General features: G+C 42.8%; 1 non-coding gene across 1 annotated transcript; it reads left to right on the forward strand.

The window, feature by feature from the left end:
- The first annotated feature begins 26,848 nt into the window (after positions 1-26,848).
- Positions 26,849-26,955, forward strand: LOC143396186 (small nucleolar RNA U13). The gene has a single exon (XR_013091057.1). It is a non-coding gene; the product is annotated as a small nucleolar RNA U13 (small nucleolar RNA).
- The last annotated feature ends 45,134 nt before the right edge of the window (positions 26,956-72,089 follow it).

Genomic DNA, 72,089 nt, shown 5'->3' on the forward strand with positions numbered 1-72,089 from the left:
GGGTTCGTCCTGTTCAGATCCTCACCAATTTGCTTTGGCATGGGGTATAGTCCTTTCCCTCTCTGGAGCCCAGGTTCCTTTTGTGATCTCTTTAGTGAGAATCATCACAGGCCCCAAAGGCTCTGGGCATCCATGGTCTGGGGACAACCAGAGACCAGGGGGCTGAAGAGGGACTGCCCCCAGTCCAGACAGTGCAAAACTGCCTACTTCTGCCTTTCTGTTTCTTATGCTCACCCCTCAAGCCAAATCCATTATAGAGACAGGCAAACCCCTACCTGCAATATTGACCCTATTCAGGAGACATGGCCCCTTTTTTTGGGTGAATGTCTTAAAAGGAAAAACATGTAACCTCAAAGGTAACCAAATATCCAAATCGTGATGCCCAGCATCACACACCCCGAATCCACCTATTCATGAGTTTAACAAAAAGCTTCTTTAGGATACACTGTAAGGCTATTGAGAGGGAGTGAAGTTGCCTCTCACACACCCCAGCCAGCCCACAGGGCCCGCCCTCACACACACACACACACACACACACACACACACAGCTGCTTACAAGGAGGCTCTGAGTTTTTAAAAGTAAATTCAACCATTTCCGTTCTTGCCCTGGATTCAACTTTTGAAAAAAGGAACCGTTTTACCAGTTCCCCTACAAATTCCCCTGTCTCTGGTCCTCCTCCTGCCTATACTCCAGCCCTACGCTGCCTCCTCCAGAATCCCTCCTCTGCAGACATCTTTTCTAACCTGTCCAGGGGTCCATACCCCTTCACAAGGATGGGGTATCTTGTTGGGATCTGGGGGAAGGAAGCAGCCACCCCCAAAGGAGATGCCTTTGAGACAGCTCCCTGTGCCCCAAGGAACGGGGCTTTCTTTGGAAGGAGGCAGCAATGCGGCTTCCATCTGGACCTAGAGCATGGGTTTGGGACAGCAGGAGAGGAACACTACTGTCTCCAACAATTGCTTCCTCTTTCAGGTGACACCCTCAGGACAGCCATTGCTCTGTCCCCTCCCCTGTTCCGTCAGTAAGCAGAGCTGTCCCCCACACCCTGCTTCCTTTCTGACATTGGGTCTTCTTTCTTGAGCTTGTCTAACACCCTCAACCTGCCTCCACCTTTAGCTGTTTTCATTCCTGGACACCTAGGTGTCAGGCTGGGCACTGGTATAGCTGCAGCAGGGACACCCCAGCGCCTGCTACCAGGAGCACGAGGCAGGGATTTCTCAGAGACAGAAACATCACTGCCACTGATGTCTTTCAAACTTTTTCCACCACAACTCGGAGTAATAAACACATTACGCAAACCTCACATTTGTATATATTTGCACATATACACATACATGGTGAATATTTGTACCCTCATAGAGAACTGAAGAATATTTAACAGAAATAAAACTTTTTGGAAACAATACTTACCCTTAACTACATAGGAAGCATGATAAAATTTTTCTTTCTTATTTCATTAAAGCCCCCACTAAATTGGTGTCACAGTCTGCGGTTGGACTAATCCTGTGCTAGCTGTTCCTACAGACAGACTAAAAGTGAGACTCTAAGCAGACTCCTGTGGGTCTCCCCTGGCTCAGCTGAGGTCCCCTAGTGCCTGAACAGAAGGGTCTTGGGGGATCTTTTTCTAGAAGGCATCATTTAAAATGAACCTACACTAAAAGTTGGGACATGCATTCTCTGACTAAGACAGAATAGGCAGAACTTGGTACCATCCTGACTTTACGGCTTGTAACCTCAAGGGGGCCAAGGAGCTGGCAGAGAGGAGGAATTGGGGGTATGGTGCCTACTGAGGCATGGACAAGGCACCCACAGTATGTCTTTTAATCTTCACAAATATCCACTTCTGGAAGTATTTCCCCCCTTTTGAGAGAAAAAGAAACTGAGCCTCAGGGAGACTCGGGAACCTCACCAATGTCATGTAGCTGGTAAGTGGCTATGTTGGGATTTGAATCCAGGTCTGTCTTGCATGACACACATGGCTCTTCCCCATCATCTTAGAAGGGGAGCTCTATCTTGAAGCTTCCCTTTAGCTGGGGAATGGGCACATGAGGATAGAGAACACATCACCTTGGCATGCAGGGGTGGGGATTGCCTGGGATGGGAACGTGTGCATGGACAGGATGTGTGCCCGAGGGTAAGTGGGGCTTTCAAATAGTAAGAATCCTAATGCGAGTATAATTAATTATGATTTTCCATAGAAAAATTTAGGGAAAGACAAATTACTTAATATTAAAATTAATAATAACATTGAGTGGCTACTGAGTGCTTGTCTTGTGGTGGGCACTTTGCTAAGCCCTTTGCTTGAGTCATCTCAGCTACTATTTACTCAGTATCTACTGTGAGCCAGCACTGAGCGCAGAGTCTGGCTTCTGGGTGGCACTCAGAAGACGTTAGGGAATGAATGAACATAACATCCTGGCACTAGAAACCACACACAAACCTTCCTAAATTAAACATAATGTGAGGAATTCCAGCATCTGTGAAAGATATCTTCTTCCTTCGGCCATTCCTTCATCTAAAACTTTTTAAACTAGGGAGATCTTGTATTCTATATATATATTTTTCTTATAGGTTAGAAATACCCCCTGCCCCACCCTTTACTCCTGCCCCTATCAAGCCTTGGCCATTGCTTCCCCATTGCCCTGCAGATTCTGGGTTGTTACTTCCTGGGTTCAGTGATTGACAGGTCAACACTCTGCATCTGTCTTCTCAGTGCCAGCTGAACTGCCTTGCCTAGGGCACATGGGGCAACCTAACTGCTCCTTGTTCATGGGTACCCAGAAGGCAAGAAAGAGAAATAAGGATTAGCATTCAGACTTTTAGACTCAAATCAGAAGGAGTGATTGGCTATGGCCTCAGAAAACTTAGACTGTGGTCCTGTCTCTTCCCCTATGACACAGTGTGACCTTTGGAAAGTCATTGCACCTTTCTGGGTTCCTTTTCCCTTATCATGAGATGAGGTGGGTGTGTTTCCAAGTCCAAGAGTTCTCCCAAACTGTCAGACACCTTCCCACTGCGACACTCAGGACCAGAAACAGCACATTAACCCAATTCAGCTTTGTGTTTCCCTCTTTTCCTCCTGACAGCCACCCCCACAGAACTGGAATTTACACATCAATCAAAATACAGGGACCTGAGCTGCTTGATGGTGAAACCCTAGTGGAATCCCTCCTGTCAGAAGCCAGCTCCTGATTGCAGAGATAATAATGGAAAAGTTGGGGTTGAATCCTGTCTCCCACCCGGAGATAACCTCCACCTCTCCAGCTTGTACGGCCTAGAATGTGGGGTTCAGTTAACATATTGACAACCTCCTACCCAACCCTAGTATTGAAAAGGGCTCCTGCTCCACTATTGTTGACTTTATTTGCAGAATATCCCAGAGATGAAAAAGCTGTCCCTGGTCCCCTCCTCTTTCTGCATTGAGAAATGCCCCTTCTTGGTGGACAGATGCATGTTCAGAGCACTGCTCTCCTCTCCCTTATGGGCAGCTCAGTAGCCCTGTTCCAGATTCTGCCAATCTCTTCCCAGCCTTTTCTTCACTTCTCAGATGCCTTGTGGTCCCTGCAGTAAGCTAAGTGGTTAAGGAAATGAAGCCGATGAGTTCTCTGGGCTTCTGCTCTGGCACCTCTGCATACCTGACAAGCTGCCCACATCATTTGGTGGATTCCCTGGCTAAGAGACCAAGGAGGCCTCCTCTTCCCCAGCTGACAGAGCGCAGGCTAAGGCTCAGAATATGCACCCCTCCAACAGCTCCAAAGAGGCACAGCAGGGATTTGAACTCATGTCTTCTTGATTTTAAAGCTGCTACTCTGTCAACTACACATCAATATATCCTCTCAGATTCTAGGACTTGAAAACGAACAGGGAATTGGCAGCAAAATCTCCCTTGTTCCTTTACTTAATTCTGGACAGGAGCCCCTTCTCACGTGTTCCTTAGCCCCATTCACTCAGAGTGGGCAAGAGTGAGAAAGTTTGCTCAACTCTACTGAGGATGCAGTTGGTGATGCCGGGAGCCTCGGATACACACACACACACACACACACACACACACACACACAGTGGGGAGACCGAGGCAGCGCATCCCCAACGCAGAGGCGCACAACCTCAGCATCGATTCGGAACGCTTAGAGAGAACCTTTCTCTGGAGGGAAGGAGACAGTTACCTTGAAGAGTTGGACTCCCTCCTCAAAGAACTTCAGTCCCGTACACCTGGAGAGGCAGCCTGGGACTCCTGAGGCCAGGAGGCCTGGGTCTCGCTGCGCAGCGGAGGAGACACTCGGCACGGGCGCTTGCGCACCCCTCCTCCTGCTGGCGTGCTGTCCGCAGGTCCCCTCGGGCGGTGGCCGCAGCGGCAGCGGCTGGGTTGCGGAGTCCCGACTGAACCAGAGAAGGGGCACTCAAAAAGGTGCCCGGAGCCCCTTGGTGCCCGCGTCAGATGCCGGCAGGCGAGGGTACGGGAAGAGAGAGAGAGAGAGAGACCTTGAGCGGTGCCGTGCGCGTCCTCAGCTCTGTGAGCCCCCTCTAGAACCGCGGGGAGGTAGGTGGGCGGGCGGGCAGGCGGGCAGGGCGCGCTGTGACACATACATAGGGGCGGGCGGGGGAGGGGAGGGCACTCCAGGGGTGAGGGGCGGGAGGGGGAGAGCGCAAAGGGAAGCCCCACCCCCCGGGGGACCGAGGGGCGGCCACCGGGGGAGGCGAAAGCAGAGGCGTCTGGAGCGCGCTGGACCCCGGCTCCAGACCGGCGCGCCACTGGGGAAGCCGCTCGGCGCGTAGGGCGCGAGAGGAGCGCTGCCCGCGGCGGCGTGGACCCGGCATCTCTGAGGTCCGCGGAAGGGAGACAGCGCGCAAAGGGCTGAAGAGCCGCGTCTGCATTGCGGTCGGCAGCTCCGCAGTCGGAGGGGCCCCGAAAGGCTGCACCCACAGAGCAGCCCTGAGCGCCCGGGTGTGATGCTAAAGCTGCCGGCTGGGTTTCCCCAGCAAACACGGGCAGGAAAGGAGCGGCCCCTGCTCTCGGGCTGCAATTTAAAAGACCCTCCACAGAGGAGCTGGCTGAAAGTTTTGGGGTTGGGGTACACAGGGATGGTGGGGGGGGCAGAGACAGGCGGTAAGGAAGCAGCACGGAGGTGTACCAGGGCAGAACGCTGAATGAGTCTTTTAAATCCAGGAGAAACCAAGGACATCTCAAATGAAAAGCAGAATTCATCTGTATCGCTCTAACTCCGGAACCTCTAAAGCATGTTTTTTTTGTTGTTGTTGTTTTGTTTGTTTGTTTCTGGGAAAATGAATAAAAAGACTAACAGTTTTGAGTATCTTCTATGAGTCCACCTACATTAATGTTATTTAATTTCTCTAAAGAGCCCAGTAAACATTAAAACTCTCAAGCCCTCTCCCCCAGATGATGTGAAACTGAGGTTTAGGAAGTGGTGGTGTTACCTACTCAAGGTGGGGGTCTGAATTCAAACCCAAGGTCAAACTCTCTGTGCTACAAGAGCTGCTGGTTAAAGCTGCAGCAACTTTTTTGGGGGATCTAAACTGGCTGGTGGCCTTCAGGGTCCTTATGGAGGAACTGGTGTGCTTCCCACTAAGATTTGATGGACTCAAGTCAACGTGGCAAAAGCCTCATGCTGCCCATTGGGCAAGGACTGAAGCACAAAGTGGATTCTTTGTGGACTGCACATTACAGAAGAGATAAATCAAGCTCTTCTTTGATTGCCAGGAACATAGTGCCTCAGTTTCCCCAGAATTGTGTGGGGTATCCTTCTGGCCACCTCTGCATGAGCTGGGACTGTCTGGCCCATAGTGTTTTCTGTAAACCCCCTTTTCTCTCCTCTATTCAGAGAAGTGAGGTTCCTGGGCAGACAGCTGTGCACACTCCACCCACCTGTCTCTTGGAGCTGTGGCTAAGGTGCTCCATTGGTTGGCTGTTCTTGATTCCCCCCTTTTCACCTGAGTATCTGGGTCAGGTCTCTACATTACAGAGCACTTAAAGCACAGTGGAGCTGAGTGTGGTGGTGCCTACCTGTAATTTCAATGATTCATGAGGTAGAGGCAGGAGGATGGCAAGTTTGAGGCCAGCCTGGGCAATTTTAGTGACTCTGTCTCAAAAAAAAAAAAAAAAAAAGGTGGGGTGGTGTTGGTGATGTAGCTCAGCAGTAGAACCTGCTTAGGTTCAATCCCCATATGGAGGGAAAGGGGGAGGGGGAAGAAGGGCAAAAGAAAAGGCACAGCACATAGCTGTCGTCCCTCTCAGACAAATGGGAGGAAATCTTACAAATTACTGGCCCTGATGAAATGACCCTTCAAGAAAAACCAATCCTTAAAGTTCCAACTAGAAGGGGCATGAATTCTCATGCTAGTGTTTGCCTAATGCTTCAGGTGGGAAAAGACTATTCTTGTCTGTAAAATGTCACACATCCTAATCCTTCTAAGGAGGATGAAGGACAATTTAAGTCAGGGACAAATATTAATTAGGTAATTCATCTTTGTAATGAAGGGACCAAATGTTTATTGATCATCTAGTTTTGTAATGAGGCTAAGAAATATATTAGGCACTTATTCCATGCCAGGTGCTGTGTGGTACAGCAGCCTCACTGGTAGGTATGATTCCCACTTACACACTGGGAAACAAGACTCCAAGGCCACCAAAGTAGTGAAGGGCATTCGAGTGTAGGTTGTCATGACTCCAAACTGCCTACCCCTGAAGGATCAGCCCAGGTGATGGTAAAGGATTTTGATACTTTAAAGACTGTGTTTTGAGAATCAAAGGACATTAGTGTCAGAAAGCTCTTGGTGGCATGATGATGCTTCTTCTGTGCAATTCAGGAGTCCTGGTCCTGGTGTAGTATGTCTGATGTTGCTGGCAGTCCCTTCTCCGTTAGAACACTTCCCATTTCCCTAGTGTCTTGCCGGGCTACCTGATCCCATGTGCTGTTGCTGTGCATTCTAACCTCTGGCTACAAACTGTCGTCTACAGACCAGTGTGTGGGCTGGGAGCTTGCTGGAAATGCAGAATGTCAGGCCAACCCAGACCTGCTAACTCAGAGTCTGCATTTTGTATCTGCTGAAGCAATAGAGGTACTGTGATGATGTTATTTAGCAGGTTCTACCCAGGCAATCTTCAAAGCACAGAAGAGAAATGGAGAGCCAGGAAGGGCTCTTAGAGAATTTGGAAGATGGCCCTTCTAGAGTATGCCAGTGCTTTCCCCCAGGTTCACTTTTGCATGGACCTAACCAGGGGTTGGATTTCTGAGGGCATGCCCTATTTTCACATGGTTCTAGTATTTAGGCAGGTCTCAGTTGCTGTGGAAGCTCCTACTCCTTCCCCACACTGTGGATTCAGCAATGAACAAATCAGGCCCATTTCTACCCGCTGACCCCAGGTCTTTGGCCTCCTGCCATGGGACTGATATTCCAGTATTTAAAGTTAGTGATTCTTTTGCCGTCACTCTCACCATCTTCTCCTTTTGGATGAGGCATCTTCACTCCTTTCTACTCTTTCTCATCTGTCTCCATCAATAGACCCACCTCTATTAATCTTCTTTAAGCAGGCCTAAATCACCTGTGTCCCATGCAAAGAGTAACTCAGAACTGGGCATAGTCCTCCCATTGGTGTGCTCAGCCCAGGGGAGAACTTGCCTCCTTCGTTTGAGTCTTGTGCTTCTGTGATTGCAGCCTACATTCACGTGGTTTTCTAACAGCCTCATCAAGATCATTCTGACCCTGCAACCAACTCAGACCTTCTTTTCACGTCTACTATGACCCAATGTCTCCTCTGGCTTGTCCTGATACAATGAGTGGGATTTTCCTAATTGAAGACTGGGGCTTCATCTTTTCTCTATTTAAAATTACCCTAATAAATTCAGTTCACCACTCCAGGTCATCTTGGGGTTATGATTCTATCATTCTGTGTCTGTGTTCAGGTTTGCACAGGACTGAACCTAGGGATGAACTCTAGGGCAGGACCAGAGGCAGCCTTCCAAGGATGGCGAGGCTCTGTATTCCAGTTACTATGGCTGCGTAACAAACCACCCCACAACTTAATGACTTGAAACAAGCATAGTCATTTAATATCTCCCATGGTTTCTGTGGGTCAGGAATTTGAGAGATGCTCAGCCAGGCAGTTATGGCTTAGAGTCAGATGCCAGTGTAGCTGCTGTCAGCTGAAGGCTTGCAGAGGGCTCAAGGACCATGTCTAAGGTGGCTTACCCATGTGATTGGCAGGTCGTGCCAATGAAAGCCAGTGGCTTCCGTAATTCTCCATGGGGGCCTCCCAGTGAAGCTACTTAAGTGTTCCCATGACAGGGCGGCTGGCTTCCACCACACTGAGTGACATGGAGGCAGGGAAGAAGCCGCAGTGCTTCTCTGTCTAGATCTGAAGGTCATACACCAATCCTGAATTCCAGTGATCACACAGCCCTGGGTTAGTGTGGATGGGGATGTAAATAGTGGGGGATGAGAATCACGGGGGCATACCGGTGTCTGTCTAAACTGACTCTTAGAGGATGGGCAATCTTCCAGCCCACCTAACTGTACCACCATGGAGTACTTGTTTCTGTCCCTTGTAGGGGGAGTACCTTGCAAAGTTTGAGTATAAGGTATTTGCAGAATTTCTTCAAAGCATCCGTCTCATACTCCTGTATGAGCAAGTGGCTTGGTTCTGCTCTCTGGAGCAACACAATCTGTCTCAATGTCTACAGGTCAGACAGCCTCCAGTTAGTCCACAGGGTTATCCTGATACAATGAGTGGGATTTTCCATGTCTCCCTTTAGAGCAGGAGGTCCCAGGCCCTTCAAATGTTTCCCAAGGAAACCTTCTTCTGAATTTCTTGATCTCTGGAAATGCTTGGTCATGGAAGTCCATTCAAAATGCGCTTTCCAGCCCTGCCATTCCCCAACAAGCCCAGTTGTGGCTTGGGGTGGGGAGCGGGGCCAGGACAACTCTTCCTTCTCATCTTGGACATTCAACATTCACTTTCCTTGGACATTCATCTCCGACTGGCGTGGCAAAGATGGTTGCTTTTCAGAGCTATGTCACATCATATTGAAACTTGTGGACAATTAAAAGCATCAGACTGTTTTTATGCTGACCACCGTGAAAGGGTTGCCTATCTGACTCTAGCTATAAAATAGTTAAGGAATGGTGGGGACGGGGGTTCCCTAAGTATGTGATAGTCTTGGATGTGAATCCCAGTTCTGGCACAGGAACCTCAGGCAAGTTTCTTAACTATTAGGGATCTTGACTTTTATACTTATAAATGGAGCTATCTCATGGAATTTTGAGAATTAAAACAAGACATGGAATGCGCCTAGCAAACGGTCTGACTTGAGATGCAAGGATGAGGAATTTTCTTCTCTCTTCTACCCTTTAAATTCTGGTGTCCCTGAGTTAGCACATTCTCTTCTGTGTGCTACTTTCTGGATTTGTAAAAGCAGCTAAAAATACCCACCTCATAGGAGTGTGGCAATGATAAATACTATATGTTATGTTTGTACAGAACATTGCAATCCTTTCTGGAAGCAAAGGGCTGTAGAAATACAATGTAGAACAGCCAGGGAGCGAGCCCACTGAGAACCAGTGAACTGTTTGAAAAGTGCCATTTTATTACTGTAACGCTGTACAAGTGACAAACTAAGAGAAAAATGTTCTAATAATAAAAAACACGAGATAAGTTAATAAAACACTTGCAAGCCCCACAGGTCTGTGTGGAATCATGATGTACAGTGACAGGAAAGTGATGTGTCACCTAATACATTCACATCGAAGGGCACATTTAAGGAAATTCTCATTTCTTGAAGCTTCAGTTCAAAAACATTGAGTTCCTGAATTTGTAGCAGATTCCTATTTTCAGTAAAACCCTGCCATTTATAAAGGAGGAAATTATGGCAAGCATTTTACTCATCGTTTACTAAGGTATTTACCAGTTAGTGAGTGAGCTGAGAGTGGTGTTCCTCTGTTGGGTTATAAGATCGTCACCACCATCACCACCATCACCACCATCACCACCATCACCACCATCAGCACCATCACCACCATCACCATCATCACCACCATCACCACCATCACCACCATCACCACCATCAGCAACAACATTTTCCAAGCAGATCTGGGATAGGAGCACTTAGGTTTTGCAGTCCTGGAATTGTGTACCTCCCCAGCTTCCTGGGAGCCTTTTCACCTTCTGTCTGCCTCCCTGGATCCCAAGGGATTACTTCCCACACCCTAGACCTTAGCTGGCTATTCTCTGGTCTTTCCTTTATTCCAGCCACCAGAGTCTTTTGGGACAGGCTGATCAGCTCTTATCACACTACATTTGATACATTTCTTTTCTTTCAGAAATAGCATTGGACTATTTTGACAAATTTGTCCCAGAGTTTCACATACCATAATGTAGATATAGAATGCATGCTTATAAGATGGACAAAAAACGGTACAACCCCCCGCCCCACACCACACACATACTGGCTAGAAATGAAATGGAAGAGGTATAGGAAGCACCTTCATAGCTTAAAAATAATTTGCTAAGACCCAGAAGCAGCTTTTCCTCACAAAACTTAGTTATCTTACATTTTAGTTGTTTTTGCTTATGAATCTTCACTGGACATATAGTGAGAGTTGCTAATTGCATGACAACAGCCACTAGTGGACTTTGTGGCTCAGGAATATTTTTTAATTGCTGCACTTTTTTTCAGCTAGAGATATTGATGAAGGTAGAGCTTCTTAGCATTTATCCTTAGGCCCAAAGAAATGAGATTAAATACAGCCATGATCTTAGGGATCATGTGTACCTTAAATCTCACATAAAGGCTAAGTCCACCCCTCCAGCAGTCACCTCAGCCTTCCTGACCATCCCTGGATTAATAAGGGATCTGGATTTATGGTCTACAGATTGGTGTCAGAACCACATTAACCACATTGTCATTAAGAGAGAGCATAGAAAAAGAAAGAGCCATGGCATGCATTTGGCTGGTAGGAGGTCACAATATTGCTGCTCTTTTGTTGGTTAGTTTATTTATTTATTGGTACCAGTGATTGAACCCAGGGCACTTAACTACTAAGTCAAAACCCCAGCCCTTTATTTTTGATAATTTTGATTTTTTAAAAGAGTTTTAGTCATAGATGGGTGCAATACCTTTGTTTTATTGTTATGTGGTGCTGACAATTGAACCCAATGCCTCACCTGTGAACACTCTACCACTGAGCTACAACTCCATCCCATTCCCAGCCCTTTTAACATTTCATTTAGAGACAGGATCTCACTGAGTTTCTTAGGGCCTCACTGGGTTGCTGAGGCTGGCTTTGAACTTAAAATCCTCCTGCCTCAGCCTCCTCAGCCTCTGGGATTATAGACACGTACAACCAAGCCTGGCTCTGCTTCTCTTTCTTACCTCTTATTTTCCACCATTGAAAGAAGAACATCAGTTAGTCCCAATGTAATGCCTACAGAGTGAAACCCTCAGTCAGGCCCTAAGTTTTGTGTGCATTGAAGAAATGGTAGACATCCAGCTATCACAGGAACTCTTACGATGTAATTAGCAGGCACAAGAAAATCAACAGAGTGACTTCAAACCTTAACAAGCCAATACATATATATGAGAAAATCAGTATCTAGCAAAACTCACTGATCAAAAGGAGAGAGACAACTGATGTGGAGTAGAGAATGGTCAGAACTCTGTGGGGTAATCAGAAAAATTGAGAAAATTCTGTGAATTAATTGGGAGAGAAATAAATAGAAACTACCCTAGAGCAGCAGAAAGCACTTCCTTCCAAAGGACCCTGTCTGAAAAATCAGTGCTTCCCTGCACCAGGTGAGCTGGGTCTCACTCCCTGTTCAAATCTCACATACATGCATTTTGTCCCCATTTCTGGCCCCTCCTCATGCCTTGGTTGGAAACACGGCTTTTCCAGAGTCAAAAGCCAGAACACAAGGCACCTATTCACCCTGCCAGGTTTGAAATTCTCCTCTGAAATTCCTTTAACTGCAACGCCTTCTCCCAAGTACACTGTGCATCTTTTCAAATTTCAGACATAAACAGCAGCCTGGCCCTGCCTGGCCACCCTTCTCACTCTCTTGATAAAAATAGAAAGGGCTGAGGTGGAGGGAGCCTGGGCACAGTGGGCGTTTTGTGGGTCAGCTGTTTGTACGGGTGTCTCTGACCCTCTTTGCCTATTTTGGGGAGGGGTGTCTCTAGGGAGGAGCTTCAAGGTGGATTCTTGGAGGATTTGTCATCCCAGGGCACCTCGGCACCTTCCATTCTGGACCGAAGACACATCTCTGTGATTGTGTGTTTAACTTTGTGTCCCAGGGAGAGACACGTTTACCTGTGGTTACTGGCTTGGGCGTGAACCCTGGTAGCTGTGGGGATGGAGACAGTGGTGAGAAGGAGGGCCAGAGCCATGTTTGTATAAACTATCGGCAGGGAATCTTTGCTTGGCACCTAGTTACCCATGACGGAGTCTTGGGTGCGGTGTGAGTTTAAGTCAAGATGGGTGTCATGACCCTGAGAGCAGGTGAGGGCTTTGGGGGGTAACCAGGTGCTACTTGGTCAGTTAGCTTCTGCTGTAAGGGGCAGAGGGGAGTGAGAAACAGGCAACTGCAAGTTTGCTGGGCTAGGGCTCAGGAGAGCTGTTCTGGTACTAACTATCCCACTTTGCAGGGATTTGACATAAGGCCTCAATTTCTTCCTCAGTAAAAGGGAAATTGCAATATACCATTGAAGAAGGGATCCTGTTGCTTCTCTGCTATAACCACCCAGAGGCTTTGGGTTGAACTTGAGGGTGCCTTGGCATAATGTCCTGGCCTTGTCCACCTCCCTCACCTCATCTCCTTCATCCCCCCACCCCCGCCGCAGGTCTCCTGTGTGCTTGCTCTTATGGGGTTGACTACTGCATCTTAGTGTTGTAAATATCAGCGAGACCTCCCCTGATCACTCTGCCCCCCACTACTTCCACTTCTCCTCTTCCGTCAACCTCTGTTACAGCTCCTTGTTCCTTTTCTTCCCAGCCCAGGCCTCACTTCATTTAGTGTCTCCCCCGCTCCCTCCCTCATGGGATTGTGAGCTTCACGAGGGCAGGGCACATGTTCCCAACTCCCATCAGTGGTGACACATGAAGTCCCTTGATAAATATTTGTAAAGTGAATGAATAGGTCTATTTTGTATCCCCCGTGTCTGGCACATTTTGATGCTCTGAAAATGAATCATCATTACTCACATGCATTGAGCACTATGTGCTAGGGGTTGTTCTCTGCACTTTACATTTAGTAACTCATTCGGTAACCATAGTGACCTGACGATTTGTACATATCCATCACACATTACTCCTGTTTTACCAGAAACAGGAAACAAAGGCCCTCAAACAGCAAGACCCTTGCTCAAGATTGCACAATGAAAGAACGGCAGAGCTGAAATTCATGCCAGGGATGGCGGTGGTAGGAGCTGTTTAAATGATGGGAGGGAAGGTTGGCTTGACAGGTAAAGGTCATGGCCAGGGGCTTGAGCTGAGCAGAGTTGGGAACCGAGGAAGAAGTCCAGAAACTGCATGATGCCCATGAGATAACAAGTTAGAGTGCAGATGGAGAACTGAGTCACACTAGATTCATGGGGATGTGAGGCTGAAGATGGGGCCTGGTTGAAGTTTTAGCTCAGGACTCTCGGGTAGAGTTCTCTGTGGCCAAAGAGAAGCTCCAAAGAGGCAAGCTTAGTCAAGTGCTGTGGCGCACGCCTGTAATCCCAGTGGCTGGGGAGGCTGAGGCTGGAGGATCACAAGTTCAAAGCCAGTCTCAGCAACGGTGAGGCCCTAAGCAACTCAGTTGTTGTCTCTGAACAAAATACAAAATAGGGCTGGGGATGTGGCTCAGTGGTCGAGTGCCCCTGAGTTCAATCCCTGGCACCACCCCCCCACCGCCACCCACCCCAAAAAAAAAAAAAAAAAAAAAAAGAAGCAAACTCAATCTGTTTTTAGTCAGATCAGGCAAGAAGCTCTGGAGCTTTGGATTCTGGCATCAGGTGTCAGGTCACAGCTCAGCTCTGGGATTTGGTTGCTGGCTTGGCTTTGCCATTTGTAGCCATCTCACTGTCACCTTGACCCTCTGCTGGAATCACCCAGAGTAGGTAAGTGTTATACTGATGCCTTGGGGACCTCTCTGACCCCATACTGCAGCTCTGTGCCAGAACTGCCCTGATGGGGCGCTTGGAAATTTGGTGGAGACCCTTTTAGTGTCCAGTTTGCCCACATTCTAGGCCACTCTTGAAAAAGGCACAAAGGCACAAAAGAAACCTTGTCCTAGTGACTGATCTTCTGCAGCCACAGGTCCTTAGGACCCACCCAGAGGCCCCACTTAAGACATCTCCTGAGTCTGAATCTTTGAGACAATGTGATAGGCCCGGGTACTAGGCAGGCCTAATCTTAGCCCTAAGATTGTTAACTCCTCTGGCTCCCCTGTTCCTTCTCTGTGGCTTTATTCCTTATCTCCTGGGACCAGTCTTCCTGGCCACTGAGCTCTCCAAAATGTGGAAGCATCAATAAGAATTGGTTGCGGCTCTACCAGCTGCTGCAGACTTCCCATCTTGGGACTTGTCAAGGGCTTAACTGCTCAGCTAACCAATGGGGAGCTCTGCTCATTCCATAGGATGGATAAAGGCAAAGGATGGAGCATCTTTTGTGGTGAAAGCAAAAAGCCAGGAGGCATACCTGGTGCATGCTGGGTTTGGCTTTCCTGGATGGCTTATGACTGGATCCAGGAGCTTCCTTACTCAGCAAAGGAGAAGTTATAGGGAGGAGCTTACTGGTTCATTAGGAGGTAGAAGGATCAAGACTAAGAGATTCCAAGATGTCTCCCTAATGCAAAGTACATAGGACCAAATCCAGGAAGTTGTGCTGAGACCAGAATCTGAGAAACTTCAAATTGCTCTGGTCTTGCTCCAGAGAGCCATTGGGGTTCTTGGTCTGGATCCATCCCTGCAAGCTTAGGAGCTGAGTAATGGAAACCTAAGAAGAGTCAGAGATTGGGAATGGAGGTAGGGACCAGGAGCCAGGTCATAGAAGAAGACCTAACCATCTGTGGCATGCATCTTCTGTGCAGGGCAGGCCTACTTGCTTTCAGCTCTCCAAAATATGGAAGCATCGATAAGAGTTGGTTGTGGGTCTACCACCTGCTGCAGACTTCCCATCTTGGGACTTGTCAAGGGCTACCTGAAAGCAGGTAGAAGTTTCATGAAAAACCAGAGTAAGAATAGACACAGGGAGGGTTAAGCCTTCAGAACATGAAGTTCTGATGAGAGCTGTGGATTGGTGCTTGAGTTTGGAGTACTCAAGAGAAGGGGACAGCTAGGCTGGTTCTCTACAGAGTGGAGAATGTCCCTAGAATGCCTTATTGAAAGCCAAGTCTCACTGTTGGGACTTTATTGATGAAGATCTAAGGGAGGGATTGACCTGGCATGCCACTTGGGCAAAAGACAGGAGGACAAGAGGTAGGAAAGAACACCTAGAGAGGTCATCCTGAGGGGACTCGACTTTGATGGATAGGGAGGCACAGAGGGCCTAGAGGACATCAAGGGACATGAATAGGAGGCAACTGGTATCAAAATTCTGCTCCATTACATCATCAGGCCCAGGATGCTAAGCCATCCTGAGAGCTTTTTCCAATCTCTGGGGCCAAAATTTACCTTCATCTTAGATTCTATGCTTGTCATTCCTTGTGCTAAAAGCCTGACTACAGTCAGGTCAGGCTTTTAGGGAACATCCCTGGAACTCACTCCAGCACAAAGCACCTACGACAAGGGTACAAAGATACTGTCCCCAAATAAAGTAATATTTACAGGTTCTCAGAATAAGGAACATGAAATCTTTGGGGTCAACATTCAACCCACTATGTCATATGGTTCCATTTACATGAAATTCTGGAACGAATAAAACTAATATACATTGACCAAAAGCAATGATTATTGGAGCAAGGAAGAAGACATGACTGATAGCAAAGGGGCAAGAGAGAACTTTCTGGTGGAAAAGAAATACTGTATGTTGTGATGGTGGTGATGGCTACATGACTGGGTCAACTTATCGTAATTCACTAAACTGTACCCTTATAATTGGGCACATGTTATACATAAGTAAATTTTTTTTTAAAGAAAAGTGTGGATTTTGGAAAGGAACCAATCTTGGAAAATCCGATTCAGCAAGTCTGGTGTACGGTTTAAGCAAACAACCCAGGTTTCTGGGAGCCAGGTGGTTCTGGAACCCAAATATCAGGTAAAAAATGAGGGGAAAATATCTTTGTAGATGGAATTAAGTTAAGGATTTGGAGATGCTTCTAGATTCTCTAGGTGGTTCTCTGAATGCCATCATAGGTGTGCTTTAGAAGGGAGGTAGAGGTAAAGTCTTTCTCTCTCTCTCTCTCTCTTCTCTCTCTCTCTCTCACACACACACATGCACACACACACACACACACACACTCACACACATATACACACGACAAGTCTATGTAAAGATGGTGGTAGAGACTGGAATGAAAGAATGCCAAGAAATTCCAGGAGCCACCAAAAGTTAGTAGAGATGAAGAATGGACTCTCTCTCAGAGATTCCAGAGGGAGTGTGGCCCTGCTGACACCTTCATTTTGGACTTCCAGAACCATGAGAGAACAAAATTCTGTTGTTTTAAGCCAGCAGATTTGTGGTAATACTTTAACAGCAGCCCTAGGAAACTAATGCATGTAGTATGCATTTTTATGTGTCCTAACTTCTTTTGCTCAGCTTGATTTTCATATTCTTTCATTTCATTATATAAATAAATCACAATTTGTTTATTTATTTCACCTATTGGTAGATGTTTGGAGTTATGTTTAGATTCAGGCTATTATGAGTAAAGTTGTTATCAACAGGTTTGTATGTGCATACATTAATTTTTATTTTGGGGGATAAATATCTAGGAGTGTTATTGTTGGGTTATATGACACTTATATTTAATTTAATAAGAAACTATGAAATAGTTTTCCAAAGCAACTGTACCATTTTGTATTCCCATAAGCAATGTGTGAGCACTCCAGTTCCTTTACACTCTTGCCAACATTTGGGCACATAATTTCTAATTATGCCCTGACTTCTTTGCATCTCCCAGGATCTCAACAGTTTTTAAAATTTTAGTTGTTTAAACAAAAGCACTTTGTATTTTTTGTGGGGTTTTTTATTTTATTATTTTTTTGTACCAGGGATTAAATTTAAGGGCATTTGATCGCTGAGCCACATCCCCAGCCATATTTTATATTTTATTTAGAGACAGGGTCTCACTGAGTTGCTTAGTGCCTCGCCATTGCTGAAGCTGACTTTGATTGAACTCACAATCTTCCTGAATCAGCCTTCCAAATCGCTGGGATTACAGGCATATGTCACTGTGCCTGGCTACCTTGTGGTTTTAATTTACATTTTTCTGATGATTCATGATATTGAACATTGTCTAGTCTCGTAATTGGACATTCTTTTGAAATGTCTTTTCAAATCTTTTACTCATTATTTTTGTGTGTGGCAGTAGAGGTTGTTCATTTTCTTATTGACCTTCTAGGTTCTTTATGTATTTTGGATTCAAGCTTTTTGTTCAATATAAATGTTGCCAATATTTTCTGCCAGACTGTGGACTTTCCTTTTTGTTTCCATAACAGTAAATTATAAGAGCAGAAGTCTTTAATTTTGATGAAGCCCAGATTTTCAATTCTTTTCCTTTATAGTTAGTACTTTTTTCTTTGTTCTACATAGAAAATCAGGGTCACAAAGGGTGTGTGTGTGAGAGAGAGACAAAGAGAGGGAGTGGGAAAGAGAGGGAGGGAGAGAGAGAGAGAGAGAGAGAAAGAAAGAAAGAAAGAGAGATATGGTCACAAAGATTTTCTTTGAGAAGTTTTATAGTTTTTACCTTTTATGTTTATGTTTATTATTCATTTTGAGTTACTTCTTGTGTGTGATGTGAGGTAAGAATTAATTTTTTTCCCTATAGATATTCAGTTTTCCAGCACCATTTGTTGAAAAGATTAATTTCTTTCCCATTGAATTGCCTGAGCACCTTTGTTGAAAATCAGCACATAGGTCTATTTTTGTACTTTCTGTTCTATTAATGTCTATCCTGATACCAATACCACACTCTCTTGATTATTGTAATTCTATAGCTTGACTTAAAATACTGTAAACATATCTTTTTCAGAAATAGTTTGGTTTACTTAAGGTCATTTGCCTTTCCATATAAATTTGAATATCAATTTAATGGTCTCAATTAAATACCTTCTGGAATTTTGACAGGGATTGAGTTGAATGTATTTGGAATGAATTGACATTTTGACAATGTTATGTATTCTCATCCATGAATATGGTATATCTTCAATTTATTTAGGTTTAATTTTTTTTCTAGCAGTGTTTTTCAGTTTATATAGTAGACATTTGTGGCAAGAGTTGAAATTCAAATTATGCCCTGACATCTTTGCATCTCCCAGGAACTCAGAGTCCTAACCATGAGTTCTCCTGCTCTCACTAGATACACTCCCCACCAAGCAGGAAAGACTTCCATCTGGGAGGTTCCCCATTAGCAGATCAGCTACACTCCACCAGGTCCTTGACCTAACCTGCTTCAGTTCCCTACCAGAATATGGAATTATTCAAGAAAACCACATCTCCTGTGGGAACCGAGGGATACTTCACCCTATTGTCACTACAAAGCCTGCCTCCACAATCATTCTGGTTCTCTGTGTTCCTAATTGCAGCACCTGTGTGGCCCTATGGCATTTGGCATCCTTCTCTCCCTAGGTTGTGAGATCATGTGACAAATAGGCTGCGGTCTTCTCATCTGCCAAGTGTTGGGTATTTGACCATCTCATACTCTTCAGGAAAGCATGGGGGAAGTGAAAATCCTTCCCTCACCAACAGGGTGAATAGGAGGAGGTTAGAAGAACAGGCCTTGACAATCTTTTGATATATCTCTAAATAATATTATTTTTTAAAGTTGTGGTAAAACAATATAAAATTCACCATTTTAACTATTTTTAAATGCATAACTCAGTGGCAGTACCTTCAAGTTGTTGTGCAACTATTACTACCATCCATCTCTAGAACTCTTTTAATCTTACAAAATTGAAACTATACCTTACATATAATATATATAATATAATAAATAATTATATATAAATATATGTAATATATAGCAAAGTATATAGTAATAATGTTAAATATTATAATATTAATGTTAATGATATTAATAATATTAACTAATTAATATTAATTAATGTAATATTTTATATATATAATTTAATTCATCCAGCCCTTGGCAACCATCCTTTCTATAACTATGAATTTGATTACTCTAAATGTCTCATGTAACTGGGATCATATAGTATTTGTCTTTGGTGACTGAATAATTTTGCAAAATGTCCTTAAGGTGCATCCACATTGTGGCATATGTCAGAATCTCCTCCCTTTTAAAGGCTGAATAATACTCTATTGTACATAGTACTAAGTTTTTTATTCACTCATCTGTCAATAGATCATTTTTTTGATGCTTTTCAGATGCATTACTTTTTAGATTTATTTTTCCAAATGATTTGTTGCTCAGATATGAATTTTTAAAAAATCAAGTACCTCTGTTGATTCTTCTACCTGCTGAAATATGAGAATATTTAATTGCAAGGCAGTGATTCTTTTTTATGTTTTTATTAGTGCATTATAGTTACATATAATAGTGGGGTTCATTTTGAAATAATTACCAATTCATGTAACATAGGTTGCTTATTTTCAATCCCTAGTATTTCCCTTTTCCCTTAACAATGATTCTTAATCAAGAATATGAATAACAATCACCCAGTGCCAGAGCTCTATCCTTAGTCTAGATGAAGCCCCCAAACTTGTTATTTTGGGGGGAAAATCTTCCCCAACTAAGAGATGTTGATTTATTGCTTGAGAGCAGTGGACACATCCTCCTTTTCATTCATGTGTTCATAAGACTTCTGCTGGACTCTGAGGTACACAGGGAAGAGGGATTGAAGAGGCATATAGAGATACAAACAGGTATTGCTGCCCTGTGTGGGGGGTGTACATGGGGGTTGGTAGAGATTTGGTCAGAATGGGTGAATTTTGTGGTCCTGGGTGCTGTTGTGGTTGCTGCAGTTTGGGCATCTGGAGTGGCCTCTATTTGTCCTGCAAGAGTCCCCACGAGGCCTGGCTACTCTCCCATGCTGATTAAGCTCCAGGCATAAGGTTAACGTCCTAAGGTTAAGACTGTACATCAAGCTCCTTCAGTCATGAACTTTCTGGCTTTGTCTTGGGATGGTCATACCATGCTGTCTCCAAATGCTCCATCTCTAGTGGAAAGTTTTGGTTTCTGGAGGTGGGGAGAGAGGAGCTGTTGGCTCTGCTGGAGTTCCATGACTGCTGAGCTACCCACAAAACTTGGTCCCTGTCCACTCTGCCTTGTTTGTTTACTGTCTGGGTGGCTTCTCCTCATTGAATCAACTGCCCCACCTGCCCAGTTGCACACCACACCTGAAACCATTTGGCCTTTCTTCTCATCCTTCTTCTACTTGATCCATGCTTCTGGAAACATTATCCAACCCCATTACTCAAAATATACAAATCCAGCTAAAGAGCCAAGGCACCCAGGGTGTTAACACCAGGGAGTTAACCAAGCTCAGCTTCCTATGGCATTTTCCTGGTCTTGGCTAGAGGTTTGCAATTTTGTAAGGAGAGGAGAACCTGTCGACTGTTCTCCAGAATGGCCCAAGGACACCTGCAACAGGTAGTTGCCCTTGGACATGGATGTAGCCTGGATGTGGGAGGGGCAGCTGCTCCAGCTCTGAAATTGCCCCCGAAGTAGTGGTTTTCAGCCCTCTCTGCTTACTGGTATCACCTGGAGAGCTTCTGAAGCTCTTGATGCCCAGACTGCATCCCAGACCAATTCAATCAGAATCTCAAGAGGCAGGACCCAGGCCACAGTGTATTTATAGTTCTCCAGATGATTCCTACACATGACTAAGCTGGAGAGCAACTGTTCTAAAGAGACCAACACCAATGAGAGGTTGAGGCAGAGTGGGAGGGCCTGAAATCAATCTTAGTAGATTTGCCTTCCTGGGCCCAGCTCCTCCCCCATCCTCCCCTCCAGGCCCCACCTCCTTCCGTTCCTTCTCTTTCCCTCTCTGATTAAAATTATAGGAATATCATTGCCTTTTCTTCTTTCTTTAAATTTGTATTCTAGCCCTGACTGATGTTTGTCCAGCTTTAGATCCTAGCATCATCTTTGGGTGTAAAATACACTTTTTGAGGCTGGAGAACAGGATACAAAGAGTAATAAGTTTGTTTGCTCTGTTTTCCGTTATCTGCACACTATCAAGATATTTTGGCATTGGTGGCACTGACACAGTAGGGAGGAACATTGACTATGACTCAGGAGAGCTACTCCTCTGGTGACACCACTCTGGAGGCCTCACTGTGCTCTCCTCGTGGACTTATTCTAGCCTTGGGCTGGTCATTCCTCTGAGTTGGTACCACTCCACAAGTCCCCAACTTCTGCATCCTGTTTTCTGCCCATGGTCCCTCTTCCTCGCCCTTATCCTTCTATACCCTATTGGAAACTGGTCTTTTCTAGCCTTCAGCCCTCTCTTTCTCTCTTATCCTGCCCCCTAGACTCATACATTTCTTCCATATTCAGAGAGAAAATTGAAGCTATGGAATAAAATTCTGCAACTTCCAAATCCACCCTCATCCTTGCTCATTCTCTCCTTGACCTCCCTGCCACGACAATGCAGCCTCCTCCTCTTGCCCCCACCCGAGGCTGCTCCTCCACCTCACAGGGTGAGGGTGCCTTCCCTCCACATCCTCTCAGAACCTCACAGGGATGGGTGATTTTCTTCTGTATATTCAGCCACTACTGGCTTTCACATCCCTCAATCCATTGGAGCAGCTTTGGTGGATGTTACCTGTAACTTTCTGAATTGTGAAATCTGATGGATTTTGCTTGCCTCTTGACCTCTCAACTGCAAGGGGCCACAGCTGGCCATGCTCTTGCTCAAATGCTCCCCTCCCTTGACTCCCTCTTGGTTTCCTTCTCTCTGCCTGCCTTCCTTAGGCTCCTTGTAGACTCACTTGCCACTCACAAGCCATTGAATAGAAACATTCCCCAAGTTGAGTTGTAGGTGCCTTTATCTTTCTGTTCAAAAGTATTTACATCTGGGGTCCTAAAAATGACTATTGAGTCCTAGGTATTACACATAGTTCATCTCTAGTCTAGATTTTTCTTTTGAGCTTAAGTATAGATATCTGACTGCCTCTTTGTCCTTTTCTTTTTTTTTAAGTTGTGGTGAGAAACACTAACATAACATTTGTGTCATCTTAACCATTTCTGAATATATAGGTTAGTAGCATTAAGCACATTCATATCATTGTGCAATAATCTCCATCATCCATCTCCAGAACATCTTGCACAAACAAAATTCTGTACCCAGAAGCACCATCTCCCCATTCTCTCTCCCCCAGGCCCTCACCACTCTGCTGTCTGTCTCTATGATTTGACCTGTTTTAGGTACCTCATCTAAGTAGAAACAGACAGCATTTGTCTTTGTATAACTGGCTTATTTTACTTAGCACAATATCCTCAAGGTTGATTCATGTTGTAACCTGTGTCAGCATTTCCTTCCCTTTTAAGACTGAATAGTATTTCATCATATGTATTGTACTACATTGTGTTCATTTATTGTTCTGTCAATAGACACTTGAGTTGCTTCCACGTCTTGACTACTATGAATAGTGCTGCTGTGGACATGACCATGTCTTTGAGATTCTGCTTTTGATTCATTTGAATACATGACCAGAAATGGAGCTGGTGAACCATATGGTAATTCTATTTTTATTTTATTTTTTAAAAAATATTTTTTAGTTGTAAATGGATCTTTTATTTTATTTATTTATTTTTATGTAGTGCTGAGGATCAAACCCAGGGCCTCAAAAATGCCAGGCTTTACCATTGAGCCACAACTTCAGCCCCCATTACGTTGTTTTCTATAGCAGCTACAACATTTTACATTCTCACCAACAGTGTACCAGGCTTCCAATTTCTCTACATCTTTGCCAACACTTAATTATTTCCTTTTTCCTTGGCTATAATTTTTTTTCCAGTGCCGGGGATTGAAACCAGGGCCTCACACATGCTAGGAAAGCACCTACCACTGATCTCTTCTTAGATTTTTATTTTGAGGCAGGGAATCACTAAATTGCCCAGGCTAGCCTTGAATTTGCAATCCTCCTGCCTCAGCCTTTAGAGTAGTTGAGATTACAGGTGTGCACCACCACACCTGGTTAACACTCATTGCCTCCTCCTCATCCTGCTGCTCCTCCTTCTTCTACTTCTTTTTCTCCCCCTCCTCCTCCTTCTTTCAATAGTAACCACCCTAATGAGTGTGAGGTAATACCTCAGTGTTTTGATTTGCACTTCCCTAGTGATTAGTGATTTGAGCATCTGTTGTCTCATAAGCCTGTTGGCCACTTTTTGCCTTACTATTTTATTGGTGCATTATAATTATACATAATGATGGAGTTTGTTGTTTGTGTATACTTTTTTGAAGAAATATCTATTTCAGTCTTTTGCCCGTTTTTAAAAATTGGGTTCTTTTTGTTGTTGAGTTGTGGAAGTTCTTTATATACTCTGGCTAATAGTCCCTTATCAGATATATGATTTGCAAATATTTTATCCCATTCTCTAGGTTGCCTTTTCACTCTGTTGATTGTATCCCATGCCAGAAGTGCTAACTTTTGATGTAGTCTAATTTGTCTGTTTTTACTTTTGATGCCAATGCTTTTGGTGTCATATCCAGGAAATCCTTGCCTAATCCAGTATCTTGAAGGGTTCTCTCTATTTTATCTTCTAAGAGTTTTGTAGTTTCAGGTGTTAGGTTTAGGTCCATTGTCTATTTTGTGAGGTCTGACTTCATCCCTTTGTCTGTAATTTTTCCCAGCACCATCTGTTAAGAGACTGTTCTTTCCCCACTGATTGACCTTGGCACCCTTGTTGAAAAATAATTTACCATGTATTTGAGGGTTTATTTCCTGGGATTTCTATCTTATTCCATTGGTCTATATGTCTGTCTATCCTTTTTTTTTTTTTTTTTTTTTTTTGAGAGAGAGAGAGAGAGAGAGAGAGAGAGAGAGAGAGAGAGAATTTTAATATTTATTTTTTAGTTTTTGGCAGACACAACATCTTTCTTTGTATGTGGTGCTGAGGATCGAACCCGGACTGCACGCATGCCAGGTGAGCGTGCTACCGCTTGAGCCACATCCCCAGCCCATCTATCTATCTTTATGCCAGTACATGCTGTTCTCATTACTATAGTTTTGTAGTAAATACCTCCTCTTCATTTTTTCAAAAACATTTAAATTTTGTCTTTTTTTCACAGGTATGTGTATGTGGATGGAATTTTAAGAATCAGTTATTCTATAAGATTTAATATCTTTCCTCTAAAATAAGACCCTGTCCTTCTTCATTTGTTGCCCTCCAAAAGCAACCTCTTCAACTCTTCTCTTTTTTGCTTGGAATTTATCTCCATAACCTTAAATGACTTGTACATAGTGAAGCATCTTGGTTTTGAACTTTTAGGCTTTGTCTCTGACGTCTCACTGTGCTAGAATGAAGACTTAGTTCTCATTCCCCAAAGCCTCCCAATAATATGCTCACACTTTCTATTCCTTTCCTCTTCCCCATAGAGTCGTGTCTGAATGAGTCAACATCCAGCCCCACTATGACTATGTGAATGTGCTCCATAACTGGGACAGTATTTCATTTTCTTGCTGAAATTTTTGTTTACCCTCAACTTAATTTGTTTTCTATGCATGTGTCATGAATTTAGCCCCAGAGGATGACTGCTGAGCCCCCTTGGTCCAACACTGCAAGACATGAGGAGGCCTGCAGTTTGGGAATGGGTCATATATCCTTGCCCCATATATCCCTGCGAGAGGACTGAAAATAATCATTGCTAATGAAGCTCCTTCTACACAGAAGGTGCTAGGCTAGGGTGACAGGGATGGATGTGACATTATTGTGTATACCAAGAACTTACATTAACGCGGCAGATATGGAGGCAATCATTCCAGTGTGCAGTAAACTTTGATGATAATTAGAGTGACTGCAAATTTAAGAAAGAACAGATTAGGAATAATTCACTGTAATTATAAGATTCAAGAAGGTTCTTTCAGAAGGAGACGGTTTTATTTTGTCATTTTTAAATTTAGTTTTTAGTGCATTATATATGATAGTGGGGTTCATTCTGACATATATTTAAACGCATATAACACTTTTTTTTTCCATTTCAATTCCCAGAACTATTCCTTTCCCTTCCCTCCTCCCTCCCCCATTCCCTTTCTTTACTCTATTGGTCTTCTATTTAATTTTAACTGATGCACTATAGTTACATATACAATTGGAATTCATTATGGTATATTCATTTATACACCTAGTATAATTTGCTCTATTTCATTCCCCAGGGAGAAGATGGAATTTAAGCTGATTTAGAATTTCAGTGGAAAATTCGGTAGGAGGATTGGAGGTGCAGAGAGAAGACTGGAGCAAATGTGTACAGATAAGAGAGGTACAGTGCAGGTTAGGGAATATCAAGAGGCTCAGCACAGTGAGGGGCCCAGCACGCGGTGTTTTAACAAGCCCTCCGGATGAATCTGATGCACACACAAGCTTGAGAACCACTACCTCATGCAACTAGATTCTTACAACAATGTCATAGCAAGACACTCATTATCCCCACTTTAGGGATGAGGAAGCCACGCCAGGTGAATAGGTAACTTGCTCAAAGTCCAGTGGGTACTGAAGACAGGTTGCATTGGTCCTTGAGATCCAATTGTCAACTCTGAATTTAGAGGTATCACACTGGTGGCTCAAAACTGTCAATGGTGGAAATATTTACACTGTGGAAATTGGCAAATGTTATGAATAAGGACTCAAAAACCCACCCAGAGAGCCAGGTGTTAACATTCACCAGCAAACCACTGTTCTGGTCATTCAGTTGATAGGTGGTTGGTAGAACTGGGTCTTGAACCTGGACAGCCTGGCTCCAGAGTGCATTCTCTTAATGACTCAGTTAACTTATTCAGGAAGTCTGGGAAGACAAGTTGGGGCCACAATGTGGATATCTATTCTGTATGAACTGGAATTTTCAGTGTTTTGAACAGATAGGTGATGTTAGTATGTTTAGGCTGGGGAATTAAATTGTCAGTTGTGACTTTTTATTTTGTAAATATGGTAGAAAAATGAGCTGGGGGTGGGTTTTAAGGAGAGTCAGAATGGTTCACTTCATCCAGAAGGGTCTGCACAGCCAGTGGGCTGCCCATTTGCAGAAAAGGCCATGAAGCACTGCAGAGCAGATGGCTCATGCCTCACAAAGTCTCTCTATTCTTCAAGAGAAAAGTCCCTTGTGCCCTACTCTAACCATCTACCACATGTGTACTGACTGGGCTTAATGTGCTGGCTGCTGATTAGAAGTGTCCCAAGAGTCCCTGGTCCAGGCCAGAATTCACTGTGCTGTGTAATAGAGTGCTCACTACTTACCCATACTCATTCCTTGGAGAATCTGGAGATTTTTCAAGCTTGCTTTGCATTGAGGCAGCCATGGGCTTCACGGGAAAGTTGACCCATGCCTGGTCTCAGAGGGTGAATCCTGACTGGATGTAAGCCAGTGGTTCTCAAATCCTTTGTTCTCAGGACACTCTTAAAAACCAAAGTCCCAGGTTGGGGAAGTGGTAGAGTTCTTGCCTAGCATGAGCAAGGCTCTGGGTGCAATTCCAAGTACTGCAAAACAAACAAACATACAAACAAATATTGAAGTCCCCTTGATCCTTTTGTGGTTCATAAATATGATCATGGTTTTATTTTTACACCATCCTGTGAGATGTGCCTCCCTCAAACCTTGTTACAATGTGGGCATATTATCCACCTGATGTGAAGAAAAAATTGAACTCTCCCCAAAAAGCCTTTGCTTGTTTTGTATCATGGTAATCAATATTACTATATTAGAAATTAAATCTAGGTATTAAAAATTTATTAGTTAATTGAAAAATAACACCAGCCCCATTATATGCTAAATTAAATAACCTATTTTTATAAGAGATTTTCTAACACAAAAAATCTTGTGAGAATATCCAGTTGTAAAGGAGAGGATAGCCCTTTTAACAACCTCTTTAGAAAATTGTAGATATGGTAAAACTCAACAAGTGGTAGCTTCTTTTTTTCCTTTTTCTTTTTTGGCAGTGCTGGTCATGGAAGGCTTATGCATGCTATACAAGTTCTCAACCACTAAGCTACATTCCCAGCCCTGGAGTTTCTTCAAAGTTAGTTGCAATTTGATGTCTGGAATGATATCTTTTCTATAACCTGAGACATTAAAATCCGTTGATGTGGATGGATTTTCTATTGCACTTTGGATGGATTTACCATCCATTGTGATCACTTGAAAAATATTGATTCGCTGAGCATGCACATCTTTCAAATGCTGATCCATTTTATTATACAACACACAAAGAATCATGTTTATTAATGTCACTGCCAAAAATCTTTATTGGGAAGCCGTGAAGGTACAAGAAGCTATCACATGTAAGTTTTCCAAAATTCAAATTTTTGTTCAAAAGTTTTAATTTTCTTATTGGCCACAAACACTGTCAGTTTTTTCCCCTTGAAATGATAGGTTCACTTTGTTTATTTTTAAGAAAATTTCTATTAAATATCCAAGTGTAGAGTGTGGATAACAACTTTTGGTCAATTGTGTGTGTGTGTGTGTGTGTGTGTGTGTGTGTGTAAAAATGATGCTCTCTGGTAAAAGCAGCTAGTTTAGCTTGCAATTCAAACAACTGTAGAAGCGCTTTGTTTTTAGCTAACGATTAAACTTTATGCAGCAGATGCACTTTGTGATCTCATGCTTTATGCATGCTTTTCATTTCCTCACACAGGATCATCTTCTTTAGCTTTTGCTTATGTGTGGCAATGTCACACACAATGACAAGGAGTGCAATCTGCCATTGTCTGAATGCTAAGCCCTAAGCAGTTTAACCTCCATTGATTGCTTTTGCACCATCAAACACCATTATTCCAGATAAACCATAAGATTCCAAAAAGTCTTCAACACTTTACATAATTCAGCATCACTTGTGTTTATAGTTAAGTGCTCTCAGAAAAGAAGAGCTTTTTTGATGATTAGTTAGTGCTGATATGGGACTGCTCTAGTTTGTATCTAGGATGTTTCCCCAAGGGTCCATGTGCCAAAGGCTTGGTCCCCAGTCTGTGCGACTGTTAGGAGATGGTGGAACCTGTAAGAGGTGGAACCTAGTGGGAAGTCTGCAGGGAACTGGAGACACATCTTTGAAGGGAATAGTGGGACCCATACCCTTAGTCTTCTCTGTTTCATTTTCTGGCCATGATATGAGCAGCTTTGCTGAATCACATGTCTTGCCATGATGTGCTGCCCCAACTCCCAGGAAAGCAGTGGATCCACCAGATCTTGGACTGAGAGCTCCAGAACTGTAAGCCAGAATAAACCATTGCTCTTTAGAAAGTATTTATTTCAGGTATTTTGTTACAGTAACAGAAAGTTGGCTAACATAGGGACAAGTACAAGCAAAGCAGCTGATCCAGAGACATCCATCCATTTATAAGGCAAAAATACTATTCTTCCAGTGAGAGATTATCTCAGTCTTCATGTTTGCAGCTCAATCTTTTTTAAAAAAATATTTATTTTTTAGTTGTAGTTGGACTTTCATTGAATACCTTCATTTTTATTTATTTATTTTTATGTGGTGCTGAGGTTCGAACCTAGGGCTGCACACATGTGAGGCGAGCGCTCTACCGCTGAACCACAACCCCAGCTCCTGCAGCTCAATCTTTAACTTGACAAATTGCTTTAATTTGACAAATTTAACATTGTGAAGTGATAGTGCTGTTATTATTATTATTTTTTTTTTTACTGAGTTTTGGTTCAGCTGGCATTCAGCAGTATTAACTATATAAGATTTTATTAGTCTCTCTGCTAATGCAGTTTGATTACTTACTCTGTAAAATGCTCTGTGACTTTTTATTTCTAGCTTGAAAAGCTGTAAGAAACTATTTTTGACTTTTTAAAAGCTTATAACATTTATGGTTAAAACATTTAATTCCTTTTTCTTTAAATTGGTCTGAAAATGATCCTCCAACTTAAATGGCCCATTAGGTGTGGTGCAGAAAGTAAGGTGCTTAAGGTACAAGATTTAAGGAAGCACTCACTCTGCTGACCATGCACTTACACAAAGCTTAGAAGGATTTCCCATTAAATTTTGTGCCCTACAGCTGAAGCTGCCTCCCTAGGCTGGGCCCTTGGCACCATGGTGCTCTTCAGAAATATTCTAATGCATAAGACAAAACAAGGTGATACTTATTAAGTTGAGGGTGAATTGCTTGCATTATATTTTTTGCTTTTTTTTTTTACAGTTTGTCCCAATTTATTCAGAGTAGCTTCATCTTTTCCATAAGTCAGAAAACTCTGTGATATATCTTTTTCACTTTTCCAGTATCCAAAGATACTGGATTTAGGTGGTTTGGTGATAGGTCTAGAAAATGTCTTCTAATCATTGTTTTAAGTTAACAATTTGTAATAAATAAATAAATGAATAAATAAATATATGTTAAGTACAAACTTTCAGAATAAAATATTAAAATTTGGGGGTGTAGATACAATTTAAAAATCCAGAAAAGCTTTTGAACATTTAAGAAATAATATTTCCGGGGCTGGGGTTGTGACTCAGTGTAGAGCGCTCACTTAGCATATGTGAGGCCCTGGGTTTGACCCTCAGCACCACATAAAAATAAATAAATAAAATAAAGATATTGTGTACAACTACAACTAAAAAATAATTTTAAAAAATAATATTTCAAAACAAGATTACAAGTTGTGCTTCTTGTGTTTCTATAAGTGCAAGGAACAATCTGGGATTTCAAAGTTGTGGTTTATTGAATGATAATGAGGTTATAAATTGTTAACGAGTCTAAGCTGGGCATGGTGTTACACACCTGAAATCCCAGCTACTTTCGAGGCTGAGACAGTTGGGTAGTTTGAGGCCAGCCTGGGCAACTTAGCAAGTGAGTCTCAAAATAAAAAATAAAAAGGATTGGAGATGTAACTCAGTGGTAAAACACCCCTGGGTTCAATTCCCAGCACACACACACACACACACACACACACACACACACAGAGTCTAGCTTCTAAGTTAGAAGTTAGTCTAACATCTAACTTGTTATCCATATATAAGTCTAAACTTTTAGCTATTAAGAGCACAGTAGAAGTATTGAGAACAAACTGAGTTAATCTCTAAACTTACTTTCCTTACAGAATTACAGAAAGTACAACAATACACAAGTCTGTGTTGAGCTGTCCAAGCAAAGACATAATCAATATCATGCAGCCTCTGGAAAACTCCATTGTCAACTCTTGAGACAATGAGCATGAAAAAGGCAAATAATGTCTTGCTGTTATTAAATTAATTTTTATCTCATACCTGCTAACAGGAGTCTCTGGGTTATTCTTTGAAAACTACTGGTCTAAGATCAGTTAGTCCTGTTGCCAGTGATTGATGTAGGCAGTCATGTGGCACAATTCTGGCCAGTGGAACAGGAAGAGAACCCTGCTGGGTAGTTTCTGGGAAACTTTCTTACCCCTTAAGAGAGAAATATAAGAGGTGATATCAGTGCCTGAAATGGCTGTAGCCACCTCATGACCTTGAATTTTCATTAACTCCTGTCTTCCTTTCCCATTTCATATCCAATGCTTAGGGTGATATTGGCCTCATAGAATGAGTTTGGAAGGGTTCTCACCTTTTCTATTTCATGGAATAATTTGAGGAGTATTGGTGTTAGTTTTCCATGATGGTTTTGTTTTGCTTCATGCTGTAATCCTGTCCCCTGGAAAAATGCTTGACTCTTAGTAGAGCTTATTTATAAATAAGAATGCCAGATAGAAAAAAAGCATATGAACAAGAGGAAACAGTTACTAAGAATTTCATAGCATTAAGAAAGAGAGGAAAGAACTTGGATTTGAAAAGTTGACAGAATACAAGATGGGACAGATGGACTCAAAACAAACACTCAAGCAGGACACATAACAGAGTTCTCAGAACACTCAACCCAGGGGGAAATTCTGAAAGTTTACAGAAAGAAAAAGCAGATCATGTACAAATACAAGGATTACATTGACATCAGGTTGCTCAATAGGAGGAAGCAAAGAGGCATGAGGAACAGGATTTGTAAATAAGTTAGAAAGATTCATTATCCTCTAAGAGAAATACTAAATTCTAAAAAAGGCTTATAACCATCATGAGTCAATTCTAAGTGATACCAGCATGACAGGGAGCGGGTGATGTGGAGGGGATGTAGAGACCAGCAAGAAGTGAGTGAGTGCTAATGGAAAGACATTAATCATGAAAGTTAAGTATGATTCTCAAAAAGTTAGGGGAAACAATGGTAGAAGAATATAAGAATAAAAAGAGAACATACATTTTCAATCCGATAGAAGACAATCTGATTCATGTGTGGAAAGTAGAAAAGAGAGAGAAAATGTATATCTATAAATATAATCAACACAAAATAAGATGGTTGAAATTGTCCTAATATACTAGAAATTAAATAAATGTAAATGAGTTAAACTCATTGATTGGATTATAAACAAAACAAAGAACAAGATCAAATAATATGTTGTCTAGAGACTGTGGTAGATGCCAATATTATTTCCACTTCTTTCTTCCTTGTTGCTTTTCTCTATAGAGATTGAAATAATACATTGTTACTTTCTTAATCTCCATTACAAGGGGAGTGACTGCAGGACCCATGGTTCTGACCCATGAGACACAAGTAGAAGTTTCCTGGATACATTGCTACAGAAAAACTATATAGAAAGCTTGCATAGATCAATAAACATAAAAAATTAAAATAGTAATCAAAGACTTTCTTCCCTCAAAAGTCCCTAGGACAAGATGATTATATCACAGTTTTAAAAGAAAGATAATCATATTATACCATTTTTTCAAGAAGTAGGAATGAAATAAATAAAATGATTTTGAGACTAGCATAATCTTGAGTCCAAAATTGATAAAGGATACCACATGGAAAGAAAATTATAGACTTTTAAAAAATATATTAATATAAATGTGAAAATCCAAAATAAGAGAGCACTTGAACTAATTGAAATGTTTATTTAAAAAAAAAATAAAACATGATGATCAAGTCAGGTTTATCCAAGGAATACAAGAAAAGTTTAATATCAGAAAAAGAAAAAAAAAGGTCTATGCAATTAACCATATCAATAGACAAAAAGAGAAAAAAGCACACCAAAGGTAGAGGCAATTCTAATCTACTCAATAAATATAGAAGTGGTTTTAGATAAAGTGAACATTTATTTATGATATTTTATGTTATTTTAAAAAATATTTTTGTAGTTGTAGGTGGACACAATATTACTTATTTATTTTATATGGTGCTGAGGATCGAACCCTGTACCTCACACATTAGAGACAAGTGCTCTACCGCTGAGCTACAGCCCCAGCTCCATGATATTTTTAATTCTTAGGAAATTAAGAATATATGAGAACTGTCTTGATAAAAGTTATCTACCAAAAATATTACAGTGAAAGAGAAACTTTAGCAGCATTTCTTCTAAAGTTAGAAATAAGGCAAAGATACCTTTTACGTAACACAACATTTGGAGCGTCACCAATGCAATAAGACAAGAAAATAAATAATTGAATAAGGGAAGAAATAAAATTGTTATTACTTATAGATAAAAAGAGTAATTAGGTAAAAACTCAAGAGTATACCTACAAAACTGGTACTAATGAGAGAGTTTAGCTAATTTGCCAGATTTAACTTGAAAAAATCAATAACATTTCTACAGTACAGGAAAACTAATCAGAAAATAAGAAAGCATTTATTTGCAAGTAACAAAAATTTTAACCAAAATGATTATTGAGATTTCTATAAATAAAATTAAGTTCTTAAGTGAGTATGAGAATAAATGAAAAAATAGACCTGTACTATCTATCCATAGCAAGTAGCCATATGTGTCTATTGAGAATTTCTGAAAATCACATGTGGCTTGCACTGTGTTTCAGTATAAAATCATGATTCTGGATGAATGATTTACTTTAATGATGTCAATTGTCCTTTATTCTATAGCTAACGCAATTCCCCATCACAATTCCAGCAGGTGTGTGTTTAAACTTGGAAAAACCAAGAGCCAGTACAATGGGGAAATTTACAGAAAGTGAAACCTGAATGATTAGGAGCTGTTTGAAGAGACACTTTATCTCAATACATAAAAGAAAACATTTAAATGAACAACAAAAGCCACCATTTTATACTTCAAAGATTGGCAATCATTAGAAAGTTGGATAATACAGGGTGCTGTAAGACCCTCATGAACCATGAGGGTCTCAGGCATTCTGGAAACCAATCCACCAGTGAGGCCAAGTGAGAATCTTACTAGTCAGCAAACCAAATCCGGGGCATATAAGCCCAAGACTTTCAAGCAAAGATTCATCAAAGGACACACACATAGATGTTTTTGTTATTATATTACTCGTGGTAGCAAGGAGTTGGAGACAACTCAGGTACTCATCACTAGGCAAATGGATCAATGCATTGGTGGAACTTGCTGGACTATTATGAGGTAGTCTATATAGAACACAGATACAACCGATGCATCTTCCAAACAATGCCAAGATAAAAAGTTGTAAATAGAGTGACTCTCTAGCAATGAAAAGAAAATCACTTGTACCCCCCAGAATACTATCTCTTCAAAGGCACAGAGCTATAAAGAATGCCTGTTAAACATATTCCAAAGCAGTTGTCAGTGGAGAGGGAGTGAAGATGTGGGAAGGGGAAGAGATGGAAATGAGAGAGCAGTCATTGATGAAACTTGATGGGAGCCAACTTTCCTGTACTCAAAACCCTAAAGTACAATAAAATAATACATTATGATTAATTTTTTTAAAAAATAACCCAGAGGTGGAAAATGATCTGACGGAGAATGTCCTTTGTCTCCTAGGGAAAGCTCCTGGTCGCAGTCATTCCTGAGAACCCTCGTTTTTTTTCAAGGTGGCAACTTCCTGCAGCCACACAGTATGCCAGGCGTGGGTGAAGCTCCTGTAATCCTGGGCAGAAGGTGCGGGACCAGCTGACACCCACTCTTTCCTCTGAGGGGTGGACAGCTTTCCTGGTCAGGCCTGGGAGGCACCTTGGCTGGGCGGGCAGGCAGCTTGCGAAACCCAGGCGGGCCCCTGTGCAGGCCTGAGGTAACCCGGCAGCAGTCAGGCCTGCTCCTCCTGGGCTGTGGAGAATGGGCTTCTCTGTGTGCCCTTGTTTGCTTTGGTTTCAAGCTTAAAAAAAAAAAAAAATGATTTCACACATAATTAGGGCTGTGGCAGTGAGATTGTGTTCGAGGTGCTTTTACTGGAAATATCAGGAGGAGGGACAAGGGAGGGCTGTGTTCCTCTTCCAGCCAGGGCCAGGGGAGGAGGAGGAGGAGCAAGCTGCTTGGGAGGATGGGACAACAGGCAGCGTTCAAGGTGGGGAAGCAGCTTTCCCGGAGGCAGACCCAGCTGTGAGGGGCGGAGACCGACGGTGGAGGAGGCAGTGTGTGTGAGGTGTCTGTGTGCACTGTGTGTGTACGTGTGGTGTACGTGGTGCGTGCTTGTGGTGTGTTGGGGGGTGGGGAGTGTGGGGTAGCAAGACGTGGGGGGTGTTACCCACTCCTGCCTCTCCTTCCCTCCCCTTTCCTGTCTGTCCAGCTGCCTGTGGAGGACAGCCTTAAAGAGAGAAGAGGTGAGGGAGCAGGTAAAGGAGATGAGGGAGGCAGAGAGAGCGGCCCCACCACAGGAGAGACTGAAGGAACAGGCAGAGAAGCAGGAGGACTGAGCCACTGGACACTTCTGCTTGAGTCTGCACAACCTGTGGGGCCGCCCTGAGCCAGGCCCAGGCAACCCGAGTTCTGGCTCTGGCTTGGTGTGTTCAGCAGGTCTCTGAACCTTTCTGGACCTCATATGACTTCACCATAAAGCTAGGGCTGGACCATCCATATCTTGCAGCATGATAACCCTTGGGAAAATGTCTAGGGAACACCAACTAGCATTATCTCCTCCGAGATTCTCGGTGTGCTTGGTATATTAAAGGTTTGGAGGAGTCCATAGTAATTTACAATCCTGTCCCACTTAGAATTTGTGTCACTAAGCACTTCCCAAAATATTTAATTATGAAGCACCTCCTCCCTTTTTTTGTATAGTATCAATTAACATATTGTGAGTACCTGTCACTTTTGCTGTACAATAAAATACCTCAGAACTTAGTGACACAAAGCAGTCATTTCATTAGGCTCATGAGTTCTGTGGATCAGAGAAACTCGGGACACAGAGTTTTGCTTTACTCCTTGTTATTTAGGGCCTCTGTGGCTGGAGACATCTTCACTCTCATGCCCAGCAGTTGATCCTGGCAGCTGTTGGGACATCAGATCAGACTGTGACACAGGTGACCTGTGTGAGCACCTTGTGGCTTGCAGCCTCAGAGGCAGCCAGACTTCTTACAGAGTAGGTCAGGGCTCCAAGGAAGTGTTCTAAGAGATCCAGGCAGAAGCTTTGACACCTCCTATGACTTAGCTCAGAGTGTCAGAGACACTTTTTAAGAAGAGCCCAGGGAGGGGAGAGAGTGTCACAGCCATCTTTGGGAGATGAATCTGACATACTCTGAGGAATGGTGAGCTAAAGCTTGCTGGATTTCTAAGGTCCTTCTGAAATCTGAAATTCCACCAGGGCTCCATCCTCTGGTTCCTGACCCCCTATGTGTGCCCCACCCCCGTACTTGGGTCCAAACAGCCACTTTCAGGTCTTCCCATGCTGCCCTCACCTGCTTCCTTCCTGGCTTTGTGGCACCTGAATGGCCCTGTATAACATCACGACCATAGAAAGCCCACCAGATGGACCCAGGCTGGTAGGACCCACAGTTTCCTTCTTGTCCTGGTTCTAAAGTCCTTTGGGGTTGGTTGCTCATTTCATCCTTTTAAGAGAGGTTTGGTTGGGAAGCTTTGGGGAGGAGAGGAATGGACCAACCCCAGCTGGAAAGTTCATCTTATGCCTGGTTTGGGGAGGCCATTTCTCCCTGAGTATCTGTAATAATAGAAAAGATATGTTTGGTCATGGTCTTGGCAGATTGTTCAATTAATGAGTGCCTTTGGAATGCTAATGAGATGAGTTTTGACTGAGGGGCTTCAGCACAGCTTCCAGATGGGGCTGGTTGTAGAAGGGTTGGAACTTTCAGCCTCACTACCCTGACCTCCTCCCTGGGGAAAGAGAATCTGGAGATTGAGTTCAAATCATTGATGGCCAATAATTTGATCAATCATGGCTACATGATGAAACCTTTATAATAAACTCATAATAGTAAATGAGGTGCAATTTTGAGTTCTGTGATCCATTCCAGCAAAATATCAGGCCTAAGGAGGCAATCATGAGAACCCCTGATTTTTAGCTGGTCAGCAGAAAAATGGAACCCAGTGCTTACGAGTGCTGTCTGAAGTGTGTGTGTGTAGGGGGGGGGGGCAGTCTTGTGTTACTGAGCCCTTAGTGTGCGGCATCTATGCTAAGTTCAAGTAATTAGTGATAGAGTTGAGTTGAATTGAGAGACATCCAGTCGGTATCTGGAGAGTTGAGGAACCAGTTCGTCTAAGGAAAGATCATTTGGTGACAGAAGTATTGTGAGTAAAAATTGTTTCTACCATCCCGTATTCTTTGTGCAGTCCCCCACTTCTAAATCCATGTCTTTTCCTACAGAACTTTCTTTTCTTGAATCGACCAACAGCTACAATGCTGTAATATATGCCAGTTAACTAGTGAGGAGAGAAAGCCAAGCACCCAGGAAGAAAGGTTGGCTTAGAGTTGAAGGGTGAGTAGAGGCTAGCTAGCTGAGGGGATGGGTGAGGAGGAGACTGTTCTAGATGTGCAAAGATGCCAAGGCGACAAGGGGCAAGGCCAACAGAAGGCACTGGAATGCAGTCTGCAGCTGGGGCCTGGAGAACGATGGAGAGGAGATGTGAGATGCTCTCTCAGGGGTAGGTCAGGCAAGTGTTTGTAGACCTTGCTGAAGCTTTTGGATTCCATCCATAGATGAAGATTTCCATTTTGAAAACAATGGATGTAGGGTGAGTGGGGACAGCTGGAAGTTCCCTTTGGTGTTGACACAGAGATGAGAAGAAGTGAACGGCTTGTTCAGATATTTAGGGAACAGGGTCTGGCTTTAGTACAGGGAGATAGTTGGACATAAGGGTCAGAGTTCAGAGAAGAGACTTGGGCTAGTGACAGAACCACAGGGGTCAGCATCCTATAAGTGGTCAATGAAAGATGTGGAGACTTTGTTAAAGAGAGGGAACAGAGAAAGGAGAGAGGGTCAGGACAGTGAGGAGGTGTCTGGTCATGTGTGAGAATCCTAAGTTAACGCTATGTCAACTGAAGAAGTTTACAAATTCTTGATTAAAATCCAATTTACCAAACCTGGATGATGTCCTCTGAATCTCTGGCCATCTATCCTGTGCCTGAGCATGAACCAAGCTCCCTCAGGGGTCTCTGCCCCTACCCTCCATGGAGAGAAAAGACGAGGTGGAAGGTGAGAGCTCCTTGGACCTGAAAAAGAAAGAGAAGTCTGGGCCTCTTCCACTTTTGGAGAATTCTGCTATGTTAAAAATGAATCCATTCTAAAACATGGTCATGGATGTACAACTTTTTATTTGGAAATAATTTACATAAACTTATAGACAACATAAAATATAAAACTAATACAAATGAACCTGTAATTCCTTACCCCAATTTGCCGACTATTAACATTTTGCCCATCTGCTTTATCATTTCCTTCCTTTTTTTCTTCCTTCTTCTCTTTCTTTCTCTATCTTCAACAATCTATCTCTCCATCCCTCTCTCCCTCCATTCATCCACCCATCCACCCACCCATCCATCATCTATTTAGCTAATTTCTTTTCTGAATAATGTGAAGTGGTTTATATACACTATGCATCATGGTCCTTTATTCCTAAATATTTCTATATCTATTTCCTAAGAATAGGGATAATACAGTAGGTCAACTTCAGCAAATTTATCATTGATGCAATATTTTAACAAATCTGCATTTGAAAAATTTGTATTCCAATTTTGTCAGTTGACCCAACATTGTCTTTTATGGCATTTCCTCTCCTCCAAGATAGGAGAATCCAGTCTCGGTTCAAGGTTTAAATGTCATGCTTCTTAGCCTTCTTTAACTTGGAATGTTCCACAACTTTCTATTTCTTATATGACATTGGCCTTTTTGAAGGAATATAGCTGGAGCTCCCTCCCTCCCTTCTCTTAGCTCATTTTGTGTTTCCCTGATGTTTCCTTTTGATTACGTGAGGGTTTGTGTTCTTTTCTGAATACTGAACAGATGAACATGTGTCCTTCTCAGGGTATCACATCTGGAGGCACTTGATGCCCACTTGTCTCTTACTAATGATGTTAATTTTGATCACTCAATCTAAGAGTTGTCTGATTTTTTTCCCCATGTAATAATTAGCAAGCTCTGGAGATACACTTTCTGACAATAGCCTTCATTAAAATTTTCTCCTAGATTTAGTACCCACTGATACTTTGTGCCTGAACTAGTCTTTATTGTAGTAGTTGTAAAATGTTGATTTCCCAACTCCAACACTCCCTCCACATTTAGCAATGAGCTCTCAGAAATCCACTACAACCAAGAGCACTTCCTAGCCCCTATTTGTTTATTATTTATTTTTACCACATACTCATAAATTTCTATTCCCCCCCCAAACTTTGTAACTTATTATACTTAAAGATTTAGTGCTCAAATTGTCCTAGCTTAGTAGATGGGTGTTCTTTCAAGCTGAGTTCCTTTTTTTAAAGTATTTTCTTTGTTGTAGGTGAACACAATACCTTTATTTTATTTTAATGTAGTGCTGAGGATCGAACCCAGTGCCTCCCGCTTGCTAGGTGAGTGTTCTCCACTTAGCCACAACCCCAGCCCCAAGTTTTTATGATATATCCCCGTCACTTATTGAGCACTCACTTGCTGGCTTAACAAGATGTTGCAGGCTCACCTTGAATCAACTCTGCTCAAGGCCTGGAATCTGTCTTTTCTTTGAGGAGCTCTGGTTCCTTTCAGTGGAGAATGGTGTTAGTGACCAAGATGTGAACACCCGGTGGGCTCATTGCAACTGGAGTGTCTTTGCTTCTTGGAATTGTGGAATATTGAAAATATTGACATAATTAATGTTTTAATAAAAGTGCAATATAGTAGAATTGTACTATTTGCAAGAGAATGATAGGATTTATAAGACCACATTATTTCATGATGTGCTATGGTTCTGTCTTGGGACATGGAAGCTGAGTGACAATCATTCTCTTCTGTCTATCTTAGAAGCAACTGTGTACCAATGGCCTCATTGTGGAGAATTTTAAGAGTCTGAGTTTGAGAATGTGAAGTCCATGCACGAAATAACCCTTCTCTGTCACACCCCTTATTCCAACCACCTTCTGATTATGGGTTAACGTCTGAATAGCACTGGTTACAAAAGCTCTTCTTAACTGCACATGCCTAATATTGTTTACCTGAAGAACAAGCTCCTCTCTGTGACCTTGTTGGTCTGGAGCTGACCAGAGATGATGACCTTTCCCTGGTTGGGCACTTTGGTCCAGTTGGTTCCAACAATAGATCCTTCTTTGGTTCCTTTGGGCTTTCCCCTCTTTTTTTGTAAACAGTTGTAAAACATGCTGTGCCTCCTGAGCTGAGCCCAGTTGATGCCAGAGAAGAGGTCAGATTGGCTCTGATGTCAAAGATGGCCAAGGTCTTGTGTTTTGAGAAAAAACATGAATGTTTAATCTTATTATTATTATGTCCCCTTCCATTTATAAAACATTGGTCTCACCTTCTGACCTGCAGTACCTTGGGCCTCTGAGCTGCAGTCTTCTATAGGTTACCCAAGGGCAAGAGAGGCTGCTGCAGACCTTGCCTTGTGGGGAGAGATTGGATACGGAGCCCTTGAGGCCTAGAAGGAAAGTAAGCAGCCTCTTCCCAGAAACACCTTGAACTCAATCCATAACGTTTTACGGTGCAGGAGCCTTTTCTGGGTGCAGTGGGGAAGCAAGGGTATGTTCAATTCCTGCCTCAGGGAACCTCCAGTTTAATGGAGAAACAGACTCAACCAACAGCAATGTGACGGGCAGTGGCCACTTTTAGGAAAGAGAGCAATTTCTTTGTCAATCCAAAGAAGTGAGCAGTTTCTGTAAGGCTCCTGGAGGGGTGTTGTGAGCAGGGTCCTGGAGGATGAGGAAGAGGACGAGGGGCTAGGAGGTTGAAGGTAAGTCTGGAGAAGCAAGTCCTCTCTCCACAGTCCTGGGTCCTTTCCCAGCGTCGCCCTGGCTGATTTTGGTGGAGGTTGCAAAGGCTGATGTTACACAGAGAATACAAGGGACAGGGCAGCCAGAATTCTGTGGCAACTGGAATCCTTCCCTCTGTGGTCCTAGCTGGCACCTGGGGTGGGGCCTAGGCTCTGGTGTGTGCACCACCCAGGGCAGTGTCCCCAGGGTGAACTCAAGGCCAAAGTCAGGAACCCCAGAGAGCAGTTGCCACTGCTAACCTCTGTAGGGCAGGTATGCAGAGGGGAGGCTCTGATGAGGACGGAAGGAGGACGGAAGGAAGTCGGAGCAGGACAGGAAGAACATTTCTCCACTGCAGACAGAGTCAGCCAACCCAGAGAAAGGAGGATTCACTTGAGGCAACTTTTTGTCTCTACTCCTTTATAACTTAAACTGCATTTCATCTTTCGAAGCATGATGAAAGTGACTAAAAATTAAGACCAGGAAGAAAGCCTAGAGAACTTGGCTTATTTAACAGGGAGAAATGAAACTGCTGGTCACCGTACCACCAATTCTTTAAAGTTCTGTGTCACCTAGAGTTATAACAAGCATGGAAGCAAGTATCACCTATATGACACTGATATGCTCTAGTTGTATTTGTAATAGCAGTGCACTAAATCATCCAAAGAGCTCCAGGTGTGGTGACAGTGGGGAACATAGAAGAGGCATCAGACATCAGATACCCGAGGACTGTGATTCACAGCCTCCTACTGTGATCAATTATGGGAAAACCATCTTAGTCCACCAGCTGCATTTGCAGAACCTCTGATTCCCTCTGCAAAACATGCTGAGGCCCTGAGCACTCAGAACTGGTCCTAGCTACTCTCCAGTGAGTCTGCACACATCAGCTCTCATCTGTTTTTCGTTGTGGCTGCCAACATAGAATCAGTTGTGTTCATTTCCCAAATTTATTGATGCTGGTCGTACTTCTTATTGTAATGAAATAACTGAAATAAATAATATATCATACAATGAAATATGAATAAGAAGATAAATATTATTGTTGTGCCTGAAAATTAAATTGCATTGGAAAAACACAATAAAGGCAAGTCACTAGAGAAAAAATATTTTCAAACAAAATAAAAGCAACTCCTTTTCTTCAATCTTATTTAAGAGCTGGCACAGCTGGGAACAGATCCTGAAAATTTGAATCTGTTTCTTTTTGTCCTCTTCCCCCTTCAAAACATTTGCACCTACTTTTTCCTTTCCTGGATCACCTTTCCCCTGAGTACATCTGTGCCTCACTCCTTTACCCCCCAGAAGTCCTTGCTCACCTCTTACCTTCTCAGTGGGGTGTTCCTGAACACCCTACTTTAAGACCACAACCCATTCACCATACCGGCATTATCTCTCCTTTCCTGTATTTTTCTCCAATGCACTTAATGGGCATGTAATGTGCTACATATTTTACTTATTTATTTTATTGACGGTCTCCCTCTTCCTTCTCCTTCTACAAACACTAAAAAGTAAGCTCCATGAGGACAGGGATATCTGTTTTGTCAACTGCTTTATGCCTACTCTCTATATTAGTATTTGGCTCATAATAGGTCCCCAATAAATATTTATTAATAGGCATAGGACCTCTTTCAACAACAGGGCCAGTTGCCCTATCTGAGCACTGTATTTAACAGTGGCTTCCAGGGGACAATGTGATCTGCAGAGTGTGCCCGGCCTTAACAACCTTAGTGAAGCCTTAGGAGAAAACACAGTAGAAAATCTCTTTCCTGTTGGTTGATACCCAACACTCAGAGTAACTTTCCACCTTGAACTCATGAACACATGTAAGAGCTGTTTGTAAATACAGCTGTGTCCTGGGGCACCCAAGGTCCTCCCTGGCTGCTGTTGGGTCGGGGGAGCTTCCGCTGGCCTTCTGCTTCTTGTTGCAATCCATTCTTTCAAGGGGATTGGGTCTCCTGTGGAAAATATGCTTTGCATCTTCAAATATGGGCACAGATGCTAGAAGTCCTTCTATACCTGCATTCAGTGTATTCAATGATGGCTCTAGGCTGTCGATTCCATTTGCAAAATGCAAATTTCTGAGTAGTGACCCATGTACTGATAAGAAAAGCATTTACATGAGCTGGTCACCGGTGCCAGTCTTGGGTGAGGTGGAGCTTCTAGGGAACAAAGGTTGGGTCTGTAGACCATCCCAAGCACAGCCCCCTTGTTTCTGCTCAGACCCCTCTTTTTCCTTTGCTGAGAACAATAAAATTCTCAGAAGAGGGCTTTAGGAAGCATAGTGAGTGACGTACAATGCTTTCAGAGACTCGGGGGCTGGGCTGGCAGGTGAGGTAAATTAGATCAAGAGTCAGCAAACATTTTCTGTATAGGGCCAGATTCTAACTGTGTTTAGTTTTAGGGACCCGGGAGTCTCAGTCGCAACTATTCAATTTTGCTGTTTGAATACAAAGTGGCATAGTCAATAAAATAAATGAGTTTGGTCATACTTCAATAAAAAAATTAATTTATAAACCCTGGTGACAACCTGAATTGTCCTGCAGACTGCAGTTTTCTGACCCCTAGATTTGATGATGATGATGATGATGATGATGATGATGATGATTTGTAGTGCTGGGGATTAAACCCATGGCCTTGTGCATGCAAGGCAAGCACTCTACCAACTGAGCTATATCCCCATCCCTAGATTTGATTATTGTTTGACAATTTTTATCCTTTCTCTTCTTCTCTTCCTGCTAACTTGGGCTTAGTCATGTAACTTTCTTTGGTTGATAGAGGTTAGCCAAGTCTTGAAATGTGCTGTGGGTTGCCCTCTATGCTCTGTCATTGCCATAAGAAAGTCATACTGGATAGCCTGTTGACCTAGGGATGATTAAAACAAAAAACATGGGACAGGTTGGCCTGGATCAACCAACCTTCAATTGACCCACAAATATATGCATGAGAAAATTGATGAAAGTGGCTGAGTTTTGGGATGGTTTGTTACACAGCATTATTGTGGCAGTAACTGACTGATGCAACCTGATATATTGCTGCCAGTCTAACACAACTCATTTAAAGTACATTATCTTCTCTCCTAAACCCAGTTTTCTTCCTCTTTTTCTTTCTCCATATACACAGTTATATATACCTGGTCTGACCCTCTTATGCTTGTTCCCCAGTCATGTTGTAAGTCTCTAATTTCTGACTATTCTGCCCTTTTCATTTATCTTATAGCAGTTGAATATTTTTATCCCTACTCCTATCATCATCTGTCACCATTGCATTATTCTTCCGACAAGTCTCCCTTTCTCCTATCTTGGTCTTTCCAAGACAGTCATAGTATTACCCTCAAAACTAATTTCCTGAAACAAATATTGGATGCTATTACTCTCCTCTGCAAAAGTACCCCATTGTTTCTATCAAGGGTTAAAAATCTGAGCTGTTGGAGGAACAAAGGTGATAGATTTTCTTTAATGAAAGCTCTCTGGGTTCTGGCCTTTTCATAAATGATGAGTTTATGAAGATGTATTTTTTAAAAAATATTTTCTTAGCTGTAGATGGACACAATATCTTTATTTTCATCTATTTATTTTTATGTGGTGGTAAGGATTGAACCCAGTACCTCACACATACAAAGCAAGCACTCTACCACTGAGCCCCAGCCCCAGCCCAAAGATGTATTTCTTTTTATTTTTTAGAGAGAGAGAGAGAGAGAGAGAGAGAGAGAGAGAGAGAGAGGGAGAGAGAATTTTTTAATATTTATTTTTCAGTTTTCGGTGGACATAACATCTTTATTTTATTTTTATGTGGTGCTGAGGATCGAACCCAGCGCCCCGCTCATGCCAGGCAAGCGCGTTACCACTTGAGCCACATCCCCAGCCCCCCAAAGATGTATTTCTTATTAGCACCACTGATCACTACTCAGAGAAGACAGTTAATGTTTATAATAAGAACTTTGCTTTTTATCTTATTTAATTCTCAGAAAAGAAAAAGAAAAGCTATGTGTCTTTGTCAGCTCAAGCTTTTACCATACAGCACCATAGGCTTGATTACTTATAAACAATAGAAATTTATTTCTCACAGTTCTGGAGGCTGGGAAGTCCAAGATCCAGGTGCCAGTGGACTCGGTATCTGGTGGGAGTCACTTCTTGGCTCAGAGACAATTGCCTTATCACTGTGTCCTCACATGGAGGGAAGAGTTCTGGGGGCGGGGGGGCTCTTCTATGAGGGCACTAATGGCATTTGTGAAGGCTCCACCCTCATGACCCAATCACCTCCCAAAGGCCCCGCCTCCTATTTCAACTTCAACAAATGAATTTTGGGAAGATACAAGCATTTAGTATCTAGCACTATGTGAATGATACATTCCTCCTTTTGCAGAAAGGAAAATAGAGTTCTAGGATAGGACAAGTAATTTATCCCATTCAAAAAACATCGAAGTCTCTGCATTTAAATACAGATGTCTTCAATATGAAATCTCGGGTTCTTCCCACTTGACCATTATCATCCCCAAAGAAGAAAATCGACAAACAAACTATAAAGTAGTAGAGAGAGGAGGAAATCTGACTGAGGAATGCTTTGATAATATAACTCAAAACTTAGCTCTGAGCATCTGAGAAGTCTAGGCAAGGGGGTTCTGTTGATTTTGTTCTTATCTGTGACCACAGCACCTACTACAGTGCCTGACATATAGCTGAGGCTCATTAACATGTCTGTGAAATAAGTAAGGAGGTGAGTAGGGATCTAAAGATGAGACTCATGCAAGGCACCAAGAGGAAAAGACCACCCAGCCAGGTGACACTGGCGCTGGACTGTGTAGTAACTGTGAAAGGGTTTAATGGGTGGATATGGTTTGTAGGAAGGGCATGTAGTGGCAGGTGGACATGTCAGCCAGTGGGCAGTCTCAGTGCTGCGAGGACTGGCAGGGACACCTCTTGGACTGCTAAGTGGATAGTCATTCAAAAGCTCTGATGGTAGCCAAGCGTAAGGCTGGTGTAGGTTCTGGACCCCAGATCTGCAGGGCTTCTACAAGGGCCGTGCCCCCGCGCCCCAGTCCTGGAAGAGCCGGTGTTTAAGCAGAGTGTTGGTACCAGGAGCAGGATAGCAGGGCAGCCCATGTCTTGGGGGCACAATGTCGGAGCAGAATCAACAGCTGGCTGACCAGCCTGGGGGTTCCCAGTGTGAGAAGTGAGCTAGAGCCTCCTGATTCCCACTGGTCATGGGCAGGAGCCCCACTTGGCTGGGCCTGCAGGTGGGGGCAGCTGGACTCAGCTGGAAGGGTGGCCACTGTGAGCCACCTCCCCAGTCCTGCGCCATGTTTCCTTCTTGAAACCTGTTCTTGCCCTTCATGCATCTGGGCTCCAGTCGAGTTTGCTTCAGGGCTGCAACGGCAAGCAGCCTCCTTCCCAGGCTCACAGGACCATCAGGACTATGCTGTTCCCCATCGCGTCCCGTGGTCTTGCCCTGTCCACCTGCACTGCCCTCGGGCTCCCACACTCATTCTGTCGGTGCCATCCTGGGACCCATCTCTCTGTCTTTTTCCTTCTATTGGAAATTTCATTGTCCAGTGCCTCTCCTCTTAACTTCCCTTGTCCTCCGGGGACATGAGTGGCCACCCTCCCACACCATGCACCATTCAGGACACCCTATTCCTTTACAATAGTCCCTTCATGGGGACACAAAAGCAAGTCCAAAAAACCGTCAGCAATGCTGTCATGAAGAATTCACGAAGCCCACACTCGAGTCTCTGTCTCGTGTGGACCTGGCCGGGGACCTCCGTGGAGGTCCCACTTTGATGAAGGGGTAGTTTCAGCGCCTCCCAGCTCCCCTCTTAATCTCACGCCCCTCTCACAGCTCTTCGTTTCCTCACAACAGACTTCTCTTGGAGAAGGTTCCCTGCTTCAGGGTCTTTTCTGGCTTCTGGCCACAGGCCAATCAATAAACTTCCAGATGTCTCAAGCCTCCGCAGCCTCAGCTGACCACCCCCGCCAGCGTTTTTCCTGACCCCTCATTGAGGGACCCACTGTGCCCTGTCCTGCTGGACCCCTCCTGTTTCCACTCTTAAGAACTCTCCTCATTGGGTGGCTTTATTCATCTGTTCTGAGGGTCTTACACAAGAACATAATGTTTCTGGAAGGTCACCAAGTAAATGACAGGTGGGCCTGGGAAGGAACAGCTGGGGAATTCTACTGTCTATGTCCCTCCCCTTTGTGACTCTCCACATGTTTGCTATGAACTTGTCTTTGACCTTGAACGCAGGTGTGTGTACAGATAGGTCTCGCCATCATTGTTTTGCTGGTCCCCTTCTAAGTGGGAGGGTCTGGCCCTGCCTCGGGAGGGACAGGGGTGCTGTCTGCCAGCTGTGGTGAAGGTCCTAGGGACAAGGCCCCAGACAAGGTCACAAGTGAAGGTCCAATGGAAGCAAAGGAAGCAAAGGGGGCAACAGAGGAGCCTCGCAGTGCTGTGTCACTGTCATTGTTCCCAGGGCCATCCTTGTCCAGTTTTCTCCCTGCACTGCTGGGCCGTGGGAGCTCGAGAGGGTGCTCCGGCTGCCTGCCTGGTCACCCCACTTACATGTTTTGGGTTATTGCCGTCTCCCCACTGCCCACAGAGTCTTTGAACCTATATGGACTTCTATCGCATCTGGCCCTTGTGGGAACAGGAACTGGCTCCACACACTGGCATCTTGACTTTTCAGGTCCCTTGTCACGGCACTGGCCTCCTGTCTGTACCTTCTCCTAAACTGTTGTCTGCTAAGATCCTTCCTGATACCGCATGGCTCAACTCAGAATCCAGGATGAGACTCCTTCTTCTCCATCATCCTGCTTCATTATCCTTCATAGAGGCAAAAATGCCACACGGAAAAGGGTCATGAGTTACAAAAATGCAAATGCAAGATTCAGAGAAAAAAAAGCCCCTATAGTTAGCATTCCAGAATATTTTTTTAACATTCCAAAATATTATCTTACCGCAATGATGATACGCTCATTCCAGGACACATGTTCAAAATTTTTCTTGATTTAATGGATTATAAATTGTGCCATCCTGGACGCAGAATGCTTGAGTTTGAATATTGGCTTTCCCAGTTGGTTGCTGTGTGATCTTATACGAATTACCTGCCCCTCTGTGCTTCACTTTCCTCATGTGTGACATGGGGATATTAGCAACTTCATAGAGTTGTAACAAGGGTTAAATAAAAACTTATGGAAAGCACAGAGGACATGTACTGGCATCAAGTACATGCTCTATAAACATTAAGTATTATTATGGGGTGTTTGGAAACCCACTCGGGAAGATGATTCAAAGCCTGGCTGAGGTTTGGATGATGACCTGATACTGTCTGGTTTAGTACTTCCTTGTACTCTGCATTTATCTCTGATTGATGTCATCAGCAGATTAAAGCTTCTGCTTTATTTTCAGTCATGTAACAGGACTGTGGTTTGGCATGGAAAATAAAGTCCCTCTGGGGACCTGTAAGTTCATATTCACCAGCATTTAGATGAAAGAAGATGAAGTACTTAGCATAAGAAATCAAATTTACTTGCTCTCCGAAAGCATGAACCATAGAATTCCAAACAGAGCAAAAATGCATGGAAGAATCCAGGTTCTAGAGCCCCAGGGACCCTCCAGCTCCCCGACTCACTTTTTCCAGTATTGAAGAATCCGAGGCCTCAGGTGGGAAAAGGGGGAGGGATTTTCCCAGCATCGCCCTAGCGGCACCTTAGTCTGACTCTGCCTTCTCCCAGCCACCCTGGTGTGTGCCCTGGGGTTGGGCAGCCATTTCCTTTGAGTCCTTTTGTGCTTCCCTCTGCTGACAAACACGGTGTGAAGACACTTCAAGTTCACCTCCCTCCTCCCTCAGAGCCTAGCGAGGCCCAGTCTCCGCACAACTCAGTCACTGTGGAGCCTGGAGCAACTGATTCCACTTCTCTAAGCCCTCAATTATTTCCTATTTGAAAATGCATAACACAACCTGACCTGCTGACTTCAAAGGTTCAGAACACAACGTATGCCAGAGAGCTTAGCGTTTTACCCGAGGTAAGAAGCAACACAGCCTGACCCCTCGCTCCTTGTTTTGATGCCACCATGAATTTCGACTTTGACAATCATTATAAACCAGGACAGCTGTAGCCTATTATAAATGCCTTGAGGATGTGAATGAGGGACACCCAAATCACCACACCCACAGTTATGCCCCTATAGGAAGAGCAACCAATGGCAGGAGAATCAAAGTTTAAGGACAGCCTTTGCAACTTAGAGAGACCCTTTATCAAAATAAAAAATTAAAAGGGCCGATTCAGTGGAGAGATAACAAAGGTGGCAAAATGCTTTGTACAATCCCTGTACAAACAAAACCACAACAACAACCACAAAACCCTGACAAAATAAAACAAAAATCTACAACCACTTTAGAGTACTTTATTTCATGATTACTGAAGCAACTTATGATAAAAGCATTATAAAAACTGATTATGAAAGTATATTCATGATGGAAATCTTCGAAAATATAAAAGACAAAAACCAGGTGCAGTGGTACAACTCAGGAGGCTAAGGCAGGAGGATCACAAGTTTGAGTCCAGCTCAACATCTTAGCCGGACTGTGTCTCACATAGAAATAAAAAGGTCTGGGTATGTAGCTCAGTGACAAAAAAGTAAAGAAGTACCCCTGTTTCAATCCCTGGTACCAAAAAAAAAAAAAAAAAAAAGAAAAAGAAACTGAGTGAAAAAAGTAAAAAATATCTATAATCTCACATCATTGCTTTGATATATTTTCTTGGATTTTTGAAAGAATAATTGTGTATATACATTATGTATCTATCTATATCATAGATAGATGGTTGGATGGATAGATAGATAGATAGATAGATAGATAGATAGATAGATAGATCTCAATAGTGTGTTGCTAAACTAACTCTTTAAAAAAAAAAAAACTGGTTATACCATGCTGTAGGTACTCCCACCACAGCTGATTTCAAGCAACCAAGAGTTTAACAGCTGACTTTCAAAACTCCTAAAAATTTGACAACTGACTCGCCTGGAGGCTAATCAGCTCTGGCCCTTCACTGGTTGTGATCATATGGCGTGTAGCTATGTGCCTGAATTTCCTTCTTTAACACGGTTACAAAGCATTTTGCCACCCTTGCTATCATCAAGGATTCAGACAAGGCTCTCAGGGTGTTGGAGAAAGGACAACATGTTCCAAGTGTCAACTTCTGCCTACTTACTAGTGTCAAGGGTTGAAAGTACTTTCATATGGAGAAGCCTGTCAACAGCCACCTTGTGTCAGGGATTGGATGTGTCGTGGCCAATATTGGGACAACTCAACATTAGGGGCCTTTTGATAAGACATATGAGAAAGAGCACAGGGTTGCCTTTAAGGTGTTTTTGCAATAAAAGGTCAAACCTAAACATGATCATGAAGAAACAATCAGACATCCAGTTTGTGGGACTTTGCAAAATGAGCTTGAACTCTGAAATATGAAAAAGAGATTGCTTTTAGACCGCTCTAGATTAAAAAGAGACTGAAGAGGTGACAACCAAATGTGATGCATGGTCCTTGATTTGATGCTGGATTTTTTTATTTAAAAAAAAAAAGAGCTATGTAGACTTTTTTGGACACTGGAGAAGGTTGGATCTGAACTCTGTATTAGGACATATTATGACATCAGTATCGATGTCTTGGGTGAGATGATGGCAGAGTGGTTCCTGTCAGTGCCAGAGTCAGGAAATGAGATTGTCCTGGAGTGCAAAACATAGACAGAAACAGGAAAGTAACAGGGGAGAGAGCAGCCTGCATCACGGGTTAATAGTAGGTGAATCTAGTAAAGGGTATGTTGGTATTTATTGTAGGATTTGACACTTTTTCAAATAAAAAGGAAAATTTATAATGATAGTTTTCTTTGCAAAATAGTTATTTTAATGATGCATACCATTCCACTAGAGAAATATGCTACATTTTATTTAACCAAATCAATGGCCAGATCATATATTTTTACTGTTAGAAATTGTGAGGTCTTTATAATTAAATTGGCACACATTCATAATTGTTTGTGTTATACTCCTTTATTATCCAGTCAAGGGAAAGTTTTTAAAAAAATTTTATTTATTAATTTATTTTAGTTAGGTATATATGACAGAAGAATGCATTTTGATTCATTGTACATAATTGCAGCACAACTTTTCATTTCTCTGGTTGTACACCATGTAGTGACACCCCATATGTGCAGTCATACATGTACCTAGGGTAATGGTGCCCATCTCATTCCACCATCTTTCCTGTCCCCATGACCCCTTCCCTCCCATTCCTGTTTTCCCCAAAGTTCCTCCATTTTCCCCCTGTGTCCCCTGCACCTCCCATTATGGAATAGCATCCACTTATCAGAGAGAACATTTGGCCTTTGGTTTTTTGGGATTAACATGATGTTAGCATGATGTTCTCCAACTACATCCATTTACCTGCAAATGCCATAATTTTATTCTCTTTTAATGCTTAGTAATATTCCATTGTGTATATATACCATAGTTTCTGTATCCATCCATTTATTGAAAGGCATCTAGGTTGCTTCCACAGTTCAGCTATTGTGAATTGAGCTGCTATAAACATTGAAGTGGCTGCTTTGCTATAGTATGCTGATTTTAAGTCCTTTGGGTATAGACCAAGGAGAGGGATAGTTTGTTTTTAATTGAGACTGTGATGGTATGAATTCTTATGCTTTAAAATTACAAGAACCTGGACATGTCAAGTGAATGCCACATTGTCAATGTGACAGAAGAGAACATTCCCATAGCTTTCTGCAGAGCTTGGGTGGACAGTAAAGATGGATAATCAGAGTGAAGATGTTCTACATGTGAAAACATAGAAAGCACTGGTTCTGGTGACACACCAGGGGTTCCTGGGAAACAGTAGTCTGGGATCCTAATCTAGGATGGTACAGTGGGCACCTCTGGGGTGGGGCTCTGGCATTGGTGTGCTTTAGAAGACACCTAAGGCCATCATGAGGGGCAGTCAGGATGGAGAAGAGCTGGTGTGATAAGATATGGAAGGAATGGTCCAGAAGGCAGTAGGGATCCAGAGTGTTGGGAAGGAGGGAGGGGAAGAGGTACTGAGTGGCCCTGGAAAGAACTGGGAAGGGAGAAAACAGAAGTGAGTAAGAGGGACTGAGAATGTTATGTTGGGTGGGGTAGGATACGACTTCCTTCTGTTTCTCCCCAGGGACCTTTGGTGAATTTATAATCACTCTTCAATGCTCTTGAGGTTGGCGTTTATGGAATTAGGAAATGGGGGATGATATTACGACTCCTTTCCAGTGGGGTCCTGGATGAGAGGGATGGACACCTTCCAGTTCCATGAATTCACAGTGGTAAGGACAGTTGACAGGGCCACAGAGGACAGCGTTCTGTTCTGTCTCGCTGCCTGCCTCTGGGCTCTGGTCCATGGAGCTGGCTCTGCTGCGCTGCTCTTCTCTCTTTCTGGCCAATCCATTTGTACAGGTCACAGGATTATAATAATTCTATTATTTTATTATTAGAATTAAGACACTCAACTATTGATTTGATTAGAACTCATCACAGTTTCCAAGGTTGTGTCCATTCAAAGCGAATGAAGGTAATTCAAAGCCCAACAGGAATGTCTCCTCCAGAAGCTCATGTTAATGTTTTTTTCTCTACCAAATGGTACTTGCTCACTGTTACATTTTCTTCATGGTGAAGAAAACGGAGAGGCTTTGTGTTCTGAAGATCTACTGGGGAATTTTATGCAGGGATTCGTTTTGATAGTTTTCACCTTCATTTTGCATCTGTATCAGAAAACTGCATGACATCTTTCTCCCTAGTGCTGTGGCAGTTCAGTAAAGGTGAGAAATAGTAGTTTTTTTGTAAGTTCTCTCTCTCTCTCTCTCTCTCTCTCTCTCTCTCTCTCTCTCTCTACCATTGCCTTTTTAGGACAGTAACCACAATGAAAAATAAGACATGTATCCTGGATGCTGTGGCTCATGCCTGTAATCCCAGTAATTTGGGAGGTTGAGGCAGGAGGATCACAATACCAAGACCAGCCTCAGCAACTTAGTGAGGCCCTAAGCAACTTATCTAGACCATGTCTCAAAATAAAACTGTGGTTCAGTGGTAGAGTTCCTGTGGGTTCAATCCTCAGTACCACATACACATGCACACACACAAACAAAAAGAGATGTGAACTTCTTCCATGAAAGCACGGGGTTCGATTCTCAGCACCACATAAAAATAAAAATAAAGATATTGTGTGCACCTAAAACTGAAAGAAAAAAAAAAATATATATATATATCTGCTGAACTGAAGCAGATCTTTAAAAAAATAAAAAATAAAAGTTAGATTTTGGGGGTGATAGAGCACTTGCCTAGTATGTGTGAGGCCCTAGGTTTGATCAAAAAGACTAAATATTCGGGCTGGGGTTATGGCTTAACAGTAGAGTGCAAGGTCCTGGGTTCAATCCTCAGTACCACATATAAATAAATAGTTATTGTGTTCAACTACAACTATAAAAATAAATATTTTTAAAAAAAAGACTAAATAATCCCCAGTACCTAAATAAATAAATACAAAAAGAGAAAATTGAGACACTCTTTTTTACTTTATCAACTCTTAAACAATTCATTCTTTTAGAATAGATTACAACAAAGAGAAAATATTGTTTTAAAAGAATATATAGATATTCCTATTCTAAAAGGATTTTGAAGCTGACTTGCAATTAAAATTCTCTAAATGGAAGCTAGAGTCACACCCTCAAATGCTCACTTGGATTGTGCAAGAAAACAAGGGAGTAAGCTCATCTTTGAATGACCCCTGGAATTCTTGGTGTTAGAAGTACAATATTGAGGGTGATGGAGACTGTGGAAAAGTGAAAGAACCAGTTGTGTCTGAAGAAGTCAAGAATCACTTCTCAGTTTCATCATAGCTTTTTTTTTTTTCTTTCTAATAAGCAGCCAGAAATCTGTATTTTTTTATGTGAAGTTTCTCAATTCTTCATGTTGATCTATAATTCAAGAATATGGGGGTCATGCAAACTGGTATGTGTGAAAGATGGTCCTCAGGTTGCCAGTCCAAAACATCTTATCAGGTAGGAAAAGCTGAAAGAGAGTCTTGGCAGAAAGAGCAACTGCACAAAGTGTTCTGGAAGAATATCTGGAGGGCTGGGGATGTGGCTCAAGCGGTAACGCACTCGCCTGGCATGCGTGGGGCACTGGGTTTGATTCTCAGCACCACATAAAAATAAAATAAAGATGTTGTGTCCACAGAAAACTAAAAAATAAATATTAAAAAAATTCTCTCTCTCTCCCTCTCTCTCTCTCTCTCTCTCTCTCTCTCTCTTAAAAAAAAAAAAAAAAATCTGGAGGGTTTGGTGATAGATAGGAGGTAAGGGGAGGAAAGACCTGAGCCTGGGAGAACTCAGAATTGTGGACCAAAGGAGCACTTGCTTTAGTCAAAGAGTGTGTATGCATGTGTTTGTGTGCATGCGAATGTGTGTGTGTGCATGTGTATATGTATGTGTGTGTTTTGGGGGGACAATGCAATAGGTGGGGGAAGGGCGAGAGGGAAGAACCAGAGGAAAATAAAATCAGTTTTAACAAGTTGTCATGACTTGGTCATGACTTGGCATATTTGTGAGGAAAGGAGAAGAATGATGTAATTAACCTTGAACTCAATATGTGCCTTCAACATTATGCAGCTGCATGTGATATATGATCAGATTCAGTGTCTGCATCATTTGTCTGACCTGTGCCCTGCTCTCTGCACTCATCAGTAGATTGTGGTCTGATCTGGATACTACTTTAGGAACAATAAAATGGTCTTTTCTTTTTCTTAAGTTACAGGACTAATGTGTACTCATTGCAGAAAATTAGGGAAAGGCTGAAACTGAGAAAAATTGTCTATCCCAGTCCCTATAATAAAACTTAATATCTTCCTATAGATCCTTCTATCTTTTTTCAGATACATATATGTTTAAATATTTTTAAAAACTATAATTAAATTGTAATTCTAAAAGTAATCTGCTTTTTCACATAATATATCTTGAACACTTTCCTATCTCTATCAATAAAATAATCTGATACAATATGATTTTCGTGGATATTTAGCATTTATTCTACTTGATAGAGATGACAAATTCATACCTAAAATCCTTCCTTTCTCTTTCTGACAGCATTTCTGAACAAAGCAAAGGTTGTGGAGTTAAACATTAACGGAATTTCAGCCATGAGGTTGTTTGGGCATTGGTTGGCCTTGAGATGTTGAGGTGTGGTTACTAGAAAGCAGCTATTTCTGATTGGCTGTCAGAAACAAGGTTCCATCTCCGATTGGCTGACTTTCAGACTCACAGGCCATTCGTTATTGACTGGTTCAGAGGCGTGGATTTCTAAGTAAAGGGGACATTGATTGACATAGGTTTTAAATCCTTTGTAGTGGGTAGTTGTTACTATGCCAAAGAACAGGTACTCTGTTTTTTTTAAGAAGAGAAGAACTTTTAATTCTTGAGTTAAATGGCCAAATTGCTAAACTGCTGGCACGAAATTTGGAGCAATATACTGCGTGGACTAAAATGCCTCCAGAGGACATTGAAAATTGTGGGTCAACTGGAAACCTTGCTAATAGGGAAGTTTGAGGGACTTGATGATGATTAGCTCAGAATAGAGAAGACTAGGTCAGGCATGATCACCAGCTTTGAAGCCAGCCGCTACAGAAAGATACATTGGGCTTTTTTCTATCAGTGGTCGCTGACTCCGACTTTGCAATGCAACCATCAGTAAAGAGAGAGACCTATATATTAGCGAAGGCATTCAAGTGGGTCAGGAGTCTGGGGTTTGGATTCAGGCGAACTGAGAGTGAATTTTATCTGGGCCGCTTGTTAACTAAGACCTTTGCAGATTATATAGGATTTCTGAACTAGAATATTTTCACTTAAGTGGAGGAAAATAACAGAATATCTCTGATAATGTCATGAGATCTTGACAGAGAATGTTCAGTCATTAATTTTGAAGTCTGACAACTTGCAGTGTTATTTGCTCTTTGGTGATTTCAATGGGTATCAGTGAGAATTTTAGTGAATCATATTGAGAGCACATAACAAAGTGCCAGTTGTTGTGCCCTCTGGGAATTACAGAGAGTCAAAGACAGGATCCTTGCAAAGAACTGCAGAGAAATAAGAGCGAAGGAACTGGATTGACACTGAGAGATGGAAGGGAGCCTTTGCTACAAAATAAAGAATGGGACACAAAAACCCATGTATATAACAAGCAAATCATGTAACAAGTATATTTGAAAATAAACAACCAGAAGAAGAAGAAGAGGAGAAGAAGGAGGAAGAGGAGGAGGAGGAGGAAAGCCACAAAAATGCTTACTTTTTTGGGTAACTTTTTCCTTTTGTTTTCCCAATTTTATGCAATATTAATGCAACCACATGAAGAAATGTTATTCTCTGGCCACTGCTAAAGAGGACATAGAAAGAGAGAGAGAGAGAGAGAGAGAGAGAGAGAGAGAGAGAGAGAGAAGAATGAGGAGGGATGCAGGGACCATTGACATTTGGGTTACATTAAATTTAAAAATAACTTTATTTTTCAGTACTATAGAGAAACCCATATTTGGCGACACAAGTGGATTTTAAGGATAAATTTAGCATCTGTTACAATCTCCAAATAACTTTTAATCCGTTAGTTGCATCAGTATTTTTGTAGCCAGTAAGTGGTGCAGATTTATGTCTGCTTTTAAAGAAACCATTTAGAGAAATGTCATTTCCAGTCATTGAAATGAGAAGCGTGAGAATTTTTAGATTCACAAAAAGCGTTTTTTTCTGATGGTGGCCAGATTCTAAATGTAACCTTCGTGTAAAAATATAGAAATGTCATTCCAAGTCACAAAATAAAATGAATAGGTCAAAGACCACATTCAAATAAAGCTTTTAATAAATATTTCAGTAAATGAAAAATTCACTTACTCACCCAGCAGATATTGATCGAGAACAGAGGTTGGCTGCTGTGTCCCATGATGGGAGCTGGGAATTTCCACGTGGGGGATATCCACACTCAGTATTGTCAGACTTCACTTCCCTTTCTCTGGAGGAATTTAAGCAGAGTTCATTGTCACAAGCTCTGTGAAGTTGTAGAGGGCATTCCTCCCAAGGGTGAGAGCTTGAATCAAACAACTGCCCAGCCTCTGTGCTTCTGGGACATGACAGCTCTCACTGACCCCGTGGCATGGTTTTGTTTTCAGAGGAGAAAGAAGCATGTCTTTCTTGAATAGTTTTGTTTTATTCATTATTTATTTATTTATTTATTTTGGTGGTACTAGCAATTGACTTCAGGGGTTCTCTATCACTGAGCACTTTTTATTTTTTATTTTAAGATAATCTCACTAAGTTGCAGAAGCTGGCCTCAAACTTGCAATTCTCCTGCCTCAGCCTCCCAACTCACTGTGATTACAGACATGTGGCACCACATCCACACAGTAGTTTTATTCTTACACTTGAATGGAGTAATAGAGTATGGCAGACATGTTGTAAGTGTCCCATGGCCAAGAAAAAGCATTAGGTCACTCAGCAGGAATGCATGGCCAAAATGTCAATACACCTTGGTTATTCTAAAATTCTTTGTTTTCACTTTCTACCTTAATAAAAGAACTAGCAATTTTTACATATCTCAAAGAAGAAGAAGGAGGAGGAGGAGGAGGAGGAGGAGGAGGAGGAGGAGGAGGAGGAGGAGAACCACCACCACCATCACCATGAATTATCTGTGGCATCTATTGATGATATTGATAGGGTTTGGATAGCCTCCAAGGAATGATCTCAAATTGCATCCAATGTCTGAGGGTTCAGACATTCAAGAATGGGGTGGGGAAGCCAACAGACACTTAATTGCAAAGGAAATACATACTTAAAAACTTGGAAGAGAATCCATCATGGGGAGAGGAGGACACAGCCATGGTGAGAATGGCTTAGCAACAGGGTTGAAGGTCGAAGGGGACCATCATGCCACTAACCACAGTATTTGCCTATGGCTTAGACTTTCCTGAGCCCAGTCACCCTGAAAGTGTATATGTGATTTAGGGAAGAAGGGGTTGTATGTGTCTAACTCCTGGGGACTCAAACAGCTTCAGCAGAGCACACCATTAATCAAGAGACAAGTGAGCATTGGCACTTAGCAGGCACAGTAAAGGTCAGGCTGAAATGAGGGTGTGGTCAGCAACTGCTAGGACTAAAGATGAGTGGCCTGGATAAATGGTGACAGTGGCAGAGTCCTGAGCATGGCAAGGAACATTTGGACTGGGGGCCAAGGTGTAAGCACTGGAGTTTTAAATTGCACATCCCCATCTCTAGTGGGTAGAGCATCTTTTCAAGTTCATTAGTGATTCTACTTTCCTTTTCTGTAAATTGCATTTTATATCCTTTGTCCAGTTTTTACTATTTCTGCTGATACTTAATAATTCTTTTATAAATTCTGGAGGCCAATCCATTTCAAATTGCAAATATATTCTCCTAGACTCGGGCTTGTTTTTCTCTTTTGGTTATAGGGTCTTATCATTCACAAAGTTTTAATTTGTGGGGGGCTACTAGGGATTGAACTCAGGGGCACTCGACCACTGAGCCCCAGCCCCAGCCCTATTTTATATTTTATTTAGAGACAGGGTCTCACTGAGTTGCTCAGCACCGTGCTTTTGCTGAGGCTGGCTTTGAACTTTTTTTTTTTTAGAGAGAGAGAGAGAGAGACTTTTTTTTTTTAATATTTATTTTTTAGTTATCGGTGGGCACAACATCTTTGTTTGTATGTGGTGCTGAGGATCGAACCCAGGCCGCACGCATGTCAGCCGAGTGCGCTACCGCTTGAGCCACATCCCCAGCCCCCTGGCTTTGAACTTAAACCCTCCTGTCTCAGCCTCCTAAGCCACTGGGATTACAGGTGTGTGACATCACTCCCAGGCAGAAAGTTTTAATTTTAATATTGTGAATTTTATTAGTCTTCAGTAGAATAGGAAAAAGGGACCAGAGGGAAGGAGGAGCAGGAGAAGGGGAAGTAGTGCGGAACAAAAGTGACCAAATTATATTGATATACTTTGTGTATTACAAGTATGTATCAATAACTTCCACTATTATGTATAATTATAATGCACTAATAAAAACCATCAAAATTTTCATCAGACTTTCACATTATAGTCCATGTGTTGTTCTATGTCTTATTTAAGACATTCTTTCCAGGCCCCAAGGTCATAAATACTTTATTCTAAAACTTGTTTCAGAAATGAGTTCTGTCAGTGGCTATCCTTGGTCATCTTTATGATTTTGGATTCTTCTGTGGTGTGGATGGTTGATTCATTTTCAGGGCCCCACAGCATGCTATCATATAAGTACATCGTGATTCATTTATCACACTCATTATTCATTCTGTCAAGTGGACATTTCATTTATTCTCATTTTTTGGCATACTTCTGCCGTCTCGTGGGGCACACACAGAAGTCAGGTTAGGTGTGTATTTGAGCTTTATCAGGTGTGCTCATCAGCTTTTCAACATTCTGACCAAAAATGCCTGACCAGACAACTTAGAGGAGGAAAAGTTTATTTTGGCTCAGCATTTCAGAGGTTAGACGCCATTGCTCTCTACCCAAGTCAGGCAGGACTTGGTGGGGGAAGGGCCTGGCAGAGGAAGCTCTTCAAGTCATGGCAGCTGGGAAGAAAAGGGCCTCCAGAGGGAGAGATGGACAAAATGTAATCCCGGCCTCACGTTGTCTTTATTCTTTGCTTCTATTTTCTTTGGGTTTACTGTTTTTCTTTCTCAAGTGTCCTGAGTACTTGACTGATTAATATTCAGTCTTCTTTTCTACTCTATACATTTAAGGCCATAAATGTCCCTTTACTGTCCCCTGGAAAATTTTTTTTAATGAATGTTTAAATACAATCTCCAACTTACAGAAAAGTTTCAAGTAAAGTACAAAAAAATTCTAGCTGTGTCAGAGACCAACCTGAGTAAGAAAAATGGCGGCCTTTTGAGGGGGAAGCAGCAGTAGTGAAGAGACTCTGTATTTTACAAAGTGGATTTGCAAAGGCAGAGAGCCAGGTTCTCACTGTTGAAGGGAGCCACACATGTAGAGAGGAAGATAGCAGAGATGGAATGAGGGCAATAGCAACATAAGTGGTGCTGGGTTGGAACTGAAGGTGAGGTTCATGGGTGAAGTCTAGGCAGCTTCCTCCACAGATGCTCCCTGCACCTGGCTAAGGCTCTGACCCCCATACTCAGCCACCCCTGTGTGGACGCACTCTTCCCTTCTGTGAGCTTGCAGCACTGGTTTCAGGCCACCCATCTGAGCGGACACTTATCAGTTTCCTTGCTCTGTCGACCTAATGGCTTAGAATTGAAGGGTTGGGAAGAAAAGGGGAGGTAAAAGGAATTTGGGAAGTTTTGATACAAAGAATTTTTATTGTTGTTCAGGTTTACATATTTTCTAAACTTTTAATTGTGATTTCTTTAACTCCTGAGTTATCTAGAGGTTTGTTTTTAAATTTCCACAATGTCTGATATCATATTTACATTCTTTTTAGATCTTGATTCTATCTTAATTGCCTGGATTCAGATATATTGTTTATATGACACTAATTTTATCTTTTATTATGATTTTATTTTTGCTTCATGATAACTTTTGCAAAGTTTTTGTGTGTTCTAGATGTCAGGTACATAATTTCATATATATATATATATATATATATATATATACACTTCCTCATATTTTAATACATAGATTAAATTTAATTATATTACTCAAATATTCTATGTCCTTACTAAAATTTTGTTCACTTGATATCTTAATTACTAAGAGAAGTGTAATGAAAGTCTCCTATTGTCATCTTTTGCTTATACATTTGGATATTAAATTCACTGTATGCATACAGATTTACAATTCTTGTAGCTTCCTGATGAATTACTTCTTTTATAATTACATACTTCCTCATATTTTCTTTTTTTTTTCAAAGAAAACAGTTTGTCTTTAATAAACTTTAATAAACAATGTTCAGCTGTGTTGTAACTCCTGCCTGTAATGTCAACTACTTGGCCCAGGTCGGAGGATGTCCAGTGCAGAGAGCCATCTTCCCAAGCAGATCTCAGCAATGGCTAAGCCTCTGGCAGTTCCCCACACTCCCAGTCTCCCTTGGAGGCCCTTTGGAAAGGGGGAATCAAAGGCAAAGGGAACCCAGGCAACACTGAAAGTCTGTAAATCTGTGAATTCCCTCTGTAGCTGAGGGTTAGGTTTGGACATTTCCCCAATTGAAACATGAATGTCAAACCCACTGGCCACTAGAAATTAGGACTATTGAAAATAGGCTAGAGTTAGGGGTATCCAGTAATAATGCCTCTAGGGGAAACCACATTCCCATTTCACCCCTGCATGTCCTTGTAGCCTAGTAGGGTCCATGAGACCAGGGTTCTCTACCCCCACTGGCGACTCAATATGCTAGTCTTATCTTCATGTGAAGAATTAGCTGAGGCCAGGGTGGGCAGTGCTCAAGGCTGTAATCCCCAGAGAACTGCAGCAATAGTAGGCTAGCCTGGACAATTTAGCCAGACTGTCTCCAAGGGCTGGGATGTGGCTCAGTGATTAGCACCATTGGGTTTAATTGCAGGAACCAAAGAAGGAAGAATTAGCTTATTCTGGGGACATGAAGTCTTATTTGAGGGCTGGATGGAGGTGCAGAAGTCACAGACATCCAGAAGTGTGGCTGTGGCAGGTCAAAAGGCACACTGGCTCCCAGAGCCCTCCTCAGACAGCACTTCCTTATATTTTCAATAATACTTTTCATTTTCAAGTTTAATATAGGTACAGTAACTTTTTATTCTTGTTAGTATTTCTAGTTACATTTTTTCAGTATTTTATTCTCAGCATTTCTCTTTTGTGGTTGTGCTATTTCTCTTTTAAATATCATACATTATGGTTGTAGGTTTCTATATATCTCATAATTCTATCACTTTTCATTTTATGCATCTATTCTTAAAGCCATATCTGGGAAATTTTCTTTTAAATGTTGAATATAAACTTTTAACACTTGAAATAATTACTGTTGTAATTATTATCATCTTGTTGTACACATTTTTTAACAAATGTATACATTTGATTACATTTTGTATATCTTGCTTTTCCTATGTATCTATTACCCCCTTTTCTGCCTTCTACTGTCTTTTTCTGTTTTTTAAGAAATTTCCCTCTAAATTGTAAAAACTTTATAAATGGCAGCTGGTAATATTTCATTTGATTATCAAGAAAATGCTGTAGTAGTGTTTATTACTGGGAATGGGTATGTCTTTGAAAATCCTGGCTTCTTTTTAGTTCCCAATTGCTTTGTTATAAATAATGAATCAATGAATATCTTTGTGTACTTTAATAATTTCTTTGGGGAGGATAAATTCCTTGAGATGACTGGAAAAACCATTTTAAAGACCTAGACAGGTGTTTCCAAGTAGTCCTCCTGAAAGGTCACACTCCTTTATATGGATATGCTCCAGCTGTGTGTGAGGATGCCCAAAGAACATTCCAGCAACTCCCTTCCCAAGGTCACCTTGACCTCTGCAGGGTCAGAATTCAGGCAGAGCCCTCAGCAGAACCTGGGAGAGAAGCAGGGGATCTATCTGGTTGATGGTGGTCAAGGGTCCTGGGTGCACTGGGTAGGTGAGCCTTGATACTGGGATCTTGTGTGAGAACCTCAGAGACCCTTCTTAGCTTGTCCCTCCCATAAGCTAAGCATACAGAAACCCGCAACGACAGAACCAGGCTTTGGCTCAGAGAGTTTCAGACACACTGGTGTCATAGGTGTGCAGCTCTCTCACTCCTAAGGGCCAGGCGGAGGCTGGGCACTGAAGCCAGAAAGGAGACCCCTCGACCTCGCGCAACTCCCCTCGCCCTGTAATGACTATCCCTGGCTGGGGCATTGAAGTGGGCGCCTGTGTTTGCCTTCGCGAAAAGCCAGCCTGTGCCTGAATCTCGGAGACCTGTTGACTTGGAAGATTCGCATCCCTTTGGAGGAGGTCTGGAGCGCTTCTCTCTGCTCTGGGCTTTTCCTCCGGGAGGGCGAGGGCCCAGGCGAGGCTGCTGTCGCGCTGCCAGGACGCGGCGGCCGCAGGAATCCGCAGGCAGGGCTGGGACCCGGCACCAGGCGGGAGGGGCGCTGGGACTCCAGGGGCTGCCGCGGTCGCCACACAAAGCCCGCCCTTGTTCCGCTGCCTCGGATGCTCGCCCTGCACTGGGACCTCCCGGGACCTGTCCGACTCGCGCGTGGAGCCCAGTGTCCTGACCACGCCGCGGAGGAGACGTGCTGCTACCGCGGTCGCCTGTACAGGGGCTCTGCCCAGGACTCGGGGGCCCTTCGTCGGGCTCTGCTAATGCCTGGAAGGCCAGGCCCCGGGCCCTGGTTGTTGAGCCCCAGCTAGTGGGTTCCTGAAGGTGTGTGTCATGGACATCTACCACTTACAGAGGTGGTAAAGTTGTCCTTATCACGGCCATCTTTGCAGTGGGGGTGCAGTGTGCTGGGGCAGGACAAAGGTGGATATGGGTACCTTGCCCCTTTCCCTATGCTGTTTTGAGTAAGCACCCTGTCTGGTCTGCCTTTGGGCATGCCTTGGCCAGACTCATGCCCAGACAGCCTGCAAATGCCAGGGCTTCCAGTGGGGGTGGATGTTAGACCTGCCAACCCACCCCTGCCAAAATGCCCCCTCCCTCCAATACCTACTCATCACCCTCCCCCCCTCAAAACAAAACAAAACAAACAAAAACCAGGCATCCTTGGCTATATTCCAGAGCAGGGCAGATGGCAGCAAGGTACTTCAATGCTGGAAGTCCCCAACCCTGGTGACATTCTTTATACTTTTGCATGTTTATGATGCAGGGTAAATTCATCCATCCTTTCATTTCTCTAAGTGGCATCCATTTATTGGGCACCTGCTGTGTACCAGGTACTGTTCCCAGTGCTGGGCACCCCTAGTAGAGCAAGGTAGGCTCTCTATTTTCATGTTGCCCAGGGCACCTCCAAAGTCCATTCCGTACACTGCTGTCACATTGCTTTTGACAAATTCTTCCTCTTCAGCCTAAGCTTTCTCTACCTACAGATTAAATATAACAGGTACAGGAAGACTGCCAGAACTGCCTAGTTATTAACTAAGGACTCTTTATCAGAGATTTACAAAGAGCACTGCAGAGAAGAGGAAAAAATAAGAATCCCAAAGAAGTGAGAAGAAATGTGTGGAAACTAGGCACTCACTCCAGACCAGCACTAAATCAATCTGAGACTGGTTAGAAACCAATGCAGACCTGCTATTTCTCACTAAGCCCTGTTAGTTTTACTCAGCAAGTTTGAGCAAGGCTTCACCGTTCACATCCAGAAGGCAGGGGGAAAAAGGTTAAAAAGCTGTGATTCTCAGCAGCAAGGCCTATGCTGTTTGCTGAGTAGTCTGGAGGAGCTAGGAGACACTGGAATTGGGGTGCTCTGAGCACAAGACCACAGGCTGAATCATCTACCCACAAACCTCATTCTCATCTTGTTCCCTGATACTGGCTCTGTTCACATTTCTTTTCTGTTCATCAACCTTCGATGGCTCTCTGTGACCACTGAATTAAGTGTAAACTCCCCATAGCCCTCTGCAGACTGACCCCCAATCTATCTTTTTAGAATCATCTTAGATGATATTTCACACCTGTAGCTCCAGTCAAATGGACAAATGTGGTCACCTGTGGGCTGTCCGTCTTTGCACTTGGTAATCATGGTAGCGAATACATAGAACTCACTATGTATTAGACCCTGAGCTTTCCCTATTCCAATCCTACTTGTTAGGAAGTACCATTTTTTATCTGTCTTATTACAGATGAGGAAATCAACACTTGGGTGTAGTTCCTGATATGCCCAAAGTCATTTAGTAACTTAGAATTTGAACCTAGGCTTCTTTGTCCCCAGAACCCAAATCCTTGACAGTGATATAGACCTTTGATGGGATCACAGTGCTGTGGTCTCTATTAAATAACTATGAAAATACTAGGAGTTTGGAATGAGGTACCAAAAGCAAGAAATGAAACCAGTTGGTCTGGCTGTCTCAGGAGACTCCAGTTTCTCCTGTTAGGTCCTCCCCCAACTCCATACCCACCCTGCTCCACCAGGTCCTGTGTTCTCCACCAGCCACCTCCCGCTGACTTAATGGATCACAGGGTTCCAGGTCAGTGACTGGCAGCACCTTCCCTTCCCAAGTACCCTCCCTGTCTGCAGAGGTGGAGCCCTGGTCCAGGAGAAAGGGGGTACTGTGCCTGCCTGGTTAGTCAGTACTTTTGTTTCCATTTGCTATAATTGACTATCCATGATCCCTGACCATGATGGAGGGGGAGAGAGAAAAAGTTGATGGCCTAGATATTGTGGCCATGGGAAGAAGCCTCCCAGCTTCTTGTGGACACTAGTCCCCCACTCAACTGCAAGAAGGAAAAGGTTATAGTCTTCTGGGCTTTTCGAAATTCCCGGGAAATCCAAGAGGAGAGTAGGTTGTGGGCTGGTGGATGGCCATTTTCTGTAGGCCTTTCCTGGGCTTTGCCCACTGCCTTGGACCCAAAGGTCAAGTGAGGCAGTCAAAAAAAAAAAAAAAAACCTCACTGTGAAGTATCTGAGGCTTTGCTCAGATGAGAGAATGGCCCCTTTTCAGCAGCCCACTTGGAGTCAGGACAGTATTCCCACAGGGACAAGCCAGTGAATGGTCATCTGTCTGCCCAGATGGACTAGGGCCTGGCTTGCAAGGGAGGAGACTCAGGTTCTGGTTTCTGTTTGTGAAGTCAGGGGCTCTGGAGTACTTCAATAAATAAACACCTATTTATTGAGCTCCTACTGTGTGCACAGTACTGTGGGGGACACAAAGAAGCACTGATTTTGAAAACCACAGATCAGAATTTATCCATGCAAATGAGCTTGCTCCCTGGGGAGGCTGGATATTCAGATTCACTGAGGCCACCACATTTGAGGAACCACCCCCGCCTCCTGCTCCAAACTCTCTTGAATTTTCTCAGTGGTGATGGGTAGTGTTTTAAAATTTATAATAGCTAATAGTCATTGGAGCTCACAGAATAGTCATTTGGTTTATTACCTACTATGAACCAGGTGTTCTTACTGCTGGGAGATGAGAATATCCCAAGGGTCCATGGTCTACTAGGTTTGATCCACAGGTTTTGTCAGGCTCATGACCAGTAGGACTGGCAGTGGCTCCCCACAATAGACCCTTGGCCTACTGACCAACAGACCCCTGCTGCAGGAATGAGCCCAGCCCTTGAGAGTGCAGGAGCATGGCTAATGAAGGAAGTTAGCGATGACAGTGCCCAGAGGTAAGCGTATGATAGACATCCTTGGGACATAAGGGAGCAGAGAGGAGAGGATGGGGAATCAGCCAGGGCTTCCCTGAAGAGGGGAACAACTGACCATGTTTACCAAGCACTATGTACTACTCGTGGTGCTAAGTGCTTGGTACAGGTTCACTTTACATAGGAGGAAACTGAGACACTGAGAATTTAACTTCTCCAAGATCACACAGCAGGCAAGTGGGTGCAAACCCAGTTGATTTGAAACCTAATTCTACCTCTTTAACCACCACATGATGTTGCTTCCAGGAAAAAATGGTAGAAAGCAAATGGTTAACCAATACAACCATGAATTAATGAGACTAGTTTTCCTGGCGCTGAAGCCAGATCCCAAGGAGGATGTGCGAGCCATGGCAGTGTGGCTGTCAGAGTGTTAGTCTCTGGCCTACGGAAGCTTGGAGGCTTTTGGAGTTTGTATACTGGCTCTCCACTTCTTGCTGAGCCGAGATAAATGTTGTCACCTATGGGCTGTCTGTCTTTGCACTTAGTAATCATGGTAGCCAATACGTAGAACTCCCTATGTATTAGACCCTGATTTGCCCAAAGGCAGTTCCCTAAGGCCTGGACACTTATTTCTTTGAAGTGGAACTATTGACACTAATTCAGCAGTGTTCTTATGAGGACTCTTAGTTCAGGCTGCTATAACAGAATACTGTAGTCTGAGTTTTCTGGAATCATTATCCTTTGTTTCTGATAGTTCTGGAGACTGGGAGATTCAAGATCAGGACACCAGCACATCAGTGTCTGGTGAGAGATTTCTGGTTTGCAGATGGTAGTCTTTTTATAGCAAAGAGGGAGAGGGAGAGGGAAAGAAAGATCATCTCTCTCCAGCATCTTCTTAGAAGGGCACAAATTTCATTCCTGAGAGCCCCACTCATGTGACCTAATTACCTCCCTAATTAACCTCTCCACACCATCACACCACAAGTTAGGATTTCAATATATGACTTTGGGGTGGGGGATACAAAAATTTAGTTCACAACAAGGATTAAAAAGAATAATTTATGTAAAGAATTAAGCAGAATAGCCATTCAATGACTATTAATCTCCCTTTCTTAAGAAGCTATTTGGAGGTGTTCATTTCCTGTTTTTGTTTTTGTTTTTTTTCTCTCATTTCTGGCAATAAGTGGGCTCTGGTATGGGAGAAATTACTCAATCCAAGGTGAGTCCTACTTCTTCAAACCTCGGTTACCTCAGATGAATAACTATCTCACAGAGTTGCTTTGAGAATCAAATGAAGTAATAGGCAGACTGCATATGGCTCCATCCGGGTACCTGTCAGATGGAGACACACGAACTTGCCCACATTCCACCAGGTTTGTCCCACAACTGAAGTTCCATGTAGTTTAAACTATGAACTCTGGAAGTGCCAAGAATATAATTATTATCCATTCTAATGTTAGTCTTCATATTTTGCAAACAGAGTTCACCAAGGCAACTGAGTTTAACTCCCCCTAGTTAGAATGGGGATCTCTGGTGTTTTTCCTCCCTGTACAGGTGCAGGAAGCCCACAGCCTGGGGCGGGGTGAGTCAGTAAGGGCTGCATTCAGGAGTGACTCAGGGTCCTGCCCTCCCCTCTCAGGCTGGCTTCCTTCAGGCCCCTCTTTGGGTGGAGTCTGGAATGCTCTGCTCAACGAGTCAAATGCCACGTCCTGCTGAGCTCAGGAGGAATTTCACAGCCTCTGTATAAAACCAGTCTGCAGAAGGACAGGACCCCAGCCTCTCTCTAGGGGCAGTTGCTCCCCTGAGCTTTGCGGGGCGAGGGGGGGGGGGTTGGTTGTCCATCACTGTGCTCATGTGGTCTCCATGGCTCCTGGTCTCAAGAGCCCCTGGACGTTTACACATCTGATTCTGGTTGTTTTCTTGGCCTGAAAGGTGGCTGGGAGATCCTCGGGTCAGAGCTGAGGAAGCTCTCACTGGTGGCTTTTACTTTATCAAAGAATAAACCCTGTCACAGAACACGCCATAAACAAAATTAAAAGACAAGTAACACATTGGAGGGAAATATTTGCAATCTGTATCACAGATAAAGGGCTAAAGTAAAAAGTGCTCTTGGGAAGGAGAGGAAAAAGCAAAAACTGATGACAATTTCTATAACACGTGTATAGTGATTTCTAGGGCATATTGTTAAGTGAAAAATAGAAGATGTAGAACAATGTATATAGTGTTGCCTTTTGTGTAAGAAATAAATGGGAATAAGGGCTGGGGTTGTGGCTCAGTGGCAGAGTGCGCCCTAGCATGTATGAGGCACTGGGTTCGATTCTCAGCACCTCATATAAATAGACAAAAATAAAGGTCCATTGACAACTAAAAACTATTTTAAAAAAAGAGAAATAAATTGGAATAACAGTATTCACATATTTGCTTAGTTTGTAAAACAGAAACTAAAGAAAATACATATTAGGTCGGGAGGGGGTGCTAATTAATAAGACCAAAAGGATAAAGATGATAGGAAATCTTTTCTGAGTACACCTCTTATATAATTTTAACTTTTGAATTATATGAATGTTTTATATATTTGAAAATAAAGTTAAATAAAAGAAACAAAATAACCCCTAAAATTGAACACAAACAGAAAAAACAAACAAACAAACAAACAAAAAAAACTTACCTCTATGTTAAATTGGTAATAATACTTCATGGAGAAAAACAATTATTTCAAACAATTTTTTTTTTTTTTTTGGTACTGGAGATTGAATTCAGGGGTGCTTTACCTCTGAGCTGCATCCCCAGACCTTTATTATTATTATTATTATTTTAAATTTGAGACAGGTCTTACTAAGTTGCTGAGGCTGGCTTTGAACTTGCAATCCTCCGGCCTCAGCCTCCCTGGTAGCTGCAATTACATGCATGTGCCACTGTGCTGGCTCAAACAACTTTTTAACATAATAATTTGAGTAGAGTTGACTATGTTCCAAGGACAGCAACAATGGCAGAGAAATTTAAAATTTCATTTAGTAGGTTTATTGTTAGAAGTAATATTAGATTGTGATTTTGAAACTATTGTTGTACAATCCAGCAAATAAATAAACATATCAATTATATTAGGAACCATGATTTTCAGTGTAAAAAGATACACACATAAGGAACTTTTGAGAATAAAACTTGCAACATTAAATTTAAATTGAAGACTTTGATATAAATGCATAGTTTTAAAAAGTTTATTTCCTATCTTTGTATAAAGCCCAGAAGCAATGACCCTGAGCACACACACCTAGGACTCAGATCTTGGTTTCTAAGCTCTATGGTGCTATGGAGCAATGACGGATACCAAAACTAAAGCAGGAAAAGTGCAAGGTGATCCTGGAATGCTGGGAGCCATCAGCCAAGTAGGTATGACAATCTCCTTGCCAGCTTACTCCCATGCTGTCTAGTGGAAGGACTTCTGAAAGGTGACCTTGCTCAAGGACCAGGGCAGGATCCGTGTTTAGGGTGTTCCCCCTTTAGAATAGGGCGGTTTAGCATAATAGGAGATTAGGGTGTTCCCCCTTTAGAATAGGGCAGTTTAGCATAATAGGAGATTAGGGTGTTCCCCCTTTAGAATAGGGCGTATCCTGCTGCTGAGTTCCTCTTGAGTTCTTAGGGTCAGACAGTATATTTTGGGAGACAGAAGCCCATGCAGAGTGGATTTGGGCAGAGTAGTGGATTTGGGAGAGTGTGGATTTGGGCAGAGTAGTGGATTAGGTCAGAGAGTGGATTTGGGCAGAGAACGTGGATTCCCCCAGAACGTGTTTGTAGACGGCCGGTGTGAGTTCGGGAATAAAGAATTGCTGTTTGAATCTACAAGCTGTGTGGAGACTCGTGATTTCAAAAGAACCATGCAAGCAGGTTCTTTTGATATTAGATAGATAGATTTTGAGATATATTGTGTGTATATATGTATATATATTATATGTATATATAATGTGTGTGTGTATAAATAAAATGGGCCAGGTAGCACAAGCCTCTAATCCCAGTGATTTAGGAGGCTGAGGCAGGAGGATGCCAAATTAGAGGTCAGCCTGGGTAGCTTAGCAAGACCCTGTCTCAAAATAAGAAATAAAATTGCCTGGGATGTAGCTCAGTGGTAAAGCATCCCTGAGTTCAATCCCTACTACCAACCCAATCTGAACAGAAAAAAAAAAAAAGGGAACACAGGGGCTTCCTCTGAACAAATGTGACCCATTTGACCCAAATCACCAAGAACAAGAACGGCAATTGTAATCTTAGGAATCAAAAGAGTTCTTAAAGATGTCAGAGAGAGAAGAAGAGGGGGAGGAGGGAGGAGATGCAAGGGGAGGCGGCAAAGAGAGACATAATTGGGGAGGGAAAGCTCTCTCTCTTTATGTAAGAGGAAGAAAGATCACTTACACGTGCAGAAAGAATGACGGAACGAGAACATTTCACCGTGTTGTAAATGCTCCCACCATCGCTGATTTCAAACTACCAGCTAATGTTACTCAACTGAGCTGCTCTACCTGAGCCAGCCACCCTTCTTGCCAAAGCCTGGCTGTCACTGCACAACCACAGCTTCTACAGCTTCTGAGCTGAATGTCCGCACTCCCAGAGGGCTGCTCACCATTTCCTGACTGCTCACACCACCATCTTCATTCATCATAGCCCTTCCTGACCAAGATTCCCAAGGGTTTTTCACCCAACCCAGAATCTGAACTCCTCTGCCCGCCTTGTTCTAGGTCATTCCCCATGCAGGTTCCCACAAATTCATCCAACTCCTCCTACCCCTTGCAAAATCTCACTAAACACTTCACTACTCCTTCCCTCTACCTAAATTCTACAAGTCTATAAATTCTGGTAAAAATTTATAGACTTCACATTTATAGATGTCACATCAATTCTTCTCTAACTGATCTAGCTCACAGCTGACTTTCTTCTTCTTTATTTATCACTTCCACTGCAACCACTGCCACCTTTATAATCATCTCTACCACTGCCTCTAATCCCTCATTTCCTCTACCATGACCATCACTGCCTACCTATCTTCATTATCACCACCATTCCCACCCCACCACCACCATCTCCCTCTCTAGCTTTACCTTTATTGGTTTCATCTCCCACATCACCTCTGCCATCACTGGGTCCACTACTTCCACTCCGGCTCCCACCATCACCTCTACCACCAATGCACCATGCCTTCATTGCCACTTCTTTCTCCACCACCTTCACCATCATTTCCAGTTTTATCTCCACCAACTTCATCTCCCTCATCACCTCCACCACTTCTTCTCCATTTTCTTTATTACCACATCCATCCATCATCATCTCTGTCGTCCTTACCTCCACTTCTACATTTACCATCTTTGCTTCCATGGCTTATAGTTTAGCTATCAATTCTGCCATCATGACCATCACTACTAGTACCAATATCACTATTGCCATGTGTCCTCTATCCTCAGCTGCCTATTCTTCATCATCATCATTATCATGAGATTTTTCTTACCTCTCTCCACATCTCAATCCCTGGCACTCAGCGTGGAAACCTCATTATCTGGGCATTGCCTGGATATCCATGTGAAAACAAGATAATGAGATCTGTATAAAGAAAGTAACCTCAGATGTTTCTCAAAACCCATGAACAAGAGCATTCACAACTTTCTTGAGCACTAGAGTGATTGACATATCCAAATTTGGTAGAAGAAGAAAAGATGTGGTCAGTATAAGGCAGGCCCACAGGCTCCACAGTTCTCTGCTCTGAGTCCTACTTCCCCATCATTATCAGAAGTAGGGTCACCCAGGTTTGAGGCCAGTGATGCAGGAAGCTCAAATGGTGCCAGGCTGGGTTGGATGAGTGGTCAGTCCAGCCAAACACTTGGTCTGCCCTGTCTGCAAGGCGTGGTGGGAAAGCACGCTGTCCTACAAAACTCCAACCTCAAATGGTTAGGCATAAATCCCAGACATCCCAGCTTTCCTTAATAATCACTGTGACTTTCCCACCCCCCAAATTATCAAAACCCTCCTTGAACCTATTTTTGTTTGCCTCCCTGCCATCTCCAGGGTGGATTAATTCCAGATGTTTTCAACTTCCTGGGTACAGTATTGCTTCCCATTAGTTCTCTCCTAGCATCCTTTCCTTACAGTTACTCCTGCTTCCACCATTTTGAAGTGCTGACCCTTCTCCATATTCTTCCTGACATCTCACTCCGACCACTCTCTTCTTACTTCTTGAGAATGAACAAGACAAACATTTACATGTATTTTCAGTGTTAGCACCCCCCCCGCCATGCTCTGAAAGGTGTCAAGTACTCTTTCCCGAATCTCCCTTTGGGTACTAATACTTTTATCACTGGTGAGTGGGAGCTGGATCTT

Source organism: Callospermophilus lateralis, chromosome 3 (assembly GCF_048772815.1).
Source record: "Callospermophilus lateralis isolate mCalLat2 chromosome 3, mCalLat2.hap1, whole genome shotgun sequence".
Lineage (NCBI taxonomy): Eukaryota > Metazoa > Chordata > Mammalia > Rodentia > Sciuridae > Callospermophilus > Callospermophilus lateralis.